The 62,857-nt window shown below is 32.9% G+C and overlaps 3 protein-coding genes and 1 non-coding gene across 4 annotated transcripts; 3 read left to right on the top strand and 1 right to left on the bottom strand.

Annotated features, from left to right (window-relative positions):
- Positions 1-11,483: 11,483 nt before the first annotated feature.
- LOC129874844 (uncharacterized) lies at positions 11,484-15,475 on the top strand. The gene is made up of 5 exons (XM_055950217.1): positions 11,484-12,024; positions 12,117-12,161; positions 12,245-12,553; positions 13,336-13,556; positions 15,106-15,475. The coding sequence occupies exons 1-5, from the start codon at positions 11,826-11,828 to the stop codon at positions 15,325-15,327; spliced, it is 996 nt and encodes a 331-aa protein (XP_055806192.1). The 5' UTR covers positions 11,484-11,825; the 3' UTR covers positions 15,328-15,475.
- A 2,868-nt stretch (positions 15,476-18,343) lies between these two features.
- On the top strand, positions 18,344-18,415 carry TRNAD-GUC (transfer RNA aspartic acid (anticodon GUC)). Its single transcript has one exon. It is a non-coding gene; the product is annotated as a tRNA-Asp (tRNA).
- A 704-nt stretch (positions 18,416-19,119) lies between these two features.
- On the bottom strand, positions 19,120-21,573 carry LOC129874878 (uncharacterized). The gene is given in 6 exon segments (XM_055950257.1): positions 19,120-19,734; positions 19,813-19,840; positions 19,842-19,989; positions 20,068-20,158; positions 20,161-20,693; positions 21,432-21,573. Coding segments are annotated over 6 exon segments (1,404 nt in total). The 5' UTR covers positions 21,437-21,573; the 3' UTR covers positions 19,120-19,135.
- Positions 21,574-40,883: 19,310 nt separating this feature from the next.
- LOC129873656 (BES1/BZR1 homolog protein 2-like) lies at positions 40,884-43,150 on the top strand. The gene is made up of 2 exons (XM_055948786.1): positions 40,884-41,288; positions 41,806-43,150. The coding sequence occupies exons 1-2, from the start codon at positions 41,052-41,054 to the stop codon at positions 42,523-42,525; spliced, it is 957 nt and encodes a 318-aa protein (XP_055804761.1). The 5' UTR covers positions 40,884-41,051; the 3' UTR covers positions 42,526-43,150.
- Positions 43,151-62,857: the final 19,707 nt, after the last annotated feature.

The raw sequence follows: 62,857 nt of genomic DNA, 5'->3' as shown, positions 1-62,857 counted from the left end.
AATGTTATTGTATTATTGTAAAAAGAAATTATTCTCAATTTATAGAGTACAAAACATTTTCTTTCAAGAAAGAATTACATAAATATGGAAAAAAAATTATTTTTCTTTCATAAACTAATTTATCAGTATTTTTTTTTTGAAATGGTTCTTTCATCATGTATTATTCAGATAAAAAACGAGTATATCGGTAATGAGAGATGGAGGGTTAGTATCTCACTCCATCAAACCAGACATAGAAACAGATTCTCTAGCAATACAATGAGCAACCTGATTCGTTGATTTCTTAATAACCGACATAAAGAAGAAAAAAAAACTCTTTGATAAGAGTTTACGATCAAAAACTAAAGAATCAAAATAAGAGTAATTCACCAAATTTTCTTTCAAGATTTGCTTCACGAGTAAATTATTAGTTCCACAACCAACCTCATTCTCCCAAATCGTTCCTTTAGCCAAATAAGAGTCTCATGCACCCCTATGATCTCAGCCAACAACGGGCTAACAACACGATCAAGAAATATATATACTTTTTAGCAATAAATTGACCAAAGTGATCCCTTAGCACCATGCTTATCCCGCCCAATCGATATGAATATCATAAGAGGCATGGGTATCAATTAATTGTGCCAAGCGGAGGTTGCTCCTATTTAGTAATCATATTGCGACAGCAGCAGACATCTCGCCTCCCAAATTGACACACCTTTATTTCTCCATCTCCTTCTTCGCACGGTACAAAGTGGCAGCGGGCATACTTTGTTTATTATTCCAACATAAATTATTTCTAGCTTCGTACAAGCTCCTCAAAATCATTTGTTTATTATTCCAACATAAATTATTTCTAGCTTCCTACAAGCTCCACAAAATTATGACCTTCTCAATTTTTATTTTCGCGTTGCTCTTTCTTTGTTCTTCAAATCACTCTCAAAAATACCTCCATAATCTCATGAATTAAATAATTTTTCTGTTCATTTTATTCCCATTGATCACCACCAGTCTCAGGATCTCATAACCCAGCAATTTCCTTAAACATAAATCTTACAAGAACCCGCAATCATCTCAACAAGAAGTATTAAGGTTAAAAATTAAGAACTAGACAACCATTGCTAATCATAGAATAATTATAACCCACACAATATTTTTTTGTCCTAAACAGTAATAACAACATAGTTAACCATCAAGACTCTGTGGTCGAAGGCCTAGACATGAAATCTCCCATCAGTCTACAATATATTATATAATGAGAACAAGTCTATAACTACTCGATTAAGAAATCTAACATACCTGAGCGTCAAACTGTTACAACAAATAAGTTGTGCCGCTGATGATCTTTCTTCTTATTCACAATTCTGAAGTCTAAATCAATTACTAATGAAAATGATAAGAGTAATTAATAAGCTACTCTTTCAATAAATACTTTGAAATTCAAACTCACTAGTTCTATCCTCCAATCTACTCAAAAACTCTATATTTTGGAAGGGTTAGATCAATTTCTAGTCCCAAGGACATAATCTATCAACACTAACTCAAATTCAAGAGATTTTCAATCTATTAATTTCCTTTACACCAGAAAATTCAACCTAAGTTAACTTCTTACGCCCACCGTGACCAATCTAATGTTATTCTAAGGATTAAAGAATCAAATGAGCGTTAGATTGATGGAAGGACTTACCTTGAAGGAGGAAATCAATTGAAAACTGAAGAAATCATCTCTCCTTGATCTAGCCTGACCTTGGACGAGTTTTGGAGTAAAATAAAATTTTAGGTTTGAAAATTGAATTTAACTGCGTGTAGCCCGCTATAGCTATCTCATTACAACGACCTAATTCCTATTATATAGGCCTCAGCATTTCAACAAGCACAAACTTCAGTAAAATGATCATAACTTTTTACTCCGCATTCCAAATGATGCAAACTTGGTGGCATTAAAAAGAAAACTCGTAGAACTTTAATTTGATAGGTCATGGGACACCTCATTATAGATTGAGAGATATGGTCATTTGAAGTTGACCTTATTTAAACTTAAGCTTGAAACTAAATCGGCAAGGTACTTTCAACTTAACTTTATAATAGGAAATTGTAAGACCTTAACTCATAATTAATCCACTCGAATACTAAGAAGTTGATCCTAACCCTATTACGAATGAGATTTGTATGCCCTTACCGCATATATTTTCAGTAACGACGAAATAAGTCGTTACAGGATCGAATTTGGGGTGTGACAAGTAGATCCCCATAGTGATTTCTTAGGCAGAAATTATACGAACTCTTTTTGGGTGACCCTTACTAGCACCGTATGAATTACACTTGATGTTTACTTCCTTTGGTAAAGCCTAATGCATCTTCTTAGAGTATAGGATTGCTTTGTATTCTTTCATCTTTTGTATCTTGTCTGGCTAGGTAATTGATATTAGGAAAGTCACTTTAATTAACTATCAAATGTTAGCAGTGACTCGATATACTAATATGTAATCAGTAAAAGTCTCTTATTCCTTTTTTTCCTTCTCTTCCACAGTTACCATAGAATAATTATTGATATTGCTTTATATATTAGTTTCAACCTTGAAAAAAATTGAGTATTCCACCAAACAATTATGATTTGAGACAATTGAAGTCCTTCTATGTGTATTTTTACTCAATCAACAAGCGGACTCCATAGCTTTGTAATTATAGAGAAAAATGTTGGTCGTAGTCTTTAATTATGAATTTTTTTTGTAACAGTAACACTTAGAAGCCAAACTGATGCTTATCCTCCTAATCACATCATCAATTGAGATTCTGAATTTTCATGCCCTCCACAAGAAAAAATTCATCTTGACGAGCAACTTCTTCAAGCGGTTAATTATGTGATCTACTCTTGCAATAAATCTTTGCTTTGATAATAGTGTTTTTGTCGAATTCAATAGTAATTTTAGTTATTAGTAAAATAAACACCAAATCAACTTCTCTAAAAACGGATAACACTAGTTCTAATAAATAGAATAGAACAATTGATAGCTTGTCAGCAACTAAGTCTCCGACGGATCAATAAATTCAATTGCAAAAACAATCACTTATTACTTGTGATCACGTACACATGTGTGTCTGTATTTAGTGAAAATATGGAGCGAGCACCACAGAGAACAATTTTCCCCATATATCTACGTCCGTGATTGCAATGTTATATTCTCAATGCATACAACTTTTTTATAAAAAGAACAACCTAGGTCATTGCAAGATAAATCTAGAGGAGACCTTCTCTACTGACCTGCTTGCATTGGTGCCAAACTATACTACCTTTCTTTTTGGTCATGAGTAGTCTCCACGCGATAACCTCGCTATGCGAGCTCATCGCAAGGGCCCTTATAACAATTTTATTTATCTTAGACTAAATTCATTTTTAAATTCTCAAATACTCATTCAACTCACTTTCAAATTACTTGCCAAACACTTGCATATATTGATACACTTACTAATATAGGTCATAAAATTTACGTTTCAAATATATTTGTCATCAAATAAATATGTGAAAGCTCCAAAAATGTCAAAAATATTTTGAGATATTATAATTAATTAAATTTACACATCATAAAATATGAATCTTTCTTAGTCAAAAGACATAAGAAAACATCTCTCTTCAATTTAACAACAAAATTGAAGAATCTCAGCAATATTTTTGTTGTTGTTGTAATCGACTAATTTTTTTACGGGATAACGTCCATCTCTATCCAACAAAGGCAGAACAAAATGAAAGGAAATCACTTAGTATTTTAGTTTCTACTGAGATTTGAACAACTTCATCATTTTTAACTCATTTCATTGCCTATTAGGTCACACCCTTGAAGGCAATCTCAACAGTATTAGTGTATCTATAACTTAAATCTAGATATAATTACACTCTAGTACAACTTATATAGTTATTTTACATAATTTAGCCAATTTTTTCAATACTTATCTACATTGACCCAATTTCATCATTCCTCCATAGTGAAACTCCACCATTGCTAACAACAAATTTTCATTATTTTTCTTTGAGATAAGTGTCAAAAACACACCTAAACTATTTTTCTTTTTTTGAGTTTCATACTTAAACTATTGAGAGTGTGGGTTTCATACCTAAACTATCACTTATTAGTTTGAGAAACACACTTCTCTCTTCTATTTCACTCACATCATGGTGTGTGCACTACACTCTTTCTTTCATTTAAAAAAATTATCACATCACACTCCACATTAACAAAATACTTTACCATTACAAAAATTAAATAAATTATTAGTATTAGTTAAAATAAAATATAAAATATTTTTCTTATCTCACTTCAAAAAAATAATTATAAATAAAATATAAATATTTTTTAAAAATTTCTTATAGGAAATATTTTTAAAAAAATTCATACTTCACCCCCTCCCCACTCCTTCCTAAAAAGATGTTATTATTTTTATGTTTTTTTTAAAAATAAAATTATACCCGTCCCATCTAACCCTCCGCTCCTAATTTCTTTTTATTTTTTTAAAACATTTTTCTCGTTTGAAGTTAGATATTTACAAATATTTTTAGGAAAATATTTTTTTCTACTTGTGTACCAAATATAACAGAAATAAAATTTGTATTTTAAGAAAAGTCTTGCGGCAAGTAAATAATACTTTCCTAAAATCATATGTATCTATCTAACACACAATGAGAAATTTTTTTGAAAGCGGAGGGTTAGGTGGGGCAGGTAGATTTTTTTTTAAAAATAAAATAATATCTAAATTATTATTTGACGGGGAGGGGGTGAAGTAAGAAGTTTTTTTAAAAAACTTTTGTAAAAGAATTTAAAATTAAAACTAAAACTAAAAAGTTGGGGGGGGGGGTTATGATGACAGGAAGTGATGGAGTGGGATAAAAATATTTTTACGCCCAGCAATTCCCATGCTTTCCTTTGGTCAACAACCAACTAAAATCTTAAAAGGACGGGGTTTGTCGGGAGGGGAGGTGGTGGATTGGGTGAGAAAAATATTTTAAATTATATTTTTTAAAAAATAATTTTTTTTGGGGGGATAAAAATATTTTAGTCTTTAACTTTTAATTAATATTAATAGTTTATTTTAATTTTTGTCAAAGTGAATATTTTATCAATGTGGCAAGGTTTTTACAAAAAATAGAGAGAGTAGAGAAAGTGTATTACACACACACCTCAGATGTGTGTTTCTCAAATAATAAGTGATAGTTTAGATATGAAACTCGCACTTTCAATAGTTTAGGTATGAAACTCAAAAAAGGAGGATAATTTAAGTATGTTTTTGACACTTATCTCTTTTTCTTTTACAAATTCGTATCAAAAACACCTATATCTGCTACCTTCTATCATGAAAAATCGGATAGACCTAACTACCCAACGTTCAATGGGACTGAAGTTCTATTCCAAAATCATCTAAATAATTCACCTTTGATCTTCATCTCAATCGACTTATCAAAACACTTATTTTCTACATTGCTTCATAATGAAACTTCACCATCACTAGCAACATATTGTTATATTATTTTTTCACAAATCTAACAGAGAATTGGTGTTTAGCCATTGTTGAAGCTTGAAGCTTCAAAGTTTGAAAATTAAATATTTGTAAATAAACTTTGTTTTAAATGGGTATTGTTGTAAAAAACCGATTACGTATTGAGGAGAGCCTAAATATGAAATTTTGGGTAATTTGGTGCAGTTTTAGGACAAGTAATGCTTGTATTCAAGGAGGAAGACGAAGTTAATTTTTTGTATAATAGTATATAAAATTATATATTATTGTATATCAGTGTATAAATATCTCTTATAATTGGGTATAATGTTGTATATTGTGTAGCAAGTTTTAAAACATTTTCGTGAAAACAATATATGAAAGTTTTGTATATTATTGTATATAAGATGTATATTCTTATATACATAATTGAGTTTTGGGCTAAAAATTTATAATGTAAATTTTGGACTAAAATTTTAAAATAAAAGTTAGATAATTGTATTTTTCTATTTAAAATTTATTGTGACCTGTGACAACTATTTGAGCGTGGATGAGACCACAAACATAAGCTATATTATATATTATATATAACTTATGAGAATTTGGTTATGACTTATGACATGACTCCTTGAGAGTGGGTGAAACCACACGTATGAGACGTTGATGGATAGATTGAACTAAGGAGATCTTAACATGAAGTTTATCAATTTCTATGATGATCTTAAGTATGTATTAAACTAAGTAATAATTAAATATTGGTTTGGACAACAAGTTACTAGGGGTTTATGTAAATTCATAATCGAGCCTCTAAATTCGCTCCGAATGAAAGTATGAATATTCACCGTTATGTCAAATTCTGTATATTTATGCAGTTTAATTGCTATCTCGAATATTACATGTAGACGAGGACATGAAGTAGATCAATAGTATCTCTTTGCAGTGGCGGATTCAGAATTTTCGTTCAGAGAGTTCGGGAAAAATAATCATGCTAATAGTGGTGACAAATTAGTGGGTCAATTTAGAGATAAACGGGCCGAATCATATATGAGCGAGCTTAAATTCAATAATTTTTAACTAGATTAAATATTTTTATTAAAAAAATTATTGAATATGTAATAATATAGACTTGGACATTAATTTTTTGATTGAAGTATTACTATACATAATTTAATAATTTAACGAAAACAAATTTACAATATAAAGCTATTTGGAAAAATTGTCTGTCTAAAAAAAAAAGTTGACAGACTAATTTAAAAAGAAAAATGAGAAAGATCAGAAATAACAATAAAAATCCCTCAACTGAGATTAGATCTCCATTGGGTGGATCTTTACGCCCTTAACCACTGCACTATGTGCTATTGTTGTGTTGAGGGGTTCAATAATTAGTATATATAGGTAAACTGCAAATTTAATCCTATATATATATATACAATATAATTTTTCAAATGAGGGGATTCACCTCGGCACCATGTGGGTCCGCTCCTGCCTCTTTGTATATAAATATTTTTTTTATCTCAATTTATGTAACACATTTAAGATTTAGAGAGTTAGACAATTTTTTTATTGCTATTTTTTTATATGCCTTTTCAAATAATTTGAATCGTTAATTATTGTGCCTTAATTATGATAGTGTTAGTAGTTTTCAAATATATTAATTTTACAATATTTTATTTTAAGAAACTTAAGATTTCTATATTTGATTTTTATTTTACGATCAAATTTAAAAAACTTGACTCTTTAAATATGAATAACGTCACATAAATTGAAACAAAATACCTGATAACATTCGTGATTTAACATCTTCTTACATCAAATAGTGGGGGGGGGGGGGGATGGGGGTGAGTGAGAGATTCCGGGGGGCGGGGGGTTAAGTTTGTAGGCCTGATTGCGATTTGCGAGGGTAGCAGACGTCGATGGAGAAGCAATAGATAGTCTGTAAGTTACTTGGAAAATAGGTTGAAGGACGCCCTAAGAATCTCTAGGACTAGGATTTTCGCAAACTACATAAACAATAGCTAAATTATTGTATTTGTATCATCTCATCCAGAATTAATAAGAGTTGATGACTGATCGCAAATTTTCTTCTTCTTAATGGATCCTCACATAAAATTGTGTGTTATTTTTTTTTTTATGAAAAATGGTCAAATATACTCTTATACTATTAAAAATAGTTTAAATATACCATTCGTTATATTTTTAGGCTAAATATACCCCTCCTGTTATACTTTTAGTTGAAATATACCACTTTCATTATATTTTGATACAAATCTGTCCTTAATTTTAAGTACTAATACATAAAAAATTTAAGTACTAATTTGAGTATTTTTTTCTTATAAAATGATAAGACAGAAAATGCTGCAAAATAATTTTGCAGTATTTTCTGTCTTATCATTTTGTAAGAAAAAAATACTCAAATTAATATTTAAAATTTTTATGTATTAGTATTGTATTGTCGTTTCTAATAAAAAAAACTCAAATTAATATTTGGAAATTTATTTATTTCTAAAAAATCAAATAGTGGAAATAAATATTGCAATATTTATATATAATTAAAAGTTTATTGGGGCATCTTGTCTATTGAGGTGGAAAGTAGCTACTCAAAAAGTGAGACCAGATAGTGGGAATACACTTGACAATATGAGTACTATCAACTATGCATGCACGTTAATTAGTGTCAGGAATGAAATTGACTGCCATCTCTTCTTTTAGAACCCAAACTTGCTTCAATGGTTGTGGCCCTATTTAGCCAACTAATCCCACTTGTATCGAATTTTGTGTGCAAATGTGCCAAAGCCACATTATTCAATCAACAAATAAAGATTGGGGTACAATTTAGCTTTTAGTCACGAGTAGTATTAAGATTCTTTTTTTTTCTTTCCATTTTTGTAATTTAGAAAAGCCAAATACAAATAACTATGCTTTGTTAATTAGTAGATAACTTGATTTACTCATTAACTCTTAGAAGCTTCATGAACCTTGTGAGTTGGTTTACGTGGTATCCCTTGAAGCAAGGCGGAGCTAATGTTGGTAATGGGCTTAGCCAAAATGTTTCAAAATTTTAAATTTGACGTAAACAATTCATGTAATATGCTGCAAAAATTATTAAATTTAGAACCCCAAAATTTTTAAAAACTAAAATACAAAATTCATAAGATTTAAATTCAGATTCTGTTTCTAGCTTGAAGCCTTGTTGGCATGTTTGTAGGATGATTTAGTCGCTTGAAACCCTTTGCAAATTGTTGTTGATGTATAGATCGATTGGTTAAAGATTTGTTTGGCGTAAGATAAACTCATCATACAGTTTAATTGGATCTGTAGGTTATATTCGTACTGTTTTCTTATGTGGAACTATAAAAAGAATTCAATCACTATATAGTGCACGACTTTATTTACAACAATGTCCTTTAAGTTTAATATCGTTTTTATACTATCAAAAGGACACTTCAAATTTAACACACATATTTCTAATACTAAAAGTGCCCTTGGACTATCAAAAAGCTTCACTTATTAAAAAGTAAAAATATAAATATTTTAATAAATAAAAAAATTAATGAAGCAACATCACGTGACATCTTTTGAGCCAAAGTAAGTAAATCCATCCCTGCTTAAACAAGATAAGCTACCTGTGCAAGCTAGGAGCCTCAGCTTTTACTTATATCCAACTCCCTTTAACAACGTTCAATTTGCATATGTTAAGCATATAGCTGATCCGATCAAATGACCCAACGGACATAAAACAACTAATACTCTATAATATCTATCCTCTGCCATGAAACCTACTTTGCATACAATTGAGACAAAATGTGAGGGTGATCACCAAGAAAAAAATGAAAGGGGACCTACTTAGCTAGTATTTTATACTTATAACCCCACTCACTGTTAAGATAATGATCTTGACATTTTCACATGGATTCATGGATGTCCACACATACATGAATGAATTACATATAAATAATACTACTATAATTTTAACTTGCTATGAGATTTCTTCCATGCACTGTCCCACTATTCCCCTAATTTCTCTTTCACCACAATCTTTCCAACCTAGACTGAAAATAACACAACACTGTGGCAATGTGACCAGCAACACGTGTCCTTATTTCATTTGAGTAGCCAAGAAATGAATTTTCATAAATCAAGAAGAAGGAATCATTTTCTTTTCAAACTGATTCTTAATGTTACCCGGAGTAAATCAATTTCAACATGTCATTTTCATTGTTTATCTACTTTTTATTTTTTTATACAATGAAATCTCTCTAAATTAATATTGTTGGGACTATAAAATTTTATTATTTTGTAGAGGTATTAGTTAATCGATAAATTAATATTAATTAAAATATTAATTTTAATTTTTTTTTCAAGATTCAATGAAAATTAATTTTGATTGCATCGTTTGGTTGATGAAGTCTCAAGGATTTTAAATGAACCCTCTTATGAAAAGGACATTCATAAATTTGATGTCACGATTGATAGTCTCAGTTACCGTAATAAAATAGATGTCAATAGCCTGTTAGATTACCCGGGTGAAATTGATGCATGTTCAGAGGACCAAGGCTTAGAAGAAGTTGTGGATACCATCGGAGAAAGCAATGTTGATGATGAAGTTCAAAACGATACAATACCTTTGGAACCAGTTCAACATAAGGAAACACTTATCGCGTCTAAAGCTCTTCACAATTTTTTTGTCCAGTTCGAAAAGACAACACTAGAATTTTTGGATGTAATAAGAAAAATTAGAGATGAGCTTCAACAAAATTTAAATTTTAACAAAAAATAAAAAAAATACTAGAATCATATTTCACTAAATTGTCTTAGATATTTTTGTAATTTTAAAAAATTATTAATTTATAATATTAATGGGATCATATATTTATGTATGAATTTTCTGAAAATATATTATCTTATTATTTTATCGAAATCAATGATTTTTTCTATTGACCCAAATCGAGACTATAGAAAAATATTATCTTAAAGAGTGTACTAATTTATTGAGTATTAATTTAAAGAAGTTCTACTGTATTAGTATTATTATTAATCTTAAACTTCTTAAAGCACTAAACTAGTTGGTACTAATAATTAGTAATTGATTTCTAAGCACTCACAAGAAGAAAGATGATTTAACTATATATAAGAGAAAGTTCTAATCATGTCGAGGTAACTCAAAATACAAGCAGTTTACATTCGATTAGGAGTTAATTAGTACTTAAAGAGCTTTGTAATTACTTCTTCAAATTGCTCTTAGTGTCTAATTCCATAAATGGCCCGTTTAACTAAATGTTTGTTCCTTAATAAAGAATTAACTTTGATCACAATTTACATCCCTGTATGAATTGTTTTGGTGAATCCACGTAACATTCCAGGCTATCTGGTACTTTTGTTTATTTGTACCAAAAATATAAGGACTGACACTGCACGTTTTGTTTTTTTTACCCTTCCCACCCGGGTCCAATACCCATATTTGCACGGATTAAATTTAAATTCACATATTAGAGGATTCATTTACGAGGGCGGTGTTTTCAGTATAATTTTTTTCTTTCTCAGGGTATTGAACCTAATTAAAGATGGAATAATTGCAACCATCTACTAGGGGCATATATGGGGGGAGGGGGTGGGTATCCATGGGTTCACGTGACCCATGCCCCTTCCCTAGATTATATATAGTAGTATCATATTTTTATAAAAATACTTAAATATAGCTGTGTGAATCCACACTTTTTTTTGATTAATGCGATGATGATTGAATGTACCTCTTTAAACGAAGTTAGAAATTTAAATCTTATATCTATCTTGTTTTTTCTTTCTTTCTAAAATTGGGTAATACCTTTCTAAATGGTTATTGATAGCACTTTTTGTGTTTTAATTAAATTTGTTTCTTTGATCTTTCAAAATTTTCTAGTCTTTCACATTGAAAATTCCTAAATCACTAAAACTAATAGTACGGGATGATATAGCATAGTCAATAAATTCAACCGATCTCAATACTTTCAATACGAAATATAATTTATCCCACCCTTATTCATGCGGTAACTGCACGTATTTATAGACATATAGTAGTAGTATTTCAGGTCCTAAATTGGGTACTGTTGCTTTACACTTTCAGTGTATAAAGCAAACGCCTATTACAATTATTTATCAGAATTCCCCAGCATTTTTTTATGCAAAAGCAAGGAGATCAGATTAGAGCTCTGTCTGATCTTGCTACTTGCAAATAAACCAAAAAATTCATGTGTCCCACTTTTAGCTCATTTTCTTTGTGATTTTTTTTTTCATTTACCAATTTCTTAAACATGACATAGGTTACATATAGTTGTTACAAATTAAAGAAAAAAAGTTCAAGTGCCATCAAAGTCTTCATTATCTACATGGAACAGTCAAGAAAACAAGATGAATCAGAGTTCAACTTGAGGGAATGGGCTCTTAAGGCTAAACTTAACAGAGAAAAAACCAATTCAAGAAGGTACTCTGCATCTTATATTCGAAGTTTTAGAGAAGAGGCAAAATCTTTTAGATCAAATGCAACAATTTCAAGTACTGCTTCCTCCCCTGGCTACACATTAAGAGGTAACTTTGAACACAAACGAAATTTTGAATTGCGTATAAAAGCTACTAGTAAGTATCTCATTAAGTTGTAATGTTTTTTTTTTCTTCTACAGAGGAAATTGATCCATCAAAATATTCTTTTACCACTGCCCTTAAAGGTGAGTAGTCATTTGAAGATGATTTTGATAAATGACAATTTTTTCAAGTTTTTTTTTTCTAAATTTGTTTTTTTTAAGTGCAGCATTACAGGCAAAAACAATATACAGTTGGGAATATATGTCACCAGATGGTTTGGCTTTGAATTCAAAATGGAATGAAGCTGAGAAATACATATGCAATCCATTGTCAGGGGAAGTTCCTTTAGAATGTTTGTCTGCAAAAATATTAAGTACAAGATCATTTAGACAACCAGCAAGCAGAATTACCATCTCAGGACCTCTCATTTATCCTTCTCAGATTCAGAGTACACCACAATTCCAAACAAAGAACCATGTGAAAAGACCTTCTTTTCCTACACATGAAGAAGTTGACATCCAAATCCCAACCAAAGGTGAGAAATGTTTTCACTTCTGCCTTATGTGTGACCTCTCATCTAATAGTTTAAACAGTTATAGAGGATATAATTTTATTTAAAGTTAGTTAATGGTCAAAAATATTTTTGTGATTTTTCTATATGAACTATTGGGTGTTCACTTTTTCTACCTAGTGTTACGAACTATTTATCAAAACACACCTTAACTATTAGTATCTTTCAAGTAGGAAAAAAGAACACCTGATAGTTGAGGTGTGTTTTGATAAGACATTATACATAAATATGCTATTTAATTTAACCCTATTTCACATTTATGCCCTCCAACTTGAAGTGTGCATAAATAGACACTTAAATTTCTATAAAGTTGAACAAGTAGACATACGCGTCCTACGTGGTATCCCATGTGGCAATTTGCGTCTTACGTGGTGTTCTACGTGTAGTATGTCATGTAGGACGCTTGTGTTTACTTGTTCAACTTTATATAAATTTAAGTGTCTACTTATGCACATTCAAAGTTGAAGGGCATAAATTTGAAATTAGGTCAATTTAAAAAAACACATTTATGTATATGCCTTTTGACTATTAACTCTTTTTTATTTACTTTATTATACCTTGAATACACCCTCCCACATGCTAGTCTTATTATTTTTCATGATTCTCCCCTAGTAATACCATGTGTGATAATTTTGTCTAAAAGTTTAAGTCGTTAAACGTAGTTATATGTTGAACACTATGAACCAATATCCATAGTTTATGCTGCTAACAATATCTTTTTATCTTTTTACACTTTGTAATTTTAGAGAAGAAAGAAGTTAGCATTACAAGAGATGTGGGAACACAGAGCATTTCAGCTTATGTAAGTTCAAATAGTCCCAGTCCTGCTTTAACTCCATCAATTGAAGAAATGTCTATGAAGCTAAGTGAAGCAGCTGACTCCTCACCTATGACTACTCCATCCATTAAGGAAATATCCTCAGATCACTCTCCTGTGACTAGTCCAAAATTAAAATCTGAGCAAGAGGTAAGAAATTAATTAATATATTGAAAACTCTGACCAATTCTGTTTATGAAATGTTTGCATGGTATTACTAGTCTTTTTAAGAGAAATTATGCATACATTATTTCATAAAAATCTTTCCCCCCCTTAAGTTAAGATGTAAGTTTTATTAAGACTATATGAATCATTAAAACACCGATGATTTGGTCTCAAATAAATTGGAATTGGCTATATGAGTCTGCGTTAGTCATAACGTTTCTCTATTTTATTCATCTCAACCCATTGTAGAATTATTTAAGATAGTTTGGAATGTTTTAAAATGAATAAAGAGTCACATAAATTACAAAAAGAAAAGAAAAAGGAAACACTATGTCAATAATTCTCAACTTTGGACCATGTCCTATGTATGACCCAAGAATCATGGTGGATGAGGGACAATAGTACTTGAAAGACTAGATTTTCAAGATTGTCTGAATTGACTATGACCTAGTAATTGATTTGAGGGGGGGGGGGGGGGGGGAGGGGGGCTACATAGTTAATTGGTCCTTTCCATCACCATAATTCACCAAAGCACATGTCAATCACTTGCTTTTGTGGGCACAAACTTAATTGTGTTGGACCTTAGGCTTTTCTCTTATCTGTGCATAGTTTCTTTAGATTTGTTTTACTAAGAATGGTTAACAAGTTTTCCTTACTAAGATTTATTTTACTAATAATATTCTTAATGAATTTTGTCATATTATTGTTACGTACTCCCTCAACAATTAATGCAAGACAAGTTATTTCAAACACCAAAGCACAACCCCACAAGCCAAAACTGCCTTAATACATATTGTCTTTACCCTCTTTTTCCCTTTCCTCCTTTCCAGCTATTGCACTTTGGTTTTTCTTATTCCAGATTACTGAGTAATCAGTTGTATGTATCTATAGGAAAATTACACCAAGCATATGCTTTGTATTTATCTGATAAAGTGAGAGTTATAAAAAATTAAAGAGAGTTTCAATTTTATCTGTTCACTCTTTATCTGTTTTATCTATTTGCTCTGATACAGAGCAAACAAATACATGACAAATTACCACTTATAATTAGGTTCAACGTATCGCTATTTCTGAAATTTCCTCTTTATATATTTAACCGTGCAGCTTACTAGTTTGTCAATCAATGTACATAATAATGAGGTTAAATTCCATATGGAGTTTACATAATAAAATCTCTTAAAATTAAGGTACCTACATGAAATCCTCTATGATAAATATTAATGTCACAACATGTTAAAAATGATCAAATGTAAAGTGTATATAGCTTAAACAATTTAATTAAAATCAAGAAAAGAGCCTTGCTGATATAAAATTTAGAGTTTTAAGTTGTTTACATAGATAGTACAAATATTAGGTCATCTAAATGATATATACAAGTAAATCTCCTTAGATTTGAAATTTTAAAATAAGATATGTTATCCGTTAGCTACTAAATATGACATGATAGTGTAAAAAGGATGTGAAATTCAACTATGCATTGATTTCAGGATCACATTCATAACACTTCTGACACTAGTACTCTGTGTATATATAGGTGGAAGTGAAAGAAATAGGAGAGGAAGAAGACACAAAAAGAAATGAGGAAATGCAGGAAGAAGGACAGAGAAAGAAAGTGAAAGAGATGTGCAGGAAATTGGGTGGGGGATGCTTGTCATGGAAGAGTTTGTGGATGAGAAGAACAAGGCAGAGAGAGAAGCGTAAATCAAGAAATAACAACATTTTTCTTTGCCATTTAAATGGATGCTATAAACATTAATAGATTTCAAAAATACATGTCCTTTGGGGATAGAAAGATTCTCTTTCCATCACACCCCCTCTTTTCTTAGATTCTAGTATATCTACCAAGGATATTTAATAATTAATTTATATATAATTAATATATAACATGCATGTCTATTCTAATATCTTGTAACTTATCTTATTCTTATTTTATTTTTTCTTTAAAGCCCGTTTGGATTGACTTATAAGTTGTTTTCAGTTTTTTTTGAGTATTTAACTAACCAACTTAAAATCATTTTATGCTTAAAATAAGCCAAAAAAATAATTGAGTTTGTTTCGCTTAACTTCTCTAAAGCAACTTATATCAGCTTATAAGCTGCTTAAAATAAGTTAAGCCAAACAAGTACTTATATAATTTTATATTTGTCTTGATTTATTTTATCTAGTATTACTAGCATTGGAAACTTTATTTCAATTTTGTGTAAAAAAATTATTCTATTTTCATATCATAAGTCTAATAGTAAAAAATATCTAATGTCAGAAATGGCTTTAAAATTACCATAGATCTCCATCTAGGTTTTACTCAATCGCGATAACCTTTCTTGTGGTTTATTATGATATTACCCCTAATACCTTCCTTATTTGATTTCTTGTAACCATTTCTAAAACCTTTTTAAATAAAATATAAATGAAATACAATTTGATAGATTTACCCTTCTCAATATTAATTTCTTCCAATTAATGAAAATTATCAAAATGGCTTATTCGACAAATACATTAAAAAAAAAGATTAGCGTAGATTAATCAATTTGTTTTCCAAATAAACGAAGACACGTATGTGGAATTTGAATCGTTGGAGTCACCTAAGTGTACTAAATTAAATCAGTCGCATACACTGTACAATAACTGAATACGTAATAAATATATCAAAACTAAGAATTATTTTTCTTCGCAGATAATTATTTTGAGTTACAATAACTATAGAAAATATCTGGTTAGTTACATGCACTACGAAATACAAGCACAAAAAGAAAGAAAAATACTTTCTCCGTCTCAAATTATTTGTACTGTATTTTTCTTTTACATGTTATTTAAGAAAATATCAATTAGGAAGAATTTTGACCATCTTAACCTCATTTATATCTTAAGATATAATCTTTTTACATTAAATAATTACCTTGTTGAGGTGTTTATAGTCTTCAAAAATAATTACTTTTTTGTTTACAACAATATTGTATATACAACATACCCAGTGAAATTCATAAGTGGGATTTGAGGACGATAGAGTGTATGCAAGCCTTATCACTACGTCATGGAGGTAGAAATTTTATTTTCGAAAGATCCTCGGCTCAAATGCAGCAAATCCAGGTATAAAGAAGAAGGAAGCAATGAAGAAAACATTACAACGAATAAGAGAAGCAATGCAATGGCCTTGCCGAAAGGAATAAGAACAATAACAAAATAGTGTAGTAATCAAAATACAATAAACATGTAATGATAAATATCAAAAGCAAGAGTTACAATAATAACGACTAGTATAACGATAGACCAACAAGCCTAAACTCTCGTAAAGCAAGAGAATACTCCACTACATACTAACCTTCTATCCTAATACACAACTTCAACACACCTCTATCCAATGTCATGTCCTTGGATCACTTCTCTTCAATGCTTTTTGGCCTACATCTACCTCTCCTCGTGCCTACTTTATCTAACCTCTCGCACCTCCTCACTTGGCATCTGCTCACCTTTTCTTCACATAGCCAAATCATCTTAGTCTTTCTTTCCTCATCTTGTCCATCATGAAGGCTACTTCTACCTTATCCCGGATAACCTCATTCCTAATCTAATTGCTTCTAGTATGCTTACACATCCATCTTAACATCCTCATTTCCGCATATGCATCTTCTGAACATTTTCGCAACAACATCCTCACTTGTATATTGTATATATAATTAAGTAAATAAATTCTATTTAACAATCCTAAAATATTCATCTCTTATATTATTTATAATTAACCCGAGGATTGTTTTTGACATTTTAAAAATATATGTAATAATTCAATTTATTTTTAGCTATTGATTTAAGATTAAGAGAGCCCTGTAGTGCGCGATCCGAATTTAATCGGGGCTTCACAGGCTTCGAGCATTAAATGGAAAATCAAAAAAAGGTTTGGGGGGGGGGGGGGTTACTGTCTTATTCAAAATGAAGGGTTTATTGTTTTCCAAACTCAAAATGTCAAGGGGATAAAGTGGATTTTTTGATGACAAATTAGGATGAGTAATTTAATAAGAGAAAAAACACTAAGTGAGTGATTTTATAAATATAAAATAAATTTTAATAACTTTGCTGTATAATTATTTTTAATTAAATGACCTTTTGAGATATTTACTAGGGAAATTATATGTGGAATCATGAATAGGCAACAACTCAAGGATATGAGGTCATATTAGGGATCTTCTTCACTTTTCCTGTTCTCTTTTGGTTTCCTTTTGCAGTAGTAATGATGAATTGGCAATAAATTGAACATCTTTTATAGGGAGTAACTTGTTTTCTGACAAAGTTGGGTATGGTACTATCACGGGCATGTTGTGTATATGAACCATGCATGATACAATCATAAATCCTATTTATTATGAGATGCAAACAATATATAATTGCATCAATTTGTATATATTGTTGTATCCTAAACGTGCGTGCGCCTTATGATTGTCTATAGATATAAAATCTAAATTCCACTTTATTGTAAAATTTTCCCCAACACCTTCCTACTTTAAATGGTATAATTAAACTACTTTAATTTGTAGGTGTCGTTACAAACATTGTTAATTTGTTAGCTTTAGAGCTTTATTACCTCCTCATTCGGTAATGGTGTCATCAGACATTTGGAAAAAAATTGACATATATTTACAAAAACATTATTACGTACGTATATATAATAGGAAAGTTCATATCAATTTAATTTGGTGTATAACCTAAAGTCTTAAAATAAAGTCACTTACAGGATAAATTAAAGGTATAAATAAGATTGTTTACTAAACAAACACCAATCTGTCGTTGTAGTATAGTGGTAAGTATTCCCGCCTGTCACGCGGGTGACCCGGGTTCGATCCCCGGCAACGGCGTTTTTTTTTCTTTGATTATATGATGGTTTGTGGTATTCAATGTTGAATATATACTGGTTTATAACTTGTTTTATCCATTTTGTTCATTGTCAAATCTGTTTCATTGCTCGATAAAATAGACGTTTACAGTTGATAAAGAATCCTTGGAATAGAAGGGGAGACTTGATGTTGAGATAAAAGTTGTTATGTAAAAAGGAAATTACAAGTTCAAGCCACAAAAATATTCTCTTGTAGAAATGCAAGATAAGGTTTGCATACACGATTCAATGTGATCCGATCCTTCCCCTAGCGAGAGCTTAGTGCGCAACTATTCCATCTAGAAAAGAACTGAAATTAAGGTATAACCATTGTCATGTGTGGCAGAAGAATTTTTCCAAAACGTAAAAAGAGGAACAGAAAGAAGAATACCAAAAACTTGAAAGGAGAATCAGAATTTCACCAGATGATGTCATGTTAGTTACTGAGACTTTATAAGCTTTTCATACTAATTTCAATTTATGTGAAATCCATGCAAAGATGTCGCGAGTTGATTAGGTCTTTCTGAAAGAAGGCTGAAATGTCAAAAGGCGTCTATTATTGAATTCACGAGCATGCTATTTTCTAAGAGATGAATCGTCTAGAGGTTTTTTATAATCCGCGCCAATGCTTTCAATAAGTGACAATTCAACAGACTTGGAAGAACTAAACGACTGAAAAAGAGAGAGTAAAGAAGTGTGATTGTCATATCATCTCTGTTTCTTTTATGCTGGCTATTCTTGCATTCTCGCGATCCTGCTTGAATGTCCAATACAACGGGGTATAAAAAAAGGTACACAAGCCAAAAGGCAGGGCCATCATTGAAAAGAGGCCTTTTGACAATGCTAAGGCCTCTTTTGCAGATCCTAACACCGGATCAATAGACTTGGTATCATAACCATATAGCTTCTCCGCGAGAATTCCTACAACTGGAGCTGCAAAGGAAGAAAATGAGACCTCAAAGGCGCGATCAAATGCATAAATCATGGTCCTGTGTTTTGAAGGCACAACTTCTGCAAACATGGGACCATTTGAAGCGGTAGAATTCCAGCTGATTGTTAGCCCCATCAGGAATAATGTCACAGCAAATGTATAGTAGCTACTCACAGACTGAGGGACAATTCGAAGAAGGACCCATGAGTATGGGATGCCCATAAAAGCACTAAATTGTGCACACATGATACGCCCTGAATGAGGGTACGTGTGAGATATTCTATCTGCAACTACACCACCTAAAAAGGATCCTATCGCACATCCTGCAGCAAATAGGCTGACAAGTGCTGCTGCACTGTTGTGATCAAAACCTGCATCATCATTTCACGTTTATATAATCCACTCAATGGACAGTCATGAACTGCAAACATGAAATACAGTCTACTCACCAATTAGTTCAAACCACAATGTAAAGAAAAACCATGGCTGTCCAAGGTAAGGACCCAACCAAACCCTGCAAAACAATGAACTGAAATGTTTTTACTTTCATGACAGCTTTCATTGCTGTCCAGGATTCCATCCAAATCGACATTGAATTGGTATTTCCCTTCTCTATCAAGTCCTCCCTAAAATAGGATCATGAAAGGAGTTAAACGATGTTTAAGTAGAGCAAAGGAAATGATGCTACAACAAGCAACCCGTACCTGTCAGTACTGTTTTTCATATTATCATGCTCTATGCCGGCTCTTTTTCTTGGATCAACAACAAATGTAAAGACTAGAAATGCAATAAAATACTGAAAGTTGCCATCATGACGAATGCAAAGCGCCATCCAGGAATGCCCCAGAATTTATAGCCAGCCATAACAGTAGCAATAGCTCCACCTCCTATCCCACCGACAGTTCCAACAAGACTAAGAAACCCAAATCCAGTTCCTCTGGATTCATCCATATAGCTATCTGCTATAAATGACTGGAGTGCAGGTATCACAATTGCAAGTCCAAATCCATTTACTGCCCTCCAAAATCCAACCTGCATAAAATACTTACTAGCGCCGATTGCACCAGTTGATAGAGACCAGAACAAGATACCAATAGCAAGAACAGTGGGACGGTCATAATTTATGACTAAAATACCTGCCACTGGCGATGAAATCCCCTGGACGAAATTCCTTATGAATGTGAGATAACCAAGATCAGATGGACCAGCCTTGAATGTTTCACTGACTTCTTTGTAAACAGCTGGTAGGAGATTTTCATCAGCGCGTTCCATTATAGCTGCCATATTGATGATGATTAGGGAAAGAGAACTCCCAAATACTCTCCTTGTCCTGTAATGGATGGATCGATAAACATTTTAAAATCAAATTAGAAGAACATATAGGTAATAACATTGTTTAGGACCTAAAACTAAGAGGGATAACATTGTTTATCGCAAGTAATATCTTATCATTTTATGATCAAAATCTTGATCACATGGATATGGCAATAATAAAAGAACAAACTTTCATGCTCAGTAAACATAAATGCCTCATGATACTCTACAAGATATACATGAAAGTTCAGAAAAAACAAATAACATTTAGTAGCAATGTACCTACGAATTCTGAATTTCAAACTGCTGGACACAGCATCACAGAAATTTATAGCCTCTTTCAAACTAAAGGAAGTACCAATTTTCACGGGGAATCTTAGTAGCTCATTTGGTTGGCTACCTCAACTTTGACCTTTCTGGTGAGGGTTTGATATCCCCACCTTGTAACCTCCTCTCCTCTCCTTCTCCTACCCCCAATTTTACAAAAGAAAAAAGTACCAATTCTTATAGTTTCATATCTAATAGTAGAGGCCAACCTTTACTTATGAGTTGATTACTTGATTGTATAATTAACATGATTATTTGGCATTATTCTAAAAAACTATTTGACACCTGAATTTGGAGTATCCTACTTTCAAGCAATTTACAGGGTTAAACAAGCAATGGATATTCCAACATAGTCCAATGAGTGTTAAGATAAATGATCAAACATGTATAAATAATTACTATTTGAAAAGTAAAGAGTGGAGCTAACCTCATGGTGCTTGAGTACTTGCAGAGTTTTGGATCCAAAAATTGGAGGAAGAAATCCCAAAGAAGAGGTCAACGGTCCTCTTCCCCGCGGGTGCATAAACTTATCAAAATGTCTATATTATTAAACAAGTGATCAGTTAAAATTGAAACGGAGAAAGTATTTGATAAATTTGAGTAAATGCACGTGCTCGGGTTTGGTAGGGAACCATTTAGCGTGGGAAGTAGGAAATTAAGTTCTCAATAGAATATTCAATTATATTCTAACATCAATGAGTATAAGGTATGTTGGTGAAATTACAAGATTACAAATTACAATTGAAAAACAAATGAAGAAATTAACTTCACTTATTGGCTGAGGCGCGGATATCTCGCTCTGTTTAAGGAGATTCAAGTCCACTGCAGTAAATCGTTTCACTGGTCCAGCAGTAGTCCTCTTGACTTGTCCCCTACAGGATACAACAGCCTTATCACAAAATGTAACTCAACAAACTCTGGACAAGAGTTGAGTTTAAAGCTCCACACAAAGAACGCATCGCTTCAACTAATAAGAACTCTCTTTTTTAGACAAACTTAATTCTCTCAATTTTTTTCTTCTCTTGTTTTACATTTCAAAACAAAGAAGATCTCTCTATTTATAGGAGAGAAAATCATACAAAGATGAAAAAATAATGGAATGCCATTATTATCATCATTTAGTGCACCATTATGATTTAGTGAACCACTTATTAGTGATAATTATGTTAAAAATACATAATGGAATGATTTAGTACACCACTTATTAGTGATAATTATGTTAAAAATATATAATGGAATGATTTAGTGTTACACCAACTAAAGATGATAATGAAAGACATTTTTATGCACTAAAGAGAGAATAATAACATATGCCACTTATGCAAATTAATATCACTCAATATTGATATTAAAATGCTTAAACACTTACAATCCCCACTCATTTTAATATTATATAAGAGAGTTTATCAGCTGAAGGAAAATTACTATACATAATGAAGGTGTGCTCTGCATTGAACCTCCACTTAGTGAAACAATAACTTTTACTCCAGAGTCGTAGTGGTCTCAGACTTGAACTATGACTGCTTAAGGGACATAAAATATTACTGCTCACACATAGTAATCAAGGTGTTGTCACGAGCTTTATAAGCCAGCACATTACAGCCTTGTGCTATCCCGGTTTTATAAGTGCTTTTGAAAATAAACTCAATTCTCATAGGAAGCGGCGTACTTCCACACTCACATAGGTGAAATCTGTCGAGAGTGCTCCTGTAAGTTTAACACTCCACCCATACGGGCTACAGATTTTCATTAAGAGTTTTTTTTAAACTCAACCTCCACAATTTACTACAGGAAACAATGCACTCACATCATAGGGAGGGAATAAAAAATAGTGCATTTTTTCACAACAAGTCATCATATGATTCGTTTTTCCCATTGAACCTGGTTATAGGATCTCTAGTCTCCAGGTTGGGTTTCCTCATATATGACTCATGGATTTATAGGCTTCAATCCCATCCCCCTCGATGTGCTTCAGACCTTTTCTCTTGTTAAGGCCTTAGTAAGAGGATCTGCAAGATTTTTACAAGATTTGACATAATCAACATTAATGGTACCTCTTGTCAAATACGATCTTACATTACTGTGTTTCCTCCTTATAGGTCTGGATTTACCATTGTAATAACGATTTTTAACTCTATCAATTGCTGCAGTGCTATCACAATGAATTAAAATTGGAAGAATTAATTTTTCAAAATAAGGTATTTGAAATAATAAATCTCTTAACCAATTCGCTTCCTCACTAGCTGAAGCTAAAACAATTAGTTCAGCCTCCATGGTAGAGTTAGCAATTATAGTTTATTTTTTAAATTTCCAACAAACAGCACCACCACCCAATGTAAAAATATAACTAGTGGTAGAAAAGGAATCACCTGCTAGAGTGTTCCAATCTGCATCAAAAAAGCCTTCAAGTACATCAGGATATTTTTTATAGAACAAACCACAATTTTTTGTTCCAATTAAATATCTCATAATTCTTGTTATAGCATGCCAATGTTCATTACCTAGCTTGCTTGTAAACCTGCTAAGTACTCCTACTGCATATGCAATATCAGGCCTAGTGCAATCAGTCACATATCTCAAACTTTCAATTAAGTTAGCATATTCCTTTTGATTTATCACATCATTTTCACTTTGAACATGAAACAAGTGTACACTTGAATAAAAAGGAGTTAAAACATGCTTGCAATCAAGAAAGTTATATTTTTTTAAAAAAATTCTCAACATAATGTGACTGATCAAGGAAAATTCCATCACATGTTCTAGTAATTTTTATTTACAGAATAAAATTTGTCTCACCAAGATCTTTCATATCAAAATGGCTTCTAAGAATGTTCTTAGTATTATCAATAACATTCATATTCGAGCCAAAGATCAATAAATCATCAACGTATAGGCAAATAATAACATGTGTATTATTTCAAGACTTATGATATATGCACTTATCACACTCATTTATTTTAAAATTATTTTCAATCATGCAGGAATCAAACTTTTCATGCCATTGCTTTGGTGCCTGTTTCAAGTCATATAGGGATTTAGTAAGTTTACATACTTTGCTTTCTTGGCCTGCTCAACAAAACTCTCAGGTTGTTCCATATAAATTTCCTCATTAAAATCTCCATTTAAAAAAGCAGTTTTTACATCCATTTGATGAATATGCAAATCAAAAATTGTAGTCATAGCAATTAAAAGTCTAATGGATGTAATTCTTGTAACCGGAGAAAAAATATCAAAAAACTCTAGGCCTTCTAGTTGCTTAAATCCTTTAGCAACTAGTCTAGCCTTATATTTATCGATTGATCCATCTGGTTTTAACTTTTTTCGTAAGACCATTTGCAATCAATTGTTTTACAACCTGGCGGTAAATCAACTAACTTCCAAGTTTTATTAGAAATTAGTGATTCCATTTCATCATTTACAGCCTCTTTCTAAAAAATAGAATAATGCGAAGATAAAGCTTCTTGTAAAGTGAAAGGGTCATCTCCAACATTAAAAACATAAAAATCAGGACCAAAATCTTTTTCTACTCTAGCTCTTTTACTTCTTCTTAATTCAAAATCATCAATTTCTTTATTGTTTAAAATGGAAGAAGAAGAACTAGGTAGTGATAAAATATTTTGTTCAATTCTTTGACCCCCACTATTTTTAGAATCAAAAGGAAATTTATTTTTATGAAAAATAGCATCACCTGATTCTATTACAATATTATATTCAAGATTAAAAAATCTATAGGCTGTACTATTTGAAGCATAACCAAGAAAAGTACAAGTAGTAAATTTCTTACCCAATTTTGTAACTTTGGGATCCATTAGCCTCACAAAGGCTAGACAACCCCAAACTCTTAGATATCTCAAACTTGGCTTATGACCTTTCCACAAATCAAAAGGTGTTAGTTTAGTCTTTTTATGAGGCATTCGATTTAACACATAACACGCAGTCAAAATAACTTCACCCCAAAAATTCAAAGGTGCATTTGACTCAATAAGCATGACATTAGTCAATTCAATCAAAGTTATATTTTTCTTTCTGTTACACCATTAGATGAAGGAGAATAAGGAGGAGTAGTTTCATGAATTATTCTTAATGATCTAACAAAAGAATTAAACTCATGTGACTCATATTCACGGCCTCTATCACTTCTAATTTTTTTTATTTTCTTTCCAAACTGATTTTCAACCTAATGGAGAAAAAATTTAAACTTTTCAAAAGCATCACTTTTATTTTTCATCAAGTAAACATATGTAAACTTAGAAAAATCATTAATGAAAGTGATAAAATATCTATTTCTTCCACGAGTTAAAATTTCTCCAAGTTCACAAATGTTAGTGTGAACTAATTCTAATAAATCAGTTTTTCTTTCAACTTTAATATGAGGCCTTTTAGTGATTTTTGCTTTACTACAAGCTTCACACTTTTCAAAATTCTTTTTCATCGCTGGAATTAATCCTAAACTACTCATGATTCCAACATAATGATCATTAATATGACACAAACGAGCATGCCAAAAATTAGTAGAAGAAAGCATGTAAACAAAAGTAGAAATTTTATTCATTTCAACATTTAGTTTAAACATTCTATCACAAGCATACCCCTTTCCCACAAAAATACTCTTTTTCATTATTACATATTGATCAGATTCAATAATCTGTTTAAAGCCTGTTTTATTAAGAAGAAAACTAGACATCAAGTTTTTTCTCATGGAAGGAGTATAAAGTACATCTTTCAAAGTTAATACCCTTTCAGAGGTAAAACACAATTCGACATCTCCCATTCCAAGCACTTGAGTAGTATGAGAATCACCGAGCATGATGGTTTGGGGCTCTCCAAAAGGAGTATATTTTTTAAATCAATCTTTGTCATAACAGACATGACGGTTTGCACCAGAATCAGCCCACCATCCATCAACATTCTCAATCATGTTTATGTCTGTAATCATTGCCATAAAATGCTCTTCGGTAATGTTTGTCTGAGGTATAGGACCACGTTTCTGGTATCTGCAAAATCGAGCAATATGCCCACTCTTGCCACAGATAAAACACGGTCCTTTATCATAAACTTGTTGATTTTGTGCTTGGCTATTTTCACCATTATTTTTCTTGGGAAGTCTACCATTATTTTTCTTGAACTTTTTCTTCTTAGGCTTCAAAGAGGTATTTTTGTTAGATTCAGGAGTAGCATATTTTGAAGTAACTAAATTTACCTTCGTTGTGATGTTGCTCTCTTCATTTTGTAAAAGTGCATCTTGGCCCCTTGCCTCCTCTTCCATGCGGATTTTCATGATCAAAATTTCAAGAGAGGTTTCCTTTTGTTTGTGGTGCATAGTTTTTTGAAACTCCTTCCATGAAGGTGGAAGTTTGTCTATTATGCCACAAACAATAAGGTTGTCTCCAATTTTGACTTCCTCGGACTTGAGCTCTCCAACGATCATTATAAAATCTTGAGCTTGGTCTATCACTGATTTGTCATCCACCATTTGGAAATGAAAAAATCGACTAGCAGCATATTTTTTCGCTCCAGCTTCTTCGGTATCATATTTACTCTGCAATGCTTTCCATATTTTCTTTGCACTAGAGTAAGTTCTATCATAATAATCATAAAAATTATCAGATAGACAATTAAGAATATAATACCGACACTTGTAGGAATCATTATTGTACTTTTCCACTTTCTCTTGATGAGAAATAAGTTCATCATTATCCATGGAGAGGATGTCAACTTTATTAGGATTTTTTTGAGTTAACACATATGAAACATTGAGAAAACTTAAGTAGAAAAGTACTTTACCCTTCCATCTCTTGAAATGATTACCATTGAACCGAAATGGCTTGTTTAGATCTCCCATCTTGATATCCGCAAATTTTTCAATTGTAGTCATATGAATCTCCTTAAAATTGTTGGTGAAATTACAAGATTACAAATTACAATTGAAAAACAAATGAAGAAATTAACTTCACTTATTGGCTGAGGCGCGGATATCTCGCTCTGTTTAAGGAGATTCAAGCCCACTGCAGTAAATCGTTTCACTGGTCCAGCAGTAGTCCTCTTGACTTGTCCCCTCCAAGATACAACAGCCTTATCACAAAATGTAACTCAACAAACTCTGGACAAGAGTTGAGTTTAAAGCTCCACACAAAGAACACATCGCTTCAACTAATAAGAACTCTCTTTTTTAGACAAACTTAATTCTCTCAATTTTTTTCTTCTCTTGTTTTACATTTCAAAACAAAGAAGACCTCTCTATTTATAGAGAGAAAATCATACAAAGATGAAAAAATAATGGAATGCCATCATTATCATCATTTAGTGCACCATTATGATTTAGTGCACTATTATGATTTAGTGCACCACTTATTAGTGATAATTATGTTAAAAATACATAATGGAATGATTTAGTGTTGCACTAACTAAAGATGATAATGAAAGACATTTTTATACACTAAAGAGAGAATAATAACATATGCCACTTATGCAAATTAATATCACTCAATATTGATATTAAAATGCTTAAACACTTACAAGGTATAGTTGGACCAATAGCAACATGGCATACTTTGTTAATAGAGAAATTACCATATATTATAGTAGTAGTATCGAGTTTTGCAGGCCTAGACAATTGATGAACATATATAGGACAAAACAATGATTCAAACTGTCATCTGTCTTGTTTAATACAAGTACATCATTTGAGCCAAAATTACTTGGTTCTAACATACTTATATATAGCTAATGCACTAGGTCTGCTCCTGCAGTAATTGTATAAAACTTTTTTTTTTTACGTGAAAAATTGCTTACACATGATCGATGTATATATATCATAAGTTAAATTATAATGGTTATAAAAAGTCCTGTTTTACTAAAATTAAGGTGGAAATGTTAAGATTAGCAAGTTTATATTCAAACTTTGTGTTGTTACTCTTGTTACTAATATAGTAATATATGTATTAGAGGGTATTAATTTGGATTTTAGTTTTAGGTTATATATAAGTAAATATTTTTCTATACTATCAGGTTGGTTAACCCTGTGATGATATATTAATTGCAATTTTTATAAGGTTACCCATCAGTAATTCTTATCGTAGAATATGTCTTACACCTTTTGTCCATTAAACATAAATAAAGTTATTACTTTGTATAAGTCACATAATTAATTATAATACTTATAAGGCTACGTATGGAAATTGATAAGAACATTTTTTCTTGTTTCACTGATTAATTACTTAATTGGTAGTCTAATGGAGTTGAGAGTGATGCAATTTATTTACTCTTTTGATTAAGAGAAATCTGAGTTGAGAATCTCATGTTTAAATCGTAACTAGCGGTGTTAATTGTAGTCCTAAAACTTCTAAATACGCATATTAACTAGTCATGACTGTCCGTAAGGGTGATTGAGTTGGTGTAACATATGATATCCCATAAGGAATGTCAGAGATTGATTTCTTCTGTCAACTCTTTCTCAGTCGAACTCGTTGTATCAAACTTGCATCCTAATATAATTTTTATCTTTTTTTTTAATTTACGAGCTATCGCATATAAATGAATTTTACGTCCCTATGCATACCCGAAGGTAGTAATTGTGGGTTCTCCTAGGAATTCCAAGAAAGTAATCATGATTAGGTAAAAAGACACTATATATATTAAAACACATCACTTAGATGTATTGACTTGATATAAATATTTGATGTAGTAAAGTTTTACCACTTGTATTTGTCAGCTGAAGTACCATTTTTGGGCTTCTGGTCCATGTTTAGCAGCAACGTCATTTCCTCCACATTTAATATGTAAAAAAAAGTAATTGTGAAGTATTAGATATATAGACAAATGTAAAATTAATTCTTTAATTCTATCAATGAATTATAACTTGTAATAACAGATTAAGTACTATTTTTCAATTGCTAATTAATGTTTATATGGAATTTATATACAATAATAAAGCATATATGAATATTTTGACGTGGTGCTCTTTAAGGGTTTAATTTTTCTAATTTTATTTTTGTGGTTTTTCTTTTACCTTTTTGTCTTATTTTTTTTAATTATTTTATTTTATAAAATTATAGCATTAATTTTATTCTTAATTAATATTAGTAGTGTTCATAAATTCCAGTCTTTCATATTCATAATCCTCAAATAATTTAATAAATAAATTTATGATACTTTAAAATTAATTTATAAAATCTATTTTAAGATATATATGATGATTAGTTTATTTTTATTTCTCCTCATTCTTCATCTTTTGTCTTTTTTGTTGGTCAATTTTTATCTTTTTTTGATTTGATTTTGCAGAAGAAAGATCTATAATGAAGATTGTTAGACATTCTTGCATATATAGGTCAATTTTATGAAGTAAATGATTTGATATGCTTAATATATCTTTAAAGTTTCTATTTGATTAGTTAAGTTATTGTATTTTTAATTCAGGATATTTTTTAAAATAAAAGCAGAAAAAGAAGCCAACAGATACATGAATGCTACTCAGGAAAGTATGTCTATATAATGTTGTAGTTATGTGGGTCAACTTTTAATAATTATAATGATAAAATATGAAAATTTAAAGTTAATTTGTAATTTTCAAAATACAGTTTAATTCATAGGAAGGTTGTATATTGATATGTAACTTTGTAGTCTTCATATATTTAATTTTTTTATTATCATTTGTTAGAATTTTTTAAGTTTTTTAGATTTTCAGAGTTAATCTACTTTTTTTATCAACGTAGAAATTGTCTAGAAAAAAGAAAAGTGATGTAAAACCTCTTTTTGGCCAAAATCATATTATTTTTTTTCATTTTTTAGACAATTTTTTCTGTTTGTTTATTTCTTATTATTGTACAAAAATGAATGTGTCAATTACTACTCCTTCATTTATTCATATTCTTTAATATAAAAACTTAATTGTCTTTATTTTCCTTACTTTCATGACTTTTGATGATCATAACTCATTAACTCCTAAAGTATATTAATAGTCATTTTCATGATATCATTTGATATTCATCCATATTGTTGTCCTATATATATATTTATAAGAATATGGTCATTTGATCCTACAATAAAAAAATGTGCTCTAGAGAAAAAAATAATTTTTTTAACTCTATTTATTGAAAAAATACTTTACAGTTCATTAGTTAATTCTCTTAATAAAAAATTTATGTTAAAAGTGTTAAAGAAAGGTCATATATATAAGGTAGTTTCTTTCCAACAACGTTAATGGGGTGTGAATAAGAATAACAAAGAGTCATGTTTTTTTTTTATCTTTCTGTCATAATAAATGTGAATATATGATTAATGTTTATTAAATTTATTATTATTGAAAGCAAAATTCTTTATTTTTATTTTTCCCACATCAAAGAAGGAGGTATCTTTTGGAGAGTTATTACTCCAATTTATTTATAATAATAACCACGATGATGTTATAATAATAAAAATAATTGTATTAATTTTGTCAATTTTTCTCTCTCACTCTCTCTCTCTCAATATATATATATTCTCCAAGTCTTGGTAGTTTTTCTACATCTTCAACATTGTATACACGTATTCTTTTTTAAAAATTATTTCATTGTCATGATAATGTCCATACGATTGGAGTAAGTATCACACCAAGTCACTAAATGATAGCATGACTTATCTTTTACATCTCATTTTACATTATGTGTTTAATTTTTTATTTTTTATTATAAAAATATAACCTCAACGGTAATATTTCACTATCGCAACTTAATTCTCTCTTCTCAAAATGGTCTTTATAAGAATGAAAATTTAAATATAATTTTTTAAATATTAATGGAACTTATGCGACACAAATATGCATTAGATTAGTGTTGGTATGAGTATCAAATATTAAAAAAATAATTTAAAAAAGATGTCTCTAACTTTTGAATTTCGTGCATAACTATGTTCAAATATAATTCAAGTATTTTGACTCGCCATGATTTACCACATATACATTTTTATTTATTTATTTATTTATTTATTTATTTATTTTTATTACAGAGTCAGTTATACAAAAAGAAAGTCACGTTAATTTATGATCGAGTAAATTTAATATTGTTGGTTATACCAGTAATATTGTTATTATAAGAATCATTGAATTTAGTATGAAACTATGATAATTAGATTGTCAATTAATTGAAGCTTTTCATATCGACTTTTATGTTTTCTTCTTTTTTTTAGCAATTTTAAATTTAAATTACAGCATGAAATTTTTTGTAGCAATTTTTCTGAATAGATAATATTGGAATCGTACCTTAACTTGTATTTTTCTCTTTTATTACATTATTTATTAGAATATTTATCAAGTAGTGACATTAATTATTTAAAAGTTTATATTAAATCTTTTGATCTTATAATTGCACAAAGCACGGACAAGTACACTAGTTATTTAATACGTGAGTTGATTATGTAAACATTATTTATACCATGAGTACATTCAATTTAAAGTCTATCGAAAATAATATCACTATCTCACAAAGATAAGGCTAAAATTTGCATATATTCTATCTTTTTAAGCTCTTATTTAAAGAATTATACTGAGTATGTTATTATTTTTATCGAGTACATACATACAATTTAAACTGAGATCTAATAAAATGTACGCCAAAATGAGAAAAGCTATGTACATAAGCTTTCGATATCTTCATCTGAAAAGTTCACGTAAACTCAATATGACGTGTTTCTTTTGTAAAACAGAACACTTGCGTATTTGATTGCACGATTTGTTTTTCAAATGGGGGTATTCTTTAAATCTTGCAATTGGCTAGGCTGAAATTTCTAAGGATATGTACATAATTTGTAAAATATTATGATTCAAAAATATAAATTTATATTTCACGAAAAATTATTTGTAATTTTTTTTTTAAAAAAATCAACGCATAATAGGAAAAAAAGAAATGTGCAAAAAGGGAATTTAGTCACAAAGCCCATCCTTGATGTGCTAATATACTCAGTACCTGATTATTAATTTTTCAAAATTAAATAAACAAATGCAAAACAAGATTAAAAAGAAATAGTAAGGACTTTTCTATATCCAAATGCCAGTATAGATTAATGCCCAAAATTTTTCTTTTTGCATTTCAAGAAATAAAAAATATATAAGACCAACTGGCCATCTCCGTCGAAGGATCTTATGGCTTTTAAAAAAAATAAGAATGGCAATAGTTTTGTGTGGTCCACGCGGAATGTTTGAACACACGTGTGCCAATAATTCATAATTTGGCACATTTATAACACGACATGTTGATTCGATCAAGCAACAACTGCCAGCTTTTTCCTCACTCCCACCATTTTAAAATAATTAAATTATTAAAATATAATATATAATTTAAGGAAAAAAAATAAAAATATAAATTAGTTATATTTTTTTTTCCAAATTCCACGGTAACCTATGGCTGCCCCATGGGATGCTCATTTGAAAACCGTATCTTTTTTGAACCAAATACCTTCCTCTGTAATCTCTGGTCTCTCTCTTTTTGAGCCGCCATCCAAGCGCGAATACCTTCGTTTAAGAGAATATTTTAGGTGTAGCCTTTTGTCGATACTACTAGTCTTCTTGCTACCTACTAGAAAAATCCCATCAAGAGGTCGTCTCCCAACACATTCCCCCTATAGTTGATCTGCCACAGATTGAGGCATATCTTTTGGAGATGGTCACGTCAGCGGCGGCAAGTGGATCATTCATGCGCAAATGTAGCCAATTTGGGATTTCCTGCGGGATCTATTAAACCGCCGGAAATTTCTACGAGTTCAATACTTTTCTTGATCCGGATGTCCGATTACACTAATGGGTCCATTTTTTCATAAATTAGTAAGATTCCATTTTATTTGTCTGCCCCCCCCCCCCCCCCCCCCAAAAAAAAAAAAGAAGAGAGACTTGTTGGAATTTCTAGATTCGCAGATTTATCGACATCAAGTTCGTAAAAAGAACCAAATTCTTGTTATCGGCGAGAAAACTTTCCCATTCTTCTAAAAATTTCCATAAAAATGGGAGTATTCATTGGATTTATTGTCAAAAGCTGGTCTTTTTGCATGCAAACCGGAGGAGCAACTAGTCAAACTTCTTGAGCAACCGAGATATTGAAGAACTCACTTCTCAATATTCATTTAATTCATTTTTTTGGAACTCAAACTTAAAATTTAATTAATGAAAGGTAAAATTGAAAAAAAAATTCAACATCTATCTTGAATAGTGAACTATTCAATTATTTTAAATACTAAAAAATACTCCAATAATTTAATTATTTTGAAATGGAGAACGTACCATCTTTGTAGTAATATTTGGACTCAAGCCTCTATCATCCAGTACTCACTCGAAAACTCGAAAGAAGAGGAAGACTGCAATGACATTAGATCAAATTCATTTAAACAATGTTAAAAGTGCTCTATCTGATAAAGTAGATGATCTTGTAGAAAAATGAATAGAAAAGGTATACAACCCATAAATTCAAGTAACTAGCTCGGTGAAAACTTATGTGCATCAATTAACTTCAATTTCCCTTTTGAGTTAAACGTCTTCCTTGTATTTAAATCTTGAAATCCAATATTAAATCAAGAGGCGAGATATTATTCATATTTTTGTATAGAATGAAAATAATAGATAAGTTAAGAAGCTGACACGTGGAAGTACAAAAGAGCATCAAGCCAACATCGAATATGGTCTTTATTGAATAAATTAGACAGAAGATATCATCGATCGAATAAAAGCTCAATATCGGATTAGGACTCAAACATATTGAGAAAGAGTGAATCATCAAAAAGTACTCGAGCCCGTTTGGATGGATTTTAAGTTGGTCAAAATCAATTTAAAATTCCTTTTTAACTTTTGGACGTGCTTGCCTAATGCTAACTTTAAGCCATAAAGTTCTTAAAGTCAGTCAAAAATGAAAAGTTAGGATTCCAAACTTTTTTTTTCTAAGTGCTTAAAGTCATTTTCTTTGACCATGAAAATTAATTTTATATCCCTTATATTTTAACTAAATTCTCAAACTACCCTTTTTATTCTTTTAACCCTAAAATTCACATTATTTTTCTCATTTAAGCACTTTTATCCAAATACTCAACTGCTTATTTATAAAAATAACTTTCAGCACTTTAAAGTTCTAAAAACACTTCATACATAAAAAATACATTTTTTAAGCTCATCCAAATGGGCTCCTAGTCATTATGAAATCGCTTCGGAGACGACGCCGGTCGTTACTCCTCTATTCTTAAATGTCATTTAACTAATTATTTAAAGTGAGTTAAAAGGGTATAATTTCTGGTCAGCAGATCCTTAGAATTCATCCCTAAAAAAAAAGGCAAAATCATTTTATTATACAGGACAATATTCTATTTACTGAATACTTGAATTTATCTCTAGCAATAGTTAACAATTTAGTTATTTGCTCATCAACTTGAGACATTCATGAAGCCCTAAGGGATATTTACTTGAAATTAACAAATTCATTCAATTTTTCTTAACTTATTTCTTATTTATAGATTTATTTGTACATAGTTCATTTATCTTAATCGGTCCATTTCACATATCCCTAAACCTCGCGTACAAATTTAATTGTACATTTTTTGGGTAAACAATTTTACTGTATATTAATATATGCAAATATTTTCCTATGATAAATACTACAACAGAATCTTTTTGAATTAATATTTTTGGGGCCATCAAATATTATTATTCTATAGAGATATTATTTAATTGATAAAGTAATATTTATTAATTTAAAAAATATTTTCGAGATTCAATAAGGATTAGTTTTGACTAAATTAAAATCACTGTATCTTACTAATTTATTTATCATATTTATTAAATTAATATAAAAATCCAACCTTGTAATGTTGAGATAATAGGAGCTTACAAGATGCATTATCGCAGTAAATTTTACCTTAGGATAATAAAAGGCTATGAGCTGAGGCAAATTGATCCAGAAAAGATTAATATTTTGGATGTTAATCTTGCGATCACGGCTTGGACGACCAATGTTCAGCAAGAGACAATAGCAAATTGATTTCGATACTGCAAAATTCGTTCGCGAGATAAAGCTTTAAAGAATTTAAATGAAATCATTTGAAAAACCGATATTTATGAACTTGAGGTAATGATTAATGATCTCCATTACCACAATAAAATGGATGTCAATAGCTGTTGGATTACCCACGTAAAAATGATACATGTTTAGAGGTCTAGAGCTATAAAGAAATTGTATATACCTTCGGAGAAAACAATGTTGATGATGAAGTTGAAGACGATACAATACCTTTGGAACCAGTTACGCATAAGAATGCACTTATCGCATCTAGAACTCTTCGCAATTTTTTGGTGTAGTTTGAGAAGACAACACTAAAACTTTTGGATGCATTAAGAAAAATTAGAGATGAGTTTCAACTAGATTTAAATTTTAACTAAAAATAAAAAAATTACTAGAATCATATTCACTAAATTGTCTTAGAAATTTTTGGATTTTTAAAAAATAATTAATTTATAATATTAATGAAACTATATATTATCTGTTTAAAAAAGAATGGTCTAGTTTGATTTCGCACGAAATTTAAAAAAATAAAGAAGACTTTTCAATCTTATAGTCCTAAATTAAAATTATGTCAAATGTACCAAAATAATTGTATGCAATGAACCTATTACTTGATTGTGCAAGTATGTGAACTATTCATTGTGGACTGTGATTGTGTTATTGGATCGAGTGTCACATTCTGACACATATATAGGATCGGATGTCACGTTCTGAAATATATATATGATCGAATGTCATGTTTCAACATATATATAGGATTGAGTGTCACGTTCCGACACATATATTGGATCAGGTGTCACGTTCCGACACATATATAGTTTGGATATGAGTTTCATGAAAGAACCATTGTGTGACTATCATCTGTGAAGTGATCTTAACTATATTGATAGAGAAACTGACCCGAATATAATTGAGCATGCCTATCCTGTATAATAATTGATATGAAATGATTGAAGGTCCAAATGTTACCATATTGACTGTTGTATTTGAGATTTATCCTGTTAAATTGTATATTGCTCCTGAAATGGTAAATTGATAATGCATTCCTATATATGCCTGTTCGAATTATGTCATGGGTGTTAGATCCGTACGCATCGTAGGTATGAGGTCGTGAGTAAACAAGTAAAAAGTCGTCGATGCGTTGTTAAGTGAGATTAATGACTTAAAGTCAGGTATTGTTGATGTCATGTGGGCACATGTGTTAAAGGGGGCAGTTGTAGAGAATTTGGAGATTCTGTCTCCGGGAAGGCCGCCTTGGTGGGAAGAATCCCACTGTGGCGAGGCCGTCAGAGAGGGATAGGTCTCGCCATGGCGGGCCAGTACGGTTATTAGGAGAGTCTTAGTCTACCTAAATGTTTCTCTCTTCAAGTGAGATGTTAATTATTCTAGGGCCATGTGTCGGAGTCCTAAATGTTTCTCTCTTCAAGTGAGATGTTAATTATTCTAGGGCCATGTGTCGGAGTAAAGGCTGAAGGTAGTAGAGTAGTTAGACGGAGTTAGTGATGGCCCGTCGTTCAAAAACTCCTCTCTGTGTAAGAAGGGCTAGGCCTTGATCTATATTAGAGTTGACAGCGGACCAATTAGAAGGGATGAGAGTTAGACTTGAAATACTTTAATGAGGCAGTATAGTTGCAAGGTCAGTGATGTTTCCTAGGTGAAGACGAAGATGATTTTCCAACAGCTTCTACTCCTCATTTCTTATGGCGGGAGTTGTGTCATTAATTTATTGTATATTATATCTTTAGACGCTCTTGTACCTGTTTAGACTAGAATTCTTGGGGTGTTAAAGTGTGAGTTGTAATCAACCTTGGAGTTTTGAATTAATTTATGGTGTCTTCACTACTCTTTTTGGTTATTAATGGCATTTTTTCAAATTTTCGCATTAAATTTTATAAGGGGTCTCCTATGTAAGTGTTAGAGTAGGTGTTTGCACGGCCCGGTGAGTTGGATCGTGACATTTTCCTTTTAATCAATTTAAAAAAATATATTTTAATATTTAATAATAATTTAATTTTAAAATATCAATTTTACTCCTAATAAATTGATTTATAACCACATAAATAACTATGATTTATTTTAAAAATCTTCTATATGTTTTACACCTCATATTCAATTAAAGTGCTTTATATATACCATTAAGAAATATGATGTAATGAATGAGGCTGCTCCTATATAGTATAAATATAAACTAATTAGACTCTAATTTAAACATCGAACATCGAATAAGAAATCAAAAAGTAAAATACTTTATGAGCCCGTTTGGATAGGCTTAAAAAAAGTAACTTTTATGTATAAAGTGCTTTTAGAACTTTAAAGTGCTGAAAGTTATTTTTATAAATAAGCAGTTGAGTGTTTGGATAAAAGTGCTTATGATGTGAATTTTAGGGTTAAAAGAATAAAAAAAGGTAGTTTGAGAATTTAGTTAAAATATAAAGAATATAAAAGTAATTTCCATGGTCAAAGAAAATGACTTTAAGCACTTTGGAAAAAAAAGTTTGGAATCCTAACTTTTCATTTTTGACTGACTTTAAGAACTTTATGGCTTAAAGTTAGCATTAGGCAAACACGTTCAAAAGCTAAAAAGGATCTTTAAGTTGATTTTGACCAACTTAAAGCCAATCCAAACGGGCTCTTTATAAATTGGGACGGAAGACGGAGGAAGGGAGTAACTAAAGAGAGATTGACAAGGTGAGCATGCGAGTGGGTTCACATGTCAAATGGTCCCCACAAGCTAAATTCCCTCTCTTTTCCTTCTACATACAACGTGTCTACATCGCACGTGCGTAGTAGCCGACAGATAAAAAGTGCCCTTCAATTCCTATTGGTTTCATATGTTAAGGTGGATCCCATTCCACGCTTATCTCAGCTCGTGCTTTGTCCCTTCCTCTGAAAATAACTTTTTTTTTTTTTGGTCATTACAAACTTTTTATGAGAAAAATAAATGTTATTTCCAGGAGAAAAAAATATATAAAGTGAGAAATACCAATTGAGTATACAAGTTAATGGTGCTTTATAACTTTGCCTCTCTCATATACAATGAGATAGTATTTAACTATATACTAACATTTTATTCTAATTTTGGATTTTTTTATCTTTTTATTTAGGATTTTGTCTTTAGTTAGCTGAAATTGGAACATTACTTGTCTAATCACCTCCCCTCTATTCTTCTTCGACCAATCTTTTATTGGGAAAAAGCATTGACTAATTTTCATTCCTTTCGGATCGTCTTCAAGTAGAAAATAATAACAGAGAAATTAAAGAGAATAAAAACAACACAAGATATAACGTGGAAATCCAATGCGGAAAAAACCACGGACCACCCAGAAAAATATTCACTATATGAAAATTATTACAACCATATAATATACAATATTTTTTGCACACACCCAAATACCTAAAATACTACATCCAAGAGATCTCGAAGAGAAAATTCTCTAAATCTCACATGTATTTCTCTAGATTGTTTTGTTGTTATGTGTTCATGGTGGAGATACCTATTTATAGGCAAACAAATACAACACCTCTACCTCTCCTAATTCCTGCAACAACTAGTTTTTCAACACCTTTTTACTGGCGCATCCGCACACCGTCTTTTCACATACTTGTACCATCTTGATATTCTAGCTTCACTTATCTTTCCACCAGGAAGGTCACTTTAAACTTTTCCCTGTATAACTTCATTTATAATCATATCTTATAGTATGCCTATACATCCATCTGAGCATCTTCATCTCTGCTATATTTACCTTCTGAATGTAGGCGTTTATGAATGGTTATCACTTTGCTCCTATACATGATAAACAATGTTGTGCTAACTACTATTATGTAGAACTTATTACTTTTAAGTTTTGGCGATACATTCTTATCATACAGTATTCTGAATGTGAACCTCCATTTCACTCACCCTACTCTATTACGATGTGTGACATCATCATTAATCTCTTCGTTTTCTTGGTTCATGGACCCAAGATACTTGAAACTTCCTTTTTGGATATGATTTGTGCGTTGATATTCACTTTCACCTTCTCCTCATGCATTACGTCACTGAGCATGCACTCTGGATACTTTATACAACCCACCGGAAGGGCATACCTCAAGGGGCACCAATCTCCCCCGGCAAAGATCTATCTGCGCGAAGCCGACCCAATGGGCGATGCTTGGTTACAATTTCGGTAAAAAGATGGGCGCCTAATTCCAATACAATAGGGGTCTATCAGTGCAAGTCAGCTGAACACCGTGATTGATGAGATAGTGGTCGGCCTTTCGAATGCCTTCTTCCTTACTTTTCTGAGAAGCCCATTTTAGTCTTGTTTAACTTGAAACCGTTAGATTTGTCTCAAAACTTTCATCATATCATTAAATTCATCACGCATTTTGTCATTAAATACAATATCATTTTGCGAATAATATACACCTTAACACCTCTCCTTGTATATGCCGTGTCAGTTTGTTCATCACTAATGCAAATATAAACTAACTAAGGATTGATCCTTGCAGGTGCAATCCCATTATGAAAAGAAAGTTTTTTTTTGAGTCTCATCTACTATTCTAAATTGGTCTTGATTTCATCGTACGCGTCTTTAATTACCCTAATATAAGTCATAGGTACACATATTTACTCTAAACATCATAGGTAAATCTTTCTTCTTGTCCTTATATTGCCCCAATAATATCTTTACAAGATGAATAAATTATATAGTTAATCACCCCGTCATGAATCCTAATTAATTTTTGGAGATAGACACACTCCTCCACATCCTCATCTCGATCATCCTCTTTCAAACTTTCATAGCATAATTTAGTAACTTGATATTTCTATAATTATTACAATTTTGAATATCAATCGTTTCTTGTACAACAATACCCTTCTACACCACCTTTAATGTTCTTGACACTTTAGCCATCCTAAAGTGACATTAAACACAATCAGTCACTCCATGAGCCCGTTTGGATGGGCTTAAAAAAAGTAACTTTTATGTATGAAGTGCTTTTAGAACATTAAAGTGCTGAAAGTTATTTTTATAAATAAGCAGTTGAGTGTTTGGATAAAAGTGCTTAAATGAGAAAAATTATGTAAATTTTAGGGTTAAAAGAATAAAAAAGGTAGTTTGGGAATTTAGTTAAAATATAAGGGATATAAAAGTAATTTCCATGGTCAAAGAAAATGACTTTAAGCACTTAGAAAAAAAAAGGTTAGGAATCCTAATTTTTCATTTTTGACTGACTTTAAGAACTTTCTGGCTTAAAGTTAGCATTAGGCAAACACGTCCAAAAGCTGAAAAGGGGCTTTAAGTTGGTTTTGACCAACTTAAAGTCAATCCAAACGGACTCCATACCTTCCTCACCAACGTTCTTCTAAATTCCACTCAGGATCCTCGTCTGGTTGAGTCCCTCTGCCCCACCCTATTTTAGAATAATTCTCTTAATTTCGCAATATTTATACACCTACAATATTTACAATCTCTATAACTCTCGAAATGCTCTAGTTTCTCCAACATAATATCTATGTCCCTCTCTTTGTTCAAAAGCTTATAAAAACATTTTATCATTTTCATCTATTGTGTGCCTTTTTTATTAATACTTCACCATTCTCCTCCTTAAAGCACTTTTCATACTTCTGAGTGATTAATGAAAAAAATTATAACTAGTGGAGTATTAATTAATTAAATAAATGAGATATCTAAAAATATTATAATAATTTTGACAGATGTCATAGCTTAAAATTATTATTTTTAAGGGATATATAAATTTTAAAAAGATAGTAAATGATATGGATTTAGCATATCTATTAAAAACTCTTTATTCTATAATTAATATAATAATATGTGCTCCTATTTTTGTTGTATAAAATGACACATAATATTTATATGGTCAAATCTATGAAAAAAGAGAAGAAAGAATCTAGGCCAACGCCAGAGTGTTTGTTATGCAATTCCAATAAAGAAAAGCTTTTCACCATTTGTGAAACCAATAAGCCTTTTTTTTTTCCCTTTCTCTCTCCCATTTCCACTCTGCACTGTCGTCGTCGCCTGTGACAGAATATGACGGCCGGCACCGGCGGAGGAGGATCATCGGGAAGGTTGCCGACGTGGAAGGAGAGGGAAAACAATAAGAGAAGAGAGAGGAGGAGAAGAGCTATTGCCGCCAAAATATTTACTGGGTTACGAACTCAAGGTAACTTCAAACTTCCAAAACACTGCGATAACAACGAGGTCTTGAAAGCTCTCTGTATTGAAGCTGGTTGGGTCGTTGAAGATGATGGCACCACTTATCGCAAGGTTAGAATTCGATTCCATGTTGTTGTTACTGAAATTTTTGCCAATTTACTTCTGGGTTTTCTTTGATTTATAATTGTAGATCTATATACCAGCAAGAGAAGTGTAGATCTGGAGATTAATTTTGGTCTTGGTGGTCAAATTTTTAGCAATTTGATCTTATTAATTACTGTATTTTTACCGACCTGGATTTGTTGCATTTGAGCCGAGTTTCTTTTCGAAACAGCCTCTGTTAAGGTCTGCATAAATTCTACCGTCTTCAGACCTCACTTGGGATTTCAGTGGGTATATTGTTGTTGATTTCAAGTTCTGAAATTAAGATTTTTAATTTTCTTTGATGAAATTTCCTTGTTGGAGTGTTGGTTCTAAGTTTGAGATCTGAAATATTTGTGCTGTTTAGGAGTGTATAAACAGTTTTTGCTGCTTAAATTGGTATATTTTTGCGGAGTATTACATATGATGCATATTGTTTAACAATTTACTTTGATTAGGATGCTAATTTATTTTTTTTGAATCGCAGGGACACAGGCCTCCACCAATTGAAAATGGATGTGCCTCTATGAATATCAGTGCATGCTCATCGATTCAGCCTAGTCCAATGTCATCCTCTTTCCCTAGTCCTGTACCTTCTTACCATGCCAGCCCAACTTCATCATCATTCCCTAGCCCTTCCCGTTGTGACGGGAATCCCTCATCATACATCCTTCCCTTTCTCCATAACTTAGCTTCCATTCCCTCTACTCTGCCACCTCTTCGTATATCTAATAGTGCCCCTGTTACCCCACCTCTTTCTTCTCCTACCCGAGGCTCAAAGCCCCCCAAACCTATCTGGGAATCCCTCTCCAGGGTTCCATTGCATTCTTTCCAGCACCCACTTTTTGCTGCTTCTGCACCAACAAGTCCCACTCGACGCCAATACTCTAAGCCTGCTACAATTCCAGAATGTGATGAGTCTGATGCTGCCTCAGTTGAATCTGCACGCTGGGTCAGCTTCCAGACGGTGGCAGCTCCTACTTCGCCTACTTTTAACCTCGTAAAACCTCTTCCTCAGCAGAACATTCTCTTAGATGCCTTAAGTGGCCATGGAATGTTTGGCTGGGCCGAAGCAGCTCAAAAGGGACATGGCGCTGAATTTGATTTTGAGAGCTGTAAAGTGAAGGCGTGGGAAGGTGAGATAATACATGAAGTTGCTGTGGATGATCTAGAGCTCACTCTTGGTAGTGCAAAGGCACGTGCTTAAGCTCTTAATGAGATGATTCCGATAAAGGATTAGTGTAGGATGAGCTTAATTATTGAAAAAAAGGAATATGGATGAGCTTATTCCATATCTGCTACGTTGCAATTTGCACGCAGTTCACCACATCAATTGTGCAACTATAAGCCATATTGTGCCAACTACGTGGATCTCAATTGTAAATTCTCTTACTATACACCTGAGGACTTGAATTTGAGCATTTGATTTCTTGTTGTCTCTATGGTATAGTTCTCTACACAAGCGATCACCATATGAATCTAAGACGTTCCTTGAATTGAGCAGATCCTTGGGCTAGATGTGTCCGGAGTATTGTGAAGTCTAACTGATGAAATGAAGCAATGGTTCCCTGTTTATTTTAGAGCTGCCCTTACCGTATTGTAAGGACTATGTGTTTAAGTAGTGAACTCATAGATCCTGTGTGTTTGTATTTGGCTGGGTTTGTGAGACCCTCATATGACAATGTATTAGAGAGAGCTGTAGCTATTATTGTCATGTAGAAAAGTGCGACGAATCATGGAGAACACCCAGCCCATTACTACTAGTTGTTAAGCATGAACGGCACATTGAATTAGAGCTTAAGCTTTTAATGTGGATTTTCTTCTCATTGACAGTGTCTTGGTGTGAATTTTCTGAAACCACTCCTTTACGAGTCCCTTTGGACGTGCAAGATTGCTTAATAATGAGTTGGATATAAAATTTCACAAGTGGGGTCTGGGGATAGTATAATGTACGCAAACCTTATCACTACCTCATTGAGATAGAGAAACTGTTTTCGAAAGACTCCTTGGCTCAAAAGTATCAATCCCAAATAAGAGAGAAAAATCAATATATATATATATATATATATATATATATCATAATGGCAAAAACGAAAAGTGTTGCAAATTGTACAAGATAAGAAAATAACAATAGCAAAATACTGTGAAGATTGAGAGGCAATAACAATAGACTTATATCATCCTACCCCTACTAGGCTTGTCTCCTACTAACCTTCTATCCTAATCCACGACATCTACTCCTTTCTATCTAAGTCTGGACAGTTTTCCATTTTCTTTGTGTTTGGAGCCCATATTGGAGTCTAACTAAATTTAGATTGCTGTTTTGAGCGTGGAGAAAATTTTGTTTGAATCACGCATTGTAAGGTCAATTTGGGTGACACTCACAACAAAATTTTCCCTACACTCAGGATTCAAACTCGAGACCTGTTATTAAAAATTTGTATTTGCTTCTTATCTTGAAAGTCGTGGTACCTACTTCATGTGCTGTCTATATTTGTATTTTAGTATTTCTGGGTCGAAGGAGCATCTTAGAACCAAACATGGGATGGGAAAAGGGCCGCTCCCCACGTGCATTCTTACTTTGTAGGGCGCATGCGGCCGTTGTCACGCTCTGTATTACGGCTAATTTGATTTAATAGTTTGATTTATCAGATATTAATTTTTAAATTTATTAATTCGCTAGCTAACTTATAAGATAAAAGTTGATTTGGTAATGAATTAGCAATTATTAGACGGTTATTATGGGTGTATCGGTTAACCACTAATCTCTATAGTACATTTTTTTCGATGAACGCACTTTACAAAAAAAATGACTTCTTTTTACTATTTTAAATGTCGTGAGCCACGGGCTTCTTTACGCTTTTACCGTTTTTAAACTTTAGTGTTTTTTGAGTTTGCTGACTTGCTCTCTATTCTTTAAGACAAAATATATAATTATAGAAAAATAAATAAATTTTTCTGGATTTACGGCTTTAGCCTTTAGGTGTTAGGACTAACAAAGGAAAAATATATAATTATTCTTATATATTATTATAAAATATTAAATAAGGCTAATATACCAAAAATAAAAGTGTAAGTATGGTAATTCTTAATGGATTAACGGTTTACCCGATAAGTAAATTGAATAATCTTCCCCCACACCAATAAGCCATTAATTATGAAATTTTAATCTGTTCCCCAACCGTTTATTTGATAATCCAATACTAATAAGCCAATAAATCAATTTTACGATTGACTTATCGGCTATGATTCAATTTTGAACACCCCTACTTTGTATCATATCATCATAATATATATATGGTACAAATAAATCATTTCTAATGACCCGCTATCATGTAACTTGTTCTAGAATGGACATCTCTTAGTTGAGTTTCGAATATCGAATGCATGCGACCTTTGAGTGCTTATATTTTCTTATTATTCGTTTCTTTTCTCTTTCATGCTTCCTAATTAGGTCTCATATCAGGGAATATTACATGATTAAGAGCATTTCCCATAAGTTACTACTAATATGCTTTTCGGTCCTTCGCTAATTTTCCTGTGATATCAGCAAAGTTTGTAATTATTATGTTACTTATTAGAAGAATATAATAAGTAGGATCGTCACGTGTTGTTTGTTTGGTTGAGAAACAAGATAAAGCAAGATGAAATATTTGTTAATTAGCCATCATCTGACAAGGTTTTAAGCTTATATTTGCACTACTAAAAAGCTGTTAAAAAAAGGATATAAAAAAGCGACGAACTATGTTGTTATTTTGATCAAACTCAACGGAAAAGTGATGCAGTCACTTCCGTCACTTTTTTGATCGATGCTTTTAAAAAAATGACGGACAGGAACGCAAAATGTGACGGACTGCGTCGATCCTAATATTTTTTTAAGTAAAAAATTTAAATAAAAAACGACGGACTCCGTCGGTTTAATTTTTTTTAAAATTAATTATTTAATATAAAGCAACGGATTGTGCTATTTTTTTAAAAAAATTTTCCGAGAAAAGCGACGGATAAATGGTCTCCGTCCGTCTCTTTCGTTCTTAAAAATTTTCAGAACAACGACGGACATAAAGTTCCTGTCCGTCGCGTTTCTGGAAAAATTTTGATAGCAGAAACCTGCAGTTTCTGTTGCCCACCTGTAATGAAAATTTAATTCACTTCAAATCAATTTAACCCATTCCAACACAACTAACAACAAACAAAATACGCAAAATTCATAATAACAAACATAATAAAACACTTAAAATGAATAAAGTCATAATTTAGAACGATTTAAAGTCTTTCAAATTTAACCAAAAAATTTAAAATTTTCATAAACTAACATAGGGAACCTAAGGACTATTTGTTTGTATTCATCACAATCGTCGGAGTCATCCGGAGTGAACCCTCGAATAATGGGATGGAGACTGATGGGCGAGGTTGAGCACTTGTTCTTTTATTTGCTCAACTTGTTTATTCATAATTTTTTGCTCCTCAACCCTTTTTGCCTCAGATTCTGCTAATGCGCGTGTAACTTCTGCAATTTCCTGAGACATAGCAGCTATTTGAACCCCGTCAACGGCCTCGACTTGACGTGACGATCCAATACCATCTAAACCTGATTGGAGTTGTCGTACGTCATTCCTAGAGCCCATTCCATATATTCGGCCCCTGTGGCTCCCTCCAACTACTTTTTCTGTCCAAATTTGAGTGGACTGTTCAAGCGTTAGCTTGACCGAATCTCCCATCTCACTTATGTGCCGCTTATAATATTGCTGCATATTAAAAAATAAAAGTTATAATCAATATATATATATATATATATATATAAATATAAAAGTTAGAATAAAAATATATTATACATTATGTTAAATAACTTACATAGGCTCGTTCGGCTCTTTCGTCCACCTACTCATCTGGATTCGACGGATTAGTCTTTTACTTCACATGAGTCTTTTTAAAGAATTCATGTGTCACGCCCCGAGAGGGTACCCTAGGCGTGACCGGCACTCAGAAACCATCTCTGGCTTCCGAGAGAACCACTTGGTCTCATCACTCATTCGTTCATCAGCGGAAGACTTAAGTTAAAATAAGAATACTTATATGAGCTCACCATCAACATCAAGGAAAGAAATAATCCTTAGAAGAAGTAGTTTCAAAGGAGAACTACTCCAATTACATCATCAAACTCTGTCTATGAAGCCTCTAATACTCTTAGATGGTTCCAATGACATGTCCATGGCTACCTCAAAAGGAACATCACACTCAACAATAATAAAAGGATAAGGAGTTTCTTCCGAATACAAGAACGACTCCCCAAATAGTTGGAAAGAAATGATCTTCAACAATGCTCTTGTTGAGGATCTCTAACACTTGTATCTGCATCATAAAATGATGCAGGTCGAATGACGTCAGTACGTGGAATGTACGAGTATATAAAATGGAAGGAAGGTAAGGACAAATATCAAAAAACTCCTCTTAGGAAGACTCATCTCAGAACTCAACATCATCTCAACATCAATATGTAATGCAAGTTTAATAATAATAATAATAGAAATAAAAATAATAATAATAAGCAATGCTTACTCAGTTGGGAGTTTCTCTAACCGACAACCATCACTTATGAGCTAGCGATGATACAACGAAGCAATGTCGTTGCCACATCCATCCAATACCTTGCCAGGGTAAAGGACATCACCATCTTGGATCCACTCATCAAAGTCATCTTTTGGGGACTTAAGAGGCATGACCTCCATCCTACGCTGGCTACGTAGTTCTGGGGTTTAAGTCAATTAAACTCTTACCCAACTCGGTGCTCAATACTACTCCCAAAATATATGCTCATATTAAACTCATCATCTAGTCTTATTGGACTTTAATTTAAATCGTCAAGCTCATCTCATTACCTCTTCATCAATCATTATACTTCAAAAACATCATTTACATCTCATCAAAACATCATTTACTCAAATTCATTGAAACTCAATTCTTTTGCTCTTTCAAAACTCAATAAAATACATATATAGTATTAATTCATACCACTCTTTTTGTCAATGAAATATTAAAAGCCAACATCTTTACTTAAAATATGTGTAAAAATATTCATGAACATCAAATCAATTAGGGTTCATGGAAAAATAGCCATGAACAATAATTGAATTACCCAGGTTTGTCACTCATACTAATTTGGTCTTAATACCAAAGAAAGATATGGTTAATACCTTCTCTGATATGAGACCAATTAGTTTGAGCAATTTTGTGAATAAAATTTTTTCGAGACTGTTACATGAGAGATTGGCTGCCAAAGTACCTAATATTATATCTCCCAATCAAGCTGGTTTTGTCAAAAATAGAAGTATTGTGGAGAACATACTATTGACTCAAGAAATAGTATCTGATATAAGGCTAAGAACAAAAGAAGCAAATGTTATTATAAAGCTGGATATGGAAAAAGCATATGACAGGGTATCTTGGTTGTTCTTAACTAAGGTACTCAGACACATGGGATTCTCAGAGAAGAGCATAGACATGATCTATAGAATTGTCAGCAATAACTGGTACTCTGTCTTGGTTAATGGGCAACAACAAGGATTCTTCTAATCTACTAGAGGAGTAAAGCAAGGGGACCCTCTATCCCCTACTTTATTCATACTAGCAGCAGAGGTCTTAACAAGGAGCTTAAATGCACTTCATCATGATATGCAGGTTAAAGGTTTTGGCATGCCTAAATGGAGTCCAAAAATAAATCATCTTGCATATGCTGATGACATGATCATCTTTACTTCAGCAGATATGGTCTCTTTGCAAAGAATAATGAGGATTTTGAGAAAATATGAGCAGACTTCTGGCCAAAAGATTAATATGAACAAAAGTGCTGTTTATATGCATAATAAAGTGGCAGGAGACATCAGTATAATAGTGGAGATTGTCACTGGCATGAATAGAAAAGAATTTCCTTTTATGTATTTGGGATGCCCTATCTATCATTGTAGGAGAAAGAAGGAATTCTTTAATACTTTGACTCTTAAGATCATGAATAGATTACAAGGATGGAAGGGTAAAATGTTATCTTTTGGAGGAAGGGCAATACTTATTAAACATGTGCTTCAAAGCATGCCAATACACATGCTATCAGCTGTTAACCCCCCTATTGGAATCATCAGACAAATTCACAAAATGTTTGCTCAGTTCTTCTAGAGCAACACAATTGGGGGCAGAAGTAGACACTGGGTGGCTTGGAATAAGATGTGTGTTCCTACTACAGAAGGAGGCCTAGGTGTTAGATCATTACATGATGTGGCATTAGCACTGTTTTGTAAGCTATGGTGGAACTTTAGGACAAAACCTTCCCTGTGGAGAGACTTTATGACCAACAAATATTGTAAGAAAGAGCATGCTATAGTGGTGCAATGGAAACAAGGGTCACAGACTTGGAAAAGAATGCTAGAAGCCAGGGACCTAATAGAACACCAAATCTGGTGGCAAGTGAGGAAATGAGATTCACTTTTCTGGCTAGACAATTGGACTGGATTGGGAGCTTTATACTATGTAAATCCAGGAAATACTTATGATGCAAGTATTCAAAAGGTTAAAGAAATGATAGTGCAGGGGAGGTGGAATAGAGAAAAACTTAGGGAAGTACTTGCTAAAGATATTGTTGATAATATAATAGACAATATAACCATACCCAAGGAAGAAAGAGACTTTGATAGACCATGGTGGATTCTAGACACAAGTGGAGAATTTACAATTAAATCAACTTGGGATTTTATTAGGCAAAGGGGACCAAAACTGGACATTTACAGGTTCATGTGGATAAAGGGTTTACCTTTTAAAATCTCCTTCTTCATGTGGAGATGCTGGAAATACAAAATTCCTACAGATGATGTTTTAAAGAAGATGAACACTATTCTGGTTTCAAAGTGTTGGTGTTGTATAAATCCTAGAGAAGAGACTATACATCATATTTTCTTAACTTCTGAGACAGCTAAAAGGACTTGGTCCTTTTTCTGTAAGGCTGCAGGAATAAGGATGGAGGGGGTACAACTGTAATAGCTAATTGTGAAATGGTGGATGGCACCAGTTACTAACAGACTGAAACAGGTTTATGCTGCAGTGCCATCAATTATAATGTGGGAACTTTGGAAGAGAAGGAATGGTATCAAGCATGGACATAGAAAGATTAATAGTTCAGTTATATATCTAGTCACAGTTTCTATCCAAGACTAGTACAATATAGAAATCCCTCAATTAGAACTATCCCCCCTGGATGGAAAAATCTGATCCAAATGCTAGAGGGAGGCAAGGCAAGAGTGAAGGTAACAAAAGTTAGATGGAATCTACCTCCACATGGGTGGTATGCCTGCAACACAGATGGTGCATCCAGAGGCAACCCAGGGAGGAGTGCATATATGCTAAGAGTGAGGAAATTGGCTATGCCACCAGTATAGAAGCAGAAATTGTGGCTCTTTTGGAAGCATTGAAGTACTGTAAACAACAGGGACTAAATAAAATCATTTTCCAGACAGATTCCCAAGCTATTCAAAAAATTTTGAATGGAGAATGGAAACCTCCATGGAATATTGCAGGTTGGGTAGATGAGGTGGAGGAATACAAGAGAAATTTGGATGTCATTTTCAAACATACCCTAAGGGAAGCAAATAAACTGGCAGATGCTTTAGCAAATTATGCCCTAGATGAGGGTCCCCTGCGGGCTTATTTGTTTGAGGAGTTGAATGCACAGATGAGAAGAATCCTAAATAGTGACAAGAGTCAAATTCCGTATCTAAGAATTAAGAAATGTTGAAGGAAAGGGAGGAAAAAGGAAATGGGAAACTGGAGACACAGAAAAGGAGAATGAGTTTGATGTCTTTACTAATCGTTTGTTCATTTTGCAGGTCTACAAACTACACTTAGTTGAATCAAAGGCAAATAAGGCATCTCACAACTTTCAGAAAACACACAAAAGCAACAAGATCAACAGAGGAGTACAATACACACCAAAAACAAACTATAACAAATGAGAATCAGAGGAAACCACACTGAGTTTCTTCATCATCTTCAACAATAAGGGGAGAAGAGCACAAAGACAGAATAAGAAGAAAGACAAGGAAAGGTCCACCTTCAAAATAAAAATCGAGGCAACAAACACACATGCAGAGCAATCGGATGTGAATCAGAAAGAATCCATCAAATCAAATGGTCTCCTCATCATCGTCAACACTAAGAGGAGAATAGCACAAATTATTCAAGGCAACAAACACACATACAGAGCAAACAAGCTGGTGTGAATCAGAAGGAAACCATCATAGCAAATTTTGGCCTCTTCATCATCTTCACAAGAACAGCAGAAATGGCAAAGAACGTCGAAGAAGAAGACGAAAATGGTCATCTCCTGACTATTCAAGGCAACAAACACACATACAGAGCAAACAAGCTGGTGTGAATCAGAAGGAAACCATCATAGCAACATATTTTGGCCTCTTCATCATCTTCACAAGAACAGCAAGAATGGCAAAGAGGATCGAAGAAGCAGACGAAAATGGTCATCTACTGACTATTCAAGGCAACAAACACACATACAGAGCAAACAAACTGGTGTGAATCAGAAGGAAACCAATTTTGGCCTCTTCATCATCTTCAATGGCAAAGAAGATCGAAGAAGAAGAAGAACACAGTAATTAGGGCTCAAAAGGGAAAGTGTGTGTAGGGTAAATGGTACCCAAAACTATCATTTACCTCTTTTACAAATGAATAAAAGAAAATAATATTTACTTTAAAAAAAATAAAAATAATATGAAAGATAAAAATAATAATAATAAATATATATAACTTAATAGAAGAAGAATTAATTCATGTAGAATTCAAGATTTGAATAAAACTCAACTATAACTCAATTATGATGAGTTTAAATATTGGGCGCATGGACGAACTCAATCCAATGCTATGAATAGCCTTACATATCTTAAATTTGAAGCTTTACTCCGAATTGGAACACTCTTGGACTCCTAATATTTTCTTCTCGCCGGAGCATTTTGTGTACTACCCGGAGTATAAGAATTATCGGAGTAGTATTTTTATACTACTAAAACTAAAACTATATATGAGAATGAGTAAAAAAGTATATAGAGAGAAGAGTTGCTTAAGAAAGCTTGATGAATAAAATGACAAAATAAGGTGGGTATTTATAGGTGTGGAGGAGGGACCTAACAATAAATAAACATAATCATAAAGGATGATCTTGAAAATTCAATGGAGAATTTTGATGTCATGGATGATGTCAAATGGTTCTAGATCTTTCCATGGTAGGTGAGATAAACTCTCTTTTAACGGAATATCCTTTTTTAGATCTGCGTTTGAATATGATAAATTCCTAATTAGGATTTGGTGTCTACATAAGAATTGTATATTTAGAAGTCTAATTTTATGTGGCTTAAGAATCAACAAATTTAAAGTATCCTATCGTGAGATATGAATTTTTTCCGACAAACACTCCATTTGACCTACTTACCTCTGAATCTTAAGATATGATCTCATAAAAGTTGTAAATGATGATGTTAGGGTTATCTAGAAATTTGAATCACCTAATTTGGACGATCCTATGAAAAGTTATGCCCAAAATATAGAGAGAGTATTATTTTCGTCGAGAATTAAAATACCACATACAACGTTTTAGAAGGTGTCATAAGTAGAAATACTCTCATTGAGGTCTTGCATACCTTAGAGTAAAGCTTAAAGAAAATAACATAATTTGTATAATCAAAATACTTTAGGCATGGGAGAACATAATTATGATCAAAATACTTTAGGCATGTGAGAACATAATTATGATCAAAATACTTTAGGCGTGAGAGATCATAATATGATAAAAATACTTTATGCGTGAGAGATCATAATATAATCAAAATACTTTAGTAATGAGAGAAATAATTATGATCAAAATACTTTAGGCATGAGAGATCATAATATGATCAAAATACTTTTAGGTATGAGAGAACATAATTATGATCAAAATACTTTAGGCATGAGAGATCATAATATGATCAAAATACTTTAGGCATGAGAGAACATAATTATGATCAAAATACTTTAAAACTTTTTTATGTCTTCATATAAGGACTTTGATAAATCAACAATTCAATGCATTTAAGAGCCAACATAAACTAACATAAGATAGGTGATTAAACTTCAAATATTTAATAATCTATGCAATTAAAATCATGATATGAAAACCCATAAAGTTTCATGCTAGAATTAAATAGAAAACTTTGATAATTCATTTGGACTTCATGAATGAAAGGATCCATGAATCAATATCATTTTAGGGGGTGTTACATCATGACGATAGAGAGTGCATCCCAATTCTCTTTCCTATAAATAAAAATACAATTAATGAAATAATATTTTGTCAAATAATTTATTTAATAAAATGAATTTAAATTTAAAATTTAGAAACCTTACCACCTCTCTCTGAATTATACCAACACTCTTTGCACCCCTGGTGAGCAACGATCCACCCTTTAGGCTGGCTCTTGCTTTTTTTCTTGATCGAACAAAGCTTTAAATTCTTCGATATCCTAATACTGGCATAATTCTTCAAATATATGAGGCAACATCCAACTCGAAGGTGCCTTATCATCCCTAGCTTTCTTTAGCCAGCTAGACAGTCTAGTGCTTGCTTTTCTTTCAAAAGTGATCGTAATGACCATATTGTACCTTGGCTTCCAGGTACATAAAGTCTGAAAAAAATGAATAGCATTAAATAATTAGTTAAATAACGTATAGTAAAAATATTAAACTTAACTTAAAAAAATAGATTTAAACATATATGTACCTTGAATTTATTAAACATTGCTTGACAGATACTATTTGGAATATCCCGCCAAGAGTGATAGGGCTCAGTATATAGCCTCCCAACACTCTCCTGAAGATCCCTAGAAGCCTCCTTCGAAGGATGCCACCTCCAAGACACATAATAAACATGTAATTAGTTCATGAATAATTTATTAATGTAGCAAAAATAAATAAATAAATTATTAAACTTATGAGGATACATCAGACTCAATCATGACTTTCCTAAGTCTGTCCCTCTGTCTAGGAGCTAACCCAGCCACATTATGTGCTGCCTCTGGTCTAACAGTAGAAGAAGGTGAAGCTAATGCTGTAGGAGTATCAGTTTCAACACTAGAATATCTAAGTCTTAGAGTAGATATGTGAGGAGACTGGATCCGAGAGATGGAATTATGGGAGATAGAGTAGACGAAGATGCTACTCTCGGGGGTCGAGCAATAACCTCTGTGGATAGCTGATAGGTCTGATCATATGAAGTATATCTGACCTATGAAGAAGAAGAAGCGCCGCATGGTCGGCAGAACTGACTATGGTAAACTAAAGGATCCATAGTCTCAAAAGCACAATATGAATATATATAGGACTAGCTCGGCGGTGCTGCATCTCCGTCGCTGAAGAAATATGTCCTAGGATATCTTCAGGATCAATTGGTCCCCTAGACTTCTTTTTACTCCTTCCAAAATGGCTAACCTCAAGATGATCCCAGGATCTATCACCATCACCAGATGACATCTGTATGTAAAGTAATAATACAATATCTAAAAAACATAAATTAAATAAACTTAGCGTTAGCGAAATAAATAACTTACATACTATTCCTCCTCGCCTATTTCATTTTCGTCATCCTTCCATTCCTCCTCCTCAGTTATTTCATATACATTGTTATCCTATTCCTCATCCTCAAATGATTCATATTCCTCGTTTACTTCTTCCTCAATATTTTGCATTATAAGTTCGTTATCAGAAACCTCTTGTAGTATGTGTTGAGGTGTTCTAGTGTGTTTTTCAACTCAACATCAACTTGTTGTTAAACAAGTGTAACATCATTTTGGTATGCCACAGCTAATATATTCTTAATTTCAATTCTTCCCACAGGCTTTGTCTCAATAACAACCCACCAACTCCCAAAATATGCTCTGTTTGTTCGAATTATGTTCAACACCATATCCAAGAAGTCTAGAAGGTGGAGTTTCTGTAACTTTAGGTAATGGAGAAACTCTCTTTCAAATTTGATTTCCTGCCAGTGATGGAGGTTGAGGATCATTTTCAACCCTATTTTTTCTGAATGCATGTTTTATCTTTCTAAACTCATGGTCCATTAGAAAGAACTGACGATGACAATCAAATCATAAATTTTTTCTGCCATGCTTTAAGGTGAATGCCTACTATTTTTCATGCAATGAGGACAAGCAAGCTTTCCAGCAGTCATCCACCCAGACAACATCCCGTATGCAGAAAAATCATTAATAGTTCACATTAAAGAAGCACGCATAACAAAATTCTGCTTAGTTTATATATCATAAGTCACTACGCCTTCAAACCATAATTGTTTAATCTCATCTATCAATGGTTGTAGATAAACATCAATCAAACTTTTAAGATTTTGAGGACCCAAATAACACAGCTTAGAAAGATGTACGGACTTGTCATGCACATTTCAGGAGGAAGATTGTATAGGGTAAGAAATACAGGCCAGCAAGAATTAGGTGAGGCGACATTAGAGAATAGTGTGAAGACATCTACACACAACCCCAATCTTACATTTCTTGGTTCACTAGCAAAATCAGGATACATGTTATCAAAATATTTCCATACTTCTCCATCAGATGGATGAGACAAGACACTAGAAAGCCTTTTATATTCACGATGCCATCTCATATGTAGGGCAGACTTCATCGATGCATACAACCTCTTTAATCTAGGAATAAAAGGTAAATAATGCATCACCTTAATTAGAACCATTTTTCCAGTAGGAGTCCTCTTATAATGAGCTTGTCCACAAAACTTATAATTTTCTAATTCACTATCAGTCTTGTAGAACAACATGCAGCCATTAACACAAAAATAAATTATATCATACGACAATCCTAACTTGAAACCCAATCTCTTTGCCTGATAGAAGTTTTGAGGTATGTTAAACTCATGATTAACCAGTTCGCCCAAAAGATCAACCATTGAGTCCATAGCCGCATGAGGAACACTTCAATCTGATTTAATATTCATTAATCAAACTGCAATTGACAAAGCAGAATACGAATTCCCTTTACATAGTGGAGGACTAGCCTCTTCTAATTGTTGATAGAAGCGTCTTGCTTCTTCATTAGGAGTTTCATCAAAATATTATTTGACTTCCATCCTATCTTGAATTCCGAAAGCATCATTGGCCATTTTATGAACTCTATCATGTTCAAATGTATCATGTTCAACCCTAACTCTATCATGTAGAACTAATCCAAGAGATACCATCCCTAAATTCCTCAATAGTAAAAAAATATTATACCTTTTATACATTTTGGTATTTGGTGTAGATACAAACAATGAAGCTAAGCTCTTTAAATAGCTAACAAAAACTGTATGCATCTGCTATTTCATCGATGTGGGATAACCAACATTTTTTACTTTCTTTTTTCTTTCTTTTTCAAACCAATAATCAACAAAAAATATTTTTCTCACTACTTTTCTTGTGAAATTTATTATACATGCCTCAATTTTTTTTATATATAAAAAAATAAATTACAATATAGCAGTAAAATATTAGTTTTAAATTACAAATATAGCTGCAAAAAAATTATAACGATCCAAATCGTCATTAATTTAGAGTAGAAGAAATTGTAAAAAAAATGACTCAACTGCTCTCACCATCCGGCTAGAGCAAGATGGTCACGCCTTAGCAGCACCTCCATAGAGGGATTGTGGCCGCTAGAGCGGGAGAACGTAGGATAGAACTTAAGTCGCAATTTTTTATTCCCCCACTTCTTTCAAGGATAGGTTAAAGCGCGAGGGTTACTGCAAAAACCCTCCAAAAGGCTGCTCCTGACTTGGAAAAAAGAAAGAAAAGAATTTCAGCATTCGAAGGCTTTCAATCGGTGGAATTCAGTCCTACCTTACCCATAAGAAATCTGGAACCAAAGATTTCAACAGCACTATCCCTCCACAGTTGTTTGGCGCCCAGGTAGGCTAGGCTTCTCTTCTCTTAGTAGTAATCTATACCCATTGTGTAGTATAGAAGGGAATTTAATGAGAAATTATATAAATAAGCTATGAGGTATGGGTCACGGGCAAAAATTCAATTGTATTTCGTTGTTTAATTCGAAGTGACCTGGGTAAGAGGGTCGTGCTATAATTAAAGAAGTTATTGATTGTGATATTATTGCATACAGACGGGTTAAGTTGTAATGGATATGGTAGTATGTACAGAGATATAAAATATGTTGATGTTGGAGATAAACCTTAGGGTTTGGTAGCAGGTGATCATTTTTTTTCTCGGGTTTGTTCCATGTACTTAGTGGATTGCTTTATGATATATATATATATATATATATGTGTGTGTGCGTGTGTGAATAAGGAGCATGCTAGATCTAAGTAAAAAGATCACTTACTGCTTGTTTGCAATGAACTTATTCATGTGATATAATGTGGTTTGTTATTGATAGTATTGATTGATTTGCATGATTAGATCGAGTGTCACGTTCCAACATATAATTGGATCAGATGTCATATTCTAATATGTATTTGAATCGGATGTCATATTCCGACACATTCTTGGATCGACTGTCATGTTACGACACATATATGGATGGATTAGATCCAATGAGAGGGCAAAGTATGTGTGTGTGGATGGTCCCATGAGAGGAGCCAATGATATCTATATTTTTGTGTAATAGTTAGGTTAATTGTAAATTACCTAGGGAAAAAGGATTCATAAATATACCCTTGAGTTGAGGCATGTTAATTATAAAGAACTGTGAGCCTGTATCGACTTATTTGTAGGTAAGATGGTGGATCGTGTTAGACCCTGATGTGACATATGTGCTATATGAGCTATTCTATATTTATAGGTTTAGAGGTGGAGGTTGCTTATTGACAGAGAGTTGTTCTCATTAAAGCTTCCATGAGTAACTGTGGTAGTAGTAGTTGTTACCTAGAAATCGGGGTTAGTTATGAGGTGTGGTTATGGAATGGCTAGGTCCCTATGCTGTGAGACAACTGGATCAAGACTAGTGATAGTTGTGTATAACTATTGAGTGGCTAAGGATGTTGGGGGGTAACTGTTAGGGTGAAGTGAGTACTAGTATGGTGGGCCTATAGCCCATAGGTCTCAGGTTTGTAATTAGAGTGGTTAGTGTAACTCTGGTCAGTAAAGTGCTGGAGACTACAAGAGTGAGAGTAAGGTGTTTACCTATTTGGATGGGTGTACAGGCTTATAAGATTTAATTGTTATGATCTCTCTTATTTTTCTGCTCATATACTATGTGGTGGGTATCAGATTGATCGATTATGCTTACTAGTACGGTTGTTTGTACTGATACTACTCTCGCTATGCCACTTGACATAATCTGGTTACAGGGTCAACTATGTCTCTTAGGTGAAGATGAAGGTGATCCTCCAACAACTTTTATTTTCCTTCCTTATGATGGAAGTTGTGTCATTGTTCATTTATTATGTTACTACTCTTAGAAACTCTATTACTTATTTTAGACTAGTATCCGTGGAGGTTTTATGTGTTATTTTTTATAAACTGGATCATTGCAGATTACTAGAACTTTCTGACTTGAATACTCAAGTTTTTGATATAAATTATGAAATGCTTTTCATATAAGGGGTTAAGGGTTCTCCTACTTAGGTCATAGAGTAGGTGCCCATACGTCCTAGTGGATTGGGTCGTGACAAGTTGGTATCAGAGCCCAGGTTATCGGTCTCCTAATATAAGAGCAAAGGTCGAATAGACTCCTGCGGATTAGTGTGTTGACGTCCACTTCTAATCTTCGGAAAGTTATGAAGCATTTTAGGAAGTTCCATTTCTTCTCTCTTATTCATATGGTCTGTCGCTTGTGGTATAAGTTGAGTCTAATTGGTATCTTTGAATTCCAATTGGTATCTCAACATAGTAACTGCATTCCGTTGACATGGATAAAGAGACGCAAGCAAAGGAAATTGGAACCGAGAAAGTTCCAATCGGTATCTTGCCTTAGAGGCGATGAGAATGCATAGATGATCAACTAATGGTCATCCATGAAGTAGACTTAATTAATAGTTTTGAACTTGCTTGAGTTATGTTACTGAAATTGTGATTATGTGCATAGTAATTCCTGACTTAATGTGTACCCTTGCCTGCGTGTTGAAATTATGTGATATATACTTGTTAGTAATTCTGTGAGCTAGATGTCAGAAAAGAGTCATAACTGAATTATGTGCGTTAGTCTTTTTGTAAGACATAAGGTGATTAAAGAATAAATTTCTGATGTGTTAAATGATATACTCATATGAGGGGATGCGGCCTATAAATTATACATGGACTTACCATTGAAAAAATTGGTAAGGAAAAAGAACAAATTGGGACTGTAGAGAAACTCTGTTTTAAGGATAGTCAAAAATTGGCTGGGAACCAGGTGAGAAAAAGAACTAGTGTTGTACATTAGCATAAGGGTGGTTATGAAAGATTTTCTTAACATATTTCAGAACTGGGCTAAAAAATGTGTTTCTAAATTGGTCTATCTGTCATAATGGATTGAACTGTTAGCTTGAGTTAAAAAGAACTCGATGTTACAATTGTTCTAGATTGTTCTTTATTTATCTTGATGTCATTGGTCTAATGGGGGTAATGAACGGATCCTTTTGGTGTGCATAATAGTTATGCTAAGGTAATGAGGGGCGGTAATCTCCTACGTATAGTGCTGGATTCGATTCTGGGATAATCCATGTTAAGTTTTCTCGTAAGAAGGAGTCAAATAGGCTAAGTCTAACTCTGAGGGTTTTAAGGAGGATGTGGGATAGGAAATACAGCAGGAGAATTTTTTTTGAGGTCTTGTCTCGGTGAATCCTGCCAGAACGGAAATTATCCCCGCTAGTACGGGATTTCGCGAGATAGAGGTAAAGTTTCCTATTTTCCCCTGCTTTTGGCAATGAACTTCAAAACATAACTGACCAACTTTGAGGTCAACATAGTGCTCAACAAATGCGGAATAGACCATAAGCGGATAGTAATATATGCACGATGATGTGAATAAGTAAATAGCATCCGGGTGCTTATAAAAATAGGAAAAATAGTAAGGAAAATGGTAAATTATTTGTTACATGTCCAAAATGGCAAACCAATCAAATAACAAGTCTAACGGGAATGAGGGGGAGTGTTATCATCTGAATCCAGTTTCTCAGAAGTGTACTCTCCTGCCTAGGCCTCGTTCAGAAAGTTAAACTCGCGAAAGTCCTCGGGCTCTTAGGTGGGAAGCTCCCTCTGGGGAGTGACACAAGAGAAGATAATCTTAATTATTTTCCACATCCTCGTCATGAGGAACTATCTCTCTATGTTCTTCTTACTCTCCCACCGTAGCTGACGACGGAGCATCTCCACCTCCATAGCAATGGTTGGTGGCACAAGAGAAAAGGTATGGGAAAAACGTCCTTCTAGTCGCCTCTGAACTGCAACTAAGTCCTCCTCCAAGCGAGGGTCGACTAGTGGCTATGATTGAGTGGGAAAGGCAGCATCCTCATCCTCTGCTGCTTCTGCCCGGCTGCTCTCGATCCCGTCTATCCTCTGCTTCTTATGCCCCAGAAAGAGGCACTCTTGATAAGTAAGGGATGAAGAGGGAGATCCATAGGGAGTACCACGTCAGAGTCCAAAATTGGCACTCCGGCCATCTTGCACATGACGGAGATTAGGCCCGGCAGGAAGAATGCCTTTTTATTGCCACGGTAGAACACCTTCCACTCAGACACGATATGGGCCCCCACATTTTGGCCTACTCCCTGAATGGCACAAGCCACCACTAGAGATTGTGAGAAGGTCATATCGGTGCTTTTGCCTGACGGATAGATCCTCATAGTCACCAATTGCAGCCACTTTTGGGCCTCGTCTGACTAGTACGTGAAAGTGATACCCGCTGTGCCGGGTCAATAGACCTTGTTTTGGCACTCTGGGACCACTAGAGTGTCCCATAGACACTCTAGATCCATCTTCTTCAATTTGGCCTTGTAGTCAGCATTAGAGGCGTCAGGAACCTCTAGTACAATATTTATGTAGTGGGAACTCAGTGGGATGTCCTCTCCTTTGATGCGGATGGTGGGGTAAGGGTCGTCCAAAAGTATCGTAGGGAGTATAGCATAGAACTCCCTCACTGAACTTCTCTCGTCTAGCATGGAAGGTAGGTACTTTGTATGCCATTCCCAGCATGTAGAATCCTCTCTCGGGTAGAAACTTGTTGTACCGATAGTTGTGATTCCTCTCCTGGGTTGCAGCATCGGGAAATGGGACGAAGGAGAGGTTCACATCGTCGTTGTGAGTCATAGTGCTGTATTTACAGGTTTCATAAAAATTCAGTCAGAGCTCCATTGTATAAGTGTAAAAACTGAGGTTTGGGGGTATATCAGGACTTTTTCTCTTTTTAATATATTTTTAATAAATAATCCCATTAATTATATATATGTGTCGGTAAGTATGTGCCTAGGGGTGGGCATAAAATACCGAAAACCAAATTACCGAATCGAACCGGCTATTTCGGTATTTCGGTATTCGGTATTCGGTATTCGGTACTTGGCTCCGGTATTCGGTACCGGAATATTAAATTTCGGTATTTCGGTTTCGGTTTCGGTATTTATTAATTATCCCATTCGGTATTCGGAATTTACCAAATACCGAATTATTTCTGTTGGGCTCCTAAAAATTCCTTTTAATTTTTAAACATAAAGGGCTATAGGCCCATTCCTATAATTTAATCCAGCCCAATTGTCTTCAACATACCCTAAGTGAAGTCCCTAACAGACTAACACATTACACACTAACAAGTAACAACACTTAACCTATTCAGTATTCACTATTCAGTAGGGGTGGGCGTTCGGTATTCATCTCAATTCTCAATACTTCACTACTATTGAAGTTCTGCTTCTGCCCTTCACGCCGCCTTCAGCCCTTCAGCTTCACTGTGCCTTCACGTCGCCTTCAGCCCTTCAACTTCACCGCGCCGTCACGCCGCCATCAGCTTCACCGCTTCACGCCGCCTTTACCTTCACCGCTTCACGCCGCTTTCACCTTCACCGCTTCACTTGAAGGTAAGTTCTCTTTGCTTCTTCTCTTCCTCTTCCTCTTCCAGTCTTCCTTCACATTCTGTCTCTATTTCCCCCCAAAATAATATGCGTACCCTAATTCCATTTCAAATAGATTACGAAATTTTTGTCCTTTTTTTCAAGTGCATTAGTTCTTTATCGAAGCTTTCTGTGTATGTGCTGAGATGATTTTTATAACCTCGTGATGAGAATGTGTCTCCGTTGATAGTTAAGTACTTATAGAACTATCTGTATGAGTTGTCATGTCCTTTTTCCTTTTGGTTTCTGATGCATGTGGATGCTTAGGATGTATAATTGAGCAAAGGAAAGGATAAAGATAGATTTTGTTAGTCAAAATTCCAGTTTCATTTGCTCATTTTTACTATTTCCATAGGCTCATTTCTTTGGATCTAGAAATTTCTGACTTCTTTATTCCTTTCACAGGACAATCTGTTGACTGAAGTGGTGAAAAGGTTCAAAGGAAGAAACTAGAAAAGAATTGGTAATAAACCATTTATTCTTTCATGTTCTATACTTTTCAGCTAGTTTTTTGGATCAGGTTACTTTTTAGCTAGGTTAACCACAAAGACCAGCTCTTAGTAACTCACTGTATCAGCTCAAAGTCTCCTTCTTTGTTGCTTTGTTTCTTGCTTCCTTTCTTTCAAATGAAAATGATTGTTAATTTATGTCTTATAACATTTGTATTCTCTTCAATGTTTAGATGGAAGATGAAACAAGTCGAACGACCAATGTCATTGGAAGCGCACCTTTGGCTCTTACCGAGTCTCTTGATTCAACAATGGAAGTTCAACAACATGCATTGACGGTGAAGAGAAAAGCTATAGAATCAAGATCTGCTGCTTGGCCGCATTATGAGAAGCTCATAGAAGATGGAATTAATAAAGCTAAGTGCAAGTATTGTGGTAAAGTTCTCTTAGCTGATTCAACTAAAAATGGAACAAGTGGACTGAATAAACATTTGAAAACTTGTCCTAAAAATCCAAATAAGGTTAACAATTTCAATTCCAAGTACAAACAATCAAATTTAAACTTTTCCTTAGAAGGTGAAATGTGTGATGGGGCAATTTGGACTTTTGATCAAGAGGCATCTCGGAGGGCTTTAGTTGAGATGTTAATCCTTGATGAACTTCCTTTTCGTTTTGTTGAAAAGGAAGGTTTTAAGAATTTTATGAAAAAAACCCAACCTTTATTTCGAGTTCCCTCCCGTAGAACAGTGACTAGGGATTGTTATCAAGTTTTTGGTGAAGAGAGACAAAAGTTTATGAAGTATTTGAAAGAAAAATCACCGAGAGTTTGTCTAACCACAGACACATGGACATCTATTCAAAGAATAAATTATATGTGTTTGACAGTACACTTTATTGATAGTGATTGGCTTTTGCATAAACGAATTTTAAACTTTCAGGTTGTTACTAGTCATAAGGGTGACGAAATGGCCC

Source organism: Solanum dulcamara, chromosome 11, assembly GCF_947179165.1.
Source record: "Solanum dulcamara chromosome 11, daSolDulc1.2, whole genome shotgun sequence".
In the NCBI taxonomy this organism is placed as follows: Eukaryota; Viridiplantae; Streptophyta; class Magnoliopsida; order Solanales; family Solanaceae; genus Solanum; species Solanum dulcamara.
This window is presented reverse-complemented; position numbering and strand designations above follow the sequence as displayed.

Coding starts and splice junctions, on each gene's coding strand:
- LOC129874844 (XM_055950217.1), top strand. CDS start 11,826: ATGGAACAGTCAAGAAAACAAGATGAATCAGAGTTCAACTTGAGGGAA. Junction 12,554..13,335: donor CATCCAAATCCCAACCAAAG/GTGAGAAATGTT, acceptor TTGTAATTTTAG/AGAAGAAAGAAGTTAGCATT. Junction 13,557..15,105: donor AATTAAAATCTGAGCAAGAG/GTAAGAAATTAA, acceptor GTGTATATATAG/GTGGAAGTGAAAGAAATAGG.
- LOC129873656 (XM_055948786.1), top strand. CDS start 41,052: ATGACGGCCGGCACCGGCGGAGGAGGATCATCGGGAAGGTTGCCGACG. Junction 41,289..41,805: donor ATGGCACCACTTATCGCAAG/GTTAGAATTCGA, acceptor TTTGAATCGCAG/GGACACAGGCCTCCACCAAT.